Raw genomic sequence first — 72,089 nt, 5'->3', positions numbered from 1 at the left:
GGACGCTCGGCGGACGCGGAAAATGTCCGCGTTGGGTACATCCGGGCCCGGTCGGCGGTGACTAGATAAGCAAATATTTTTTCATTACTATTGATTGGCCAAAAGGACCATCTTTACAGAGATGGTTAGTCGAGTTAACCTAAAACTACAACGGCCGTACCTACTCGCCGTCGCGCGGCCTACACCGGCCTCGGTTACTCGCAGTCGCGCGCCCTACTACTGGCCGCCGGATGGGCCGGCGCCGTTGTCGAAGCGGGAGCGCTTCTTGCACTCCGCGCGCCGTGCACGGCGGCGAACGGACATCTCGTCCTGCCGCCTGCGGCGTTCGAGGGCCTCGGCCTGGGAGCTGTCCCACAGGGCCGTCACCGTCACCGTCGCAAAGGCCGTCGCCCGGGCCTCCTCCTCCTCTGCCGCTGCCTGGACCTCCGCCGCCGCCCGGGCCTCCTCCTCCGCCGCCTGGACCGCCGCCGTCGCCTGGGCCTCCTCCTCCTCTGCCGCCGCCGCCGCGTCCACCTCCGCCTGGACCGCCGCCTGGATCGCCGCCACGTCGGCGACGAAGCGGGCCCTGTCCCTAGCCGCCGCCACAGCTTCGTCCCTGGCGGCGATGGCGACCTCCAGCTCCCGGTTCTCCTGCTCGACCCGCGCGGGAGAAGGGCCCCTACGCTGGAGCGAGTCCAGGTCGGAGCACATTAACCTGAAGGAGATATGCCCTAGAGGCAATAATAAAGTTGAGTCACTTGACTTTGATGGATTACTTGAGTCACTTGACTTTGAGTCACTTGATAGATGCGAAGCATGTCTAATGGGAAAAATGACTAAGACTCCATTTTCTGGTATGATGGAGCGAGCTACTGACTTATTGGAAATCATACATACCGATGTGTGTGGACCAATGAGCGTAGCATCGCGCGGTGGTTATCGTTATGTTCTAACCTTCACTGATGATCTGAGTAGATATGGGTATATCTATTTCATGAAACATAAATCCGAAACTTTCGAGAAGTTTAAGGAATTCCAAAGTGAAGTAGAAAATCAAAGTAATAAGAAGATTAAATTTCTAGGATCTGATCGTGGAGGTGAATATCTAAGTTATGAGTTTGGCATGCATTTAAAGAAATGCGGAATACTTTCACAATTGACACCGCCGGGAACACCTCAACGTAACGGTGTGTCCGAACGTCGTAATCGAACTCTCTTAGATATGGTTCGTTCTATGATGTCTCTTACTGATTTGCCGTTATCATTTTGGGGTTATGCATTAGAGACAGCCGCATTCACTTTAAATAGAGCACCATCAAAATCCGTAGAAACGACACCGTATGAATTATGGTTTAATAAGAAACCTAAGCTGTCGTTCCTGAAAGTTTGGGGTTGCGAAGCCTATGTAAAGAAGTTACAACCGGACAAGTGATACGTCTCCAACGTATCGATAATTTCTTATGTTCCATGCCACATTATTGATGTTATCTACATGTTTTATGCACACTTTATGTCATATTCGTGCATTTTCTGGAACTAACCTATTAACAAGATGCCGAAGTGCCAATTGCTGTTTTCTGCTGTTTTTGGTTTCAGAAATCCTAGTAACGAAATATTCTCGGAATTGGACGAAATCAACGTCCAGGGTCCTATTTTGCCACGAAGCTTCCAGAAGTCCGAAGAGGAGACGAAGAGGGGCCACGAGGGGGCCACACCCTAGGGCGGCGCGACCCCCCCCCCCCCCTTGGCCGCGCGGCCCTGTGGTGTGGGGCCCTCGTGCCGCCTCCTGACCTGCCCTTCCGCCTACTTAAAGCCTCCGTTGCGAAACCCCCAGTACCGAGAGCCACGATACGGAAAACCCATCGAGACGCCGCCGCCGATCCCATCTCGGGGGATCCAGGAGATCGCCTCCGGCACCCTGCCGGAGAGGGGAATCATCTCCCGGAGGACTCTACGCCGCCATGGTCGCCTCCGGAGTGATGAGTGAGTAGTCTACCCCTGGACTATGGGTCCATAGCTGTAGCTAGATGGTTGTCTTCTCCCCATTGTGCTTCATTGTCGGATCTTGTGAGCTGCCTAACATGATCAAGATCATCTATCTGTAATTCTATATGTTGCGTTTGTTGGGATCCGATGAATAGAGAATACTTGTTATGTTGATTATCAAAGTTATGTCTATGTGTTGTTTATGATCTTGCATGCTCTCCGTTACTAGTAGATGCTCTGGCCAAGTAGATGCTTGTAACTCCAAGAGGGAGTATTTATGCTCGATAGTGGGTTCATGCCTGCATTGACACCTGGGACAGTGACAGAAAGTTCTAAGGTTGTGTTGTGCTGTTGCCACTAGGGATAAAACATTGATGCTATGTCTAAGGATGTAGTTGTTGATTACATTACGCACCATACTTAATGCAATTGTCTGTTGCTTTGCAACTTAATACTGGAGGGGGTTCGGATGATAACCTGAAGGTGGACTTTTTAGGCATAGATGCAGTTGGATGGCGGTCTATGTACTTTGTCGTAATGCCCAATTAAATCTCACTATACTCATCATGATATGTATGTGCATGGTCATGCCCTCTTTATTTGTCAATTGCCCAACTGTAATTTGTTCACCCAACATGTTGTTTATTTTATGGGAGAGACACCTCTAGTGAACTGTGGACCCCGGTCCAATTCTTTACTGAAATACAATCTACTGCAATACCTGTTCTACTGTTTTCTGCAAACAATCATCTTCCACACAATACGGTTAATCCTTTGTTACAGCAAGCCGGTGAGATTGACAACCTCACTGTTTCGTTGGGGCAAAGTACTTTGGTTGTGTTGTGTAGGTTCCACGTTGGCGCCGGAATCTCTGGTGTTGCGCCGCACTACATCCCGCCGCCATCAACCTTCAACGTGCTTCTTGGCTCCTCCTGGTTCGATAAACCTTGGTTTCTTTCTGAGGGAAAACTTGCTGCTGTGCGCATCATACCTTCCTCTTGGGGTTCCCAACGAACGTGTGAGTTACACGCCATCAAGCTCTTTTTCTGGCGCCGTTGCCGGGGAGATCAAGACACGCTGCAAGGGGAGTCTCCACTTCTCAATCTCTTTACTTTGTTTTTGTCTTGCTTAGTTTTATTTACTACTTTGTTTGCTGCACTAAATCAAAATACAAAAAAATTAGTTGCTAGTTGATACGCCTCCGACGTATCCATAATTTCTGTCGTTCCATGCTTGTTTTATGACAATACTTACATGTTTTGCTTGCACTTTATGATGATTTCATGCATTTTCCGGAACTAACCTATTAACGAGATGCCACAGTGCCAGTTCCTGTTTTCTGCTGTTTTTGGTTCCAGAAAGGCTGTTCGGGCAATATTCTCGGAATTGGACAAAATCAACGCCAAACCTCCTATTTTTCCCGGAAGCATCCAGAACACCGAAGAAGAGTCGGAGATGGGCCAGGGGGCCACCACACCACATGGCGGCGCGGGCCATACCCTGGCCGCGCCGGCCTAGGGTGTGGCGCCCCCAGGTGCCCCCCTGCGCCGCCTCTTCGCCTATAAAATCCCTTTCGACCTAAAAACGCAGTACCAATTGACGAAACTCTAGAAAAGTTACTGTGGCGCCGCCGCCATCGCGAAACTCCAATTCGGGGGACAGAAGTCTCTGTCCCGGCACCCTGCCGGGACGGGGAAGTGCCCCCGGAAGCCATCTCCATCAACGCCATCGCCTCCGCCATGCTCCGTGAGTAGTTCCCCTATGGATTACGGGTTCTAGCAGTAGCTATGTCGGTATACTCTCCCCCATGTACTTCAATACAATGGTCTCATGAGCTGCCTTACATGATTGAGATTCATCTGATGTAATCGGTGTTGTGTTTGTTGGGATCCGATGGATGATACATTATGATTAGTCTATCTATAAAGTTTGTGAAGTTATTGTTGCTGCAATCTTGTTATGCTTAATGCTTGTCACTAGGGCCCGAGTGGCATGATCTTAGATTTAAGCTCTATACTTATTGCTTAGATTGTATCTACAAGTTGTATGCACATGTCACTGTCCGGAACCAAAGGCCCCGAAGTGACAGAAATCGGGACAACCGGAGGGGATGGTAGTGATGTGAGGATCACATGTTTTCACGGTGTGTTAATGCTTTGCTCCGGTACTCTATTAAAAGGAGTACCTTAATATCCAGTAGTTCCCTTGAGGCCCGGCTGCCACCGGCTGGTAGGACAATAGATGTTGTGCAAGTTTCTCATTGCGAGCACGTACGACTATATATGGAAAACATGCCTACATAATTAATAAGCCTGATGTTCTGTCTTAATGCTTTGATTCCTATCAATTGCCCAACTGTAATTTGTTCACCCAACACTTGTCACTTATTGGAGAGTTACCACTAGTGTAGATCGCTGGGAACCCCGGTCCATCTCTCATCATTATATACTTGTTCTACATGTCATTGGAAGTAGTATCAACTATTTTCCGGTGCCATTGCTCTCATATTGCTATTACTGCTGCGTATTCGTTACTATTGCTCTCATATTACTGCTACTTTCACATCACCCCCGTTGCTAGTGCTTTTCCAGTGTGCAGCTGAATTGACAACTCGCTTGTTAAGGCTTATAAGTATTCTTTACCTCCCCTTGTGTCGAATCAATAAATTTGGGTTATACTACCCTCGAAGACTATCGCGATCCCCTATACTTGTGGGTCATCAAGACTGTTTTCTGGCGCCGTTGCCGGGGAGGCATAGCTCTACTCATAAGTTCACCTGGGGAGTACACTCTACCTATCTCTCTGTTTTTATTTTATTTTATTTTGTTTTGCTTAGTTTACTTTTGTCTAGTTTATTTGTGCTTAGTTTATTTCTGTCTAGTATTATTTTGCGTAGTTTATTTTTGTTTAGTTTATTTTTGTCTTGTTTTATTTGTCTCATATACCCAAAAATCCATAAAAATTTGAAAAACCAAAAAATTAAAAACTGCTGTTATGGGAGAACCTACAACCTACTTGGAGCTTATAGAATGCTATAATAATTATAGAGAATCAAGAACTGGTAAAATAATGAGTGCTATGATAGAGAAATTAAATACAATTGCTAGAATCTTGCTTAGACGCCATGATATAAACTGTTGCTCTCAACAGGATACTAAACATCTTAAATTTCAATGTGGCTTTAGTGAGGAATATTTTATTAAGAGCTATAATCGGAATTGCTATATTCATTATGGGTTCGAAGAGGTAGAACAATTTGTCTTATTTATGGGAGCCTCTGAGATAGAATCCTTCATGGTTGAGAATTATGAAACTTGTGCTATTTGTAAGGACCTTAAAGATTATGTCTCTACTATCCTTAATTCTTGCATAGAATGCTACAGTAGGAATCCTTATATCTTTGATTATAAAGAGAGACACATTAATGCACAAGAATGCACTCACAATTTGCAGGAACCGGTGGAAGAAGAAACTGATGAACCTGAAAGCGCATTGGATGAAAAAGAGGAGGAAATTGATGAACCTGAAAGCTCATTGGATGAAAAAGAAGAGGAGAGTGACGAACAAAAGGAGGAAGAATGGATTAGCTACCCATGCCAACCTTCTAATGAGAGTAACTCTTTATCTCTTACACTATTTGATTGTCCTCCATGCTTACCGGAAGAGGTTGAATGTTATGTTCCTGTGGATTCTCTTGAAATATTACCTATGAGTAAAACTTGTGAGAATAATTATGCTACTGTTATATATGATAATCCATGCTACTTTGATAAATCTTATGAAAATGCTTTGTTTGTGCCTGATGTCAAAATGCATGGTACTAAAGAATTTTGCTTAGCAAATGTTTATGATAAAGCTCTAGATGATGGTCCTATGTTACTTGATACTATTAATTGTACTACTAATGAAAATGGGATTGGAGAGTCCTTGACTTATTCTATGAGTCCCATATCTCTTGAGATTGATCAACTACCTTGTTATATTATTAATAAAAGTAAGTTTGAAAGTTTTTATTCCACTATTCTTGAACTTGATAAAAATTATGTGTTTGGAAATCATGAGAAGCATGCTGCATGTGATAGTTATATTGTTGAGTTTGTTCATGAAGCTACTGAAAATTACTATGAGAGAGGAAAATATGGTAGTAGAAATTTTCATGGTACTAATACACCTCTCTATATGCTGAAATTGTTGAAGTTACACTTGTTCTATCTTCTTATGCTTGTCACTTTATTCTTCATGAATTTATTTGTGTACAAGATTCCTTTGCATAGGAAGCATGTTAGACTTAAATGTGTTTTGAATTTGCCTCTTGATGCTCTCTTTTGCTTCAAATACTATTTCTTGCGAGTGCATCATTAAAACCGCTGAGCCCATCTTAATGGCTATAAAGAAAGCAACTTCTTGGGAGATAACCCATGTGTTATTTTGCTACAGTACTTTGTTTTATATTTGTGTCTTGGAAGTTGTTTACTACTGTAGCAACCGCTCCTTATCTTAGTTTTGTGTTTTGTTGTGCCAAGTGAAGCCTCTAATCGAAGGTTGATGCTAGATTTGGATTTCTGCGCAGAAACAGATTTCTATCTGTCACGAATCTGGGTCTAATTCTCTGTAGGAAACTCAGAAAATTATGCCAATTTACATGCGTGTTCCTCAGATATGTACGCAACTTTCATTAGTTTTGAGTTTTCTGATTTGAGCAACGGAAGTATTTTATTAAAATTCGTCTTTACTGGCTGTTCTGTTTTGGCAGATTCTGTCTCTGTTTTTTGCATTGTCTCTTGTGGACTTTAAGCGAGGTTTTCTAGACGTAGAGAGCTGTAGCTGATGTTTTATTGAGTTCTTGCAATGTGCCACTACAGGACCAAGGTGGATTCAAATTTTTTGAGTACTAACCCCTCTAATGAAGTTTATGAGAAGTTTGTTGTGAAGGAAGTTTTCAAGGGTCAAGAGAGGAGGATGATATATGATCAAGAAGAGTGAAAAGTCTAAGCTTGGGGATGCCCCCGTGGTTCATCCCTGCATATTTCAAGAAGACTCAAGCGTCTAAGCTTGGGGATGCCCAAGGCATCCCCTTCTTCATCAACTTATCAGGTTTCCTCCCCTGAAACTATATTTTTATTCAGTCACATCATATGTGCTTTACTTGGAGCGTCTGTGTGCTGTTATTTTTGTTTGTGTTTGAATAAATTCAGATCCTAGCAATCCTTGTTTGGGAGAGAGACACGCTCCGCTTTTTCATATGAACACTTGTTCTTCGTTTTACTTTTAATGTTCAATGATAAAAGTTGGAAGCTACAATACTTATCTTTATTTGGTTGGAAGCAGAAAATGCCTCATATGTCTTGGATAATTTGATACTTGGCAATTGTTTTGAGCTCTCAAGTAGATCATAAGTTTTTGCATGTAGTTTAAACCTATTAGTGGAGAACTACCGTAAAGCTTGTTAAAATTGGTTTGCATAATTGATCTCTCTTAAGGTCTAGATATTTTCTGGTAAAAGTGTTTGAGCAACAAGGAAGACAGTGTAGAGTATTATAATGCTTGCAATATGTTCTTATGTAAGTTTTGCTGTACCGGTTCATACTTGTGTTTGCTTCAAACAACCTTGCTAGCCAAAGCCTTGTACTGAGAGGGAATACTTCTCGTGCATCCAAAAACCTTGAGCCAAAACCTATGCCATTTGTGTCCACCATACCTACCTACTATGTGGTATTTCCTGCCATTCCAAAGTAAATTGCTTGAGTGTTACCTTTAAACAATTCAAAATGCTTCTCAATTTGTGTTAATGTTTTATAGCTCATGAGGAAGTATGTGGTGTTTAGCTTTCAACCTTGTCATTTACTTTTGACGGACTCTCATATGGACTAGTGGCACATCCGCTTATCCAATAATTTTGCAAAAAGAGCTGGCAATGGGATTCCCAGTCCCGAATTAATTAACTTAAATAGACACTCCTCCATGGTATGTGATTGTTGGAAGGCACCCGAAGGATTCGGTTAGCCATGGCTTGTGTAAGCAAAGGTTGGGGGGAGTGTCATCATCATAATAAAACTAAAATAAAAAGGCACTCCTTCATGGTATGAGATTGTTGGCAGGCACCCGAGGATTCGGTTAGCCATGGTTTGTGAAAGAAAGGTTGGAAGGAGTGCCACCCAAAAATAAAAATTCATGGGAGCCGCTCTTGAAAGTCCGGTTGGCAAGGTAGTTAGTGTACCCATTACCATTCGTTGACAACAACATACACCTCTCAAATTTTACTTTTATGCTCTCTTTATGTTTTCAAAACCAAAGCTCTAGCACAAATATAGCAATCGATGCTTTCCTCTTTGAAGGACCATTCTTTTACTTTATGTTGAGTCAGTATACCTACTTCCTTCCATCTTAGAAGCAAACACTTGTGTTAACTGTGCATTGATTCTTACATACTTGCATATTTGCATTCATCATATTACTTTGTGTTGACAATATCCATGAGATATGCATGTTGAAAGTTGAAAGCAACCGCTGAAACTTATATCTTCCTTTGTGTTGCTTCGATGCCTTTACTTTGAATTTATTGCTTTATGAGTTAACTCTTATGCAAGAATTTTGATGCTTGTCTTGAAAGTACTCTTCATGAAAAGTTTTGCTATATGTTATCTACTTGTTAGCAACTATAGATCATTGCCTTGAGTCATTTCATTCATTTCATATGCTTTGTAATAGTATGATCAAGGTTATGTAAGTAGCATGTCACTACAGAAATTATTCTTTTTATCGTTTACCTGCTCGGGACGAGCAGGAACTAAGCTTGGGGATGCTGATACGCCTCCGACGTATCCATAATTTCTGTCGTTCCATGCTTGTTTTATGACAATACTTACATGTTTTGCTTGCACTTTATGATGATTTCATGCATTTTCCGGAACTAACCTATTAACGAGATGCCACAGTGCCAGTTCCTGTTTTCTGCTGTTTTTGGTTCCAGAAAGGCTGTTCGGGCAATATTCTCGGAATTGGACGAAATCAACGCCAAACCTCCTATTTTTTCCGGAAGCATCCAGAACACCGAAGAAGAGTCGGAGATGGGCCAGGGGCCACCACACCACATGGCGGCGCGGGCCAGACCCTGGCCGCGCCGGCCTAGGGTGTGGCGCCCCCAGGTGCCCCCCTGCGCCGCCTCTTCGCCTATAAAATCCCTTTCGACCTAAAAACGCAGTACCAATTGACGAAACTCCTGAAAAGTTACTGTGAGGCCGCCGCCTTCGCGATACTCCCATTCGGGGACAGAAGTCTCTGTCCCGGCACCCTGCCGGGACGGGGAAGTGCCCCCGGAAGCCATCTCCATCAACGCCATCGCCTCCGCCATGCTCCGTGAGTAGTTCCCCTATGGACTACGGGTTCTAGCAGTAGCTATGTCGGTATACTCTCCCCCATGTACTTCAATACAATGGTCTCATGAGCTGCCTTACATGATTGAGATTCATCTGATGTAATCGGTGTTGTTTTTGTTGGGATCCGATGGATGATACATTATGATTAGTCTATCTAGAAAGTTTGTGAAGTTATTGTTGCTGCAATCTTGTTATGCTTAATGCTTGTCACTAGGGCCCGAGTGGCATGATCTTAGATTTAAGCTCTATACTTATTGCTTAGATTGTATCTACAAGTTGTATGCACATGTCACTGTCCGGAACCAAAGGCCCCGAAGTGACAGAAATCGGGACAACCGGAGGGGATGGTAGTGATGTGAGGATCACATGTTTTCACGGTGTGTTAATGCTTTGCTCCGGTACTCTATTAAAAGGAGTACCTTAATATCCAGTAGTTTCCCTTGAGGCCCGGCTGCCACCGGCTGGTAGGACAATAGATGTTGTGCAAGTTTCTCATTGCGAGCACGTACGACTATATATGGAAAACATGCCTACATAATTAATAAGCCTGATGTTCTGTCTTAATGCTTTGATTCCTATCAATTGCCCAACTGTAATTTGTTCACCCAACACTTGTCACTTATTGGAGAGTTACCACTAGTGTAGATCGCTGGGAACCCCGGTCCATCTCTCATCATTATATACTTGTTCTACATGTCATTGGAAGTAGTATCAACTATTTTCCGGTGCCATTGCTCTCATATTGCTATTACTGCTGCTGTGTTACTGTTACTATTGCTCTCATATTACTGCTACTTTCACATCACCCCTGATGCTAGTGCTTTTCCAGGTGCAGCTGAATTGACAACTCAGTTGTTAAGGCTTATAAGTATTCTTTACCTCCCCTTGTGTCGAATCAATAAATTTGGGTTATACTACCCTCGAAGACTATCGCGATCCCCTATACTTGTGGGTCATCAATAGTTTTACTTTATTTGCTATCTTGTTTGCTATATCAAAAACACACAAAAAAATAGTTACTTGCATTTACTTTATCTAGTTTGCTTTATTTACTGTTGCTAAAATGGCTAACCCTGAAAATACTAAGTTGTGTGACTTCACAACCACAAATAATAATGATTTCTTATGCACACCTATTGCTCCACCTGCTACTACAGCAGAATTCTTTGAAATTAAACCTGCTTTACTGAATCTTGTTATGCGAGAGCAATTTTCTGGTGTTAGCAATGTTTCCACTTCTAATGCAAAGCGCGAGAAACTGCCTGAAACTGCTAAAACTGCTGAAACTGCCTGTGATAAAACTGCTGAAATTTTTTCCAACGTTGGGGATGATGATCCCATTGCTTTAGATTATAATGGTTTGAATTTTGATGATTGCCACATCTCTGAAGTTATAAAGTTCTTGCAAAAACTTGCTAAAAGTCCTAATGCTAGTGCTATAAATTTGGCTTTCACGCAACATATTACAAATGCTCTCATAAAAGCTAGAGAAGAGAAACTAGAGCGCGAAGCTTCTATTCCTAGAAAGCTAGAGGATGGTTGGGAGCCCATCATTAAGATGAAGGTTAAAGATTTTGATTGTAATGCTTTATGTGATCTTGGTGCAAGTAGTTCTGTTATGCCTGAGAAAATTTATAATATGCTTGACTTGCCACCACTGAAAAATTGTTATTTGGATGTTAATCTTGCTGATCATTCTACAAAGAAACCTTTGGGGAGAGTTGATAATGTTCGCATTACCGTTAACAATAACCTTGTCCCCGTTGATTTTGTTGTCTTGGATATTGAATGCAATGCATCTTGTCCCATTATATTGGGAAGACCTTTTCTTCGAACTGTTGGTGCTATCATTGATATGAAGGAAGGTAATATAAAATATCAATTTCCTCTCAAGAAAGGTATGGAACACTTCCCTAGAAAGAGAATGAAGTTACCTTTTGATTCTATTATGAGAACAAATTATGATGTTGATGCTTCGTCTCTTGATAATACTTGATACACACTTTCTGCGCCTAGCTGAAAGGCGTTAAAGAAAAGCGCTTATGGGAGACAACCCATGTTTTTACCTACAGTACTTTGTTTTTATTTTGTATTTTGAAAGTTGTTTACTACTGTAGCAACCTCTCCTTATCTTAGTTTAGTGTTTTATTGTGCCAAGTAAAGTCGTTGATAGAAAAGTAAGTACTAGATTTGGATTACTGCGCAGAAACAGATTTCTTTGCTGTCACGAATCTGGGTCTAACTCCCTGTAGGTAGCTCATAAAATTAAGCCAATTTACGTGCATGATCCTCAGATACGTACGCAACTTTCATTCAATTTGAGCATTTTCATTTGAGCAAGTCTGGTGGCCTAATAAAATTCGTCAATACGAACTGTTCTGTTTTGACAGATTCTGCCTTTTATTTCGCATTGCCTCTTTTGCTATATTGGATGAATTTCTTTGATCCACTAATGTCCAGTAGCTTTATGCAATGTCCAGAAGTGTTAAGAATGATTGTGTCACCTCTGAATATGTTAATTTTTATTGTTGCTAACCCTCTAAGGATCAAGAGAGGAGTATGATGCAACATGATCAAGGAGAGTGAAAGCTCTAAGCTTGGGGATGCCCCGGTGGTTCACCCCTGCATATATCAAGAAGACTCAAGCGTCTAAGCTTGGGGATGCCCAAGGCATCCCCTTCTTCATCGACAACATTATCAGGTTCCTCCCCTGAAACTATATTTTTATTCCATCACATCTTATGTGCTTTGCTTGGAGCGTCGGTTTGTTTTTGTTTTTGTTTTGTTTGAATAAAATGGATCCTAGTATTCACTTTATGGGAGAGAGACACGCTCCGCTGTAGCATATGGACAAGTATGTCCTTAGTTTCTACTCATAGTATTCATGGCGAAGTTTCTTCTTCGTTAAATTGTTATATGGTTGGAATTGGAAAATGATACATGTAGTAATTGCTATAAATGTCTTGGGTAATGTGATACTTGGCAATTGTGGTGCTCATGTTTAAGCTCTTGCATCATATGCTTTGCACCCATTAATGAAGAAATACATAGAGCATGCTAAAATTTGGTTTGCATACTTGGTCTCTCTAAGGTCTAGATAATTTCTAGTATTGAGTTTGAACAACGAGGAAGACGGCGTAGAGTCTTATAATGTTTACAATATGTCTTTTATGTGAGTTTTGCTGCACCGGTTCATCCTTGTGTTTGTTTCAAATAAGCCTTGCTAGCCTAAACCTTGTATCGAGAGGGAATACTTCTCATGCATCCAAAACACTTGAGCCAACCACTATGCCATTTGTGTCCACCATACCTACCTACTACATGGTATTTTCCGCCATTCCAAAGTAAATTGCTTGAGTGCTACCTTTAAATTTCCATTCTTCACCTTTACAATATATAGCTCATGGGACAAATAGCTTAAAAACTATTATGGTATTGAATATGTACTTATGCACTTTATCTCTTATTAAGTTGCTTGTTGTGCAATAACCATGTTTCTGGGGACGCCATCAACTATTCTTTGTTGAATATCATGTGAGTTGCTATGCATGTCCGTCTTGTCTGAAGTAAGAGAGATCTACCACCTTAATGGTTGGAGCATACATATTGTTAGAGAAGAACATTGGGCCGCTAACTAAAGCCATGATCCATGGTGGAAGTTTCAGTTTTGGACATATATCCTCAATCTCAAATGAGAAAATTATTAATTGTTGTTACATGCTTATGCATTAAAGAGGAGTCCATTATCTGTTGTCTATGTTGTCCCGGTATGGATGTCTAAGTTGAGAATAATCAATAGCGAGAAATCCAATGCGAGCTTTCTCCTTAGACCTTTGTACAGGCGGCATGGAGGTACCCCATTGTGACACTTGGTTAAAACATGTGTATTGCGATGATCCGGTAGTCCAAGCTAATTAGGACAAGGTGCGGGCACTATTAGTATACTATGCATGAGGCTTGCAACTTGTAAGATATAATTTACATGATACATATGCTTTATTACTACCGTTGACAAAATTGTTTCATGTTTTCAAAATCAAAGCTCTAGCACAAATATAGCAATCGATGCTTTTCCTCTATGGAGGACCATTCTTTTACTTTCAATGTTGAGTCAGTTCACCTATTTCTCTCCACCTCAAGAAGCAAACACTTGTGTGAATTGTGCATTGATTCCTACATATTTGCATATTGCACTTATTATATTACTCTATGTTGACAATATCCATGAGATATACATGTTACAAGTTGAAAGCAACCGCTGAAACTTAATCTTCCATTGTGTTGCTTCAATGTCTTTACTTTGAATTATTGCTTTATGAGTTAACTCTTATGCAAGACTTATTAATGCTTGTCTTGGAGTGCTATTCATGAAAAGTCTTTGCTTTATGATTCACTTGTTTACTCATGTCATATACATTGTTTTGATCGCTGCATTCACTACATATGCTTTACAAATAGTATGATCAAGGTTATGATGGCATGTCACTCCAGAAATTATTTGTGTTATCGTTTTACCTGCTCGGGACGAGCAGAACTAAGCTTGGGGATGCTGATACGTCTCCAACGTATCGATAATTTCTTATGTTCCATGCCACATTATTGATGTTATCTACATGTTTTATGCACACTTTATGTCATATTCGTGCATTTTCTGGAACTAACCTATTAACAAGATGCCGAAGTGCCGATTCTTTGTTTTTCATTGCTTTTGGTTTCAGAAATCCTAGTAACGAAATATTCTCGGAATTGGACGAAATCAACGCCCAGGGTCCTATTTTGCCACGAAGCTTCCAGAAGTCCGAAGAGGAGACGAAGAGGGGCCACGAGGGGGCCACACCCTAGGGCGGCGCGCCCCCCCTTGGCCGCGCGGCCCTGTGGTGTGGGGCCCTCGTGCCGCCTCCTGACCTGCCCTTCCGCCTACTTAAAGCCTCCGTTGCGAAACCCCCAGTACCGAGAGCCACGATACGGAAAACCCATCGAGACGCCGCCGCCGATCCCATCTCGGGGGATCCAGGAGATCGCCTCCGGCACCCTGCCGGAGAGGGGAATCATCTCCCGGAGGACTCTACGCCGCCATGGTCGCCTCCGGAGTGATGAGTGAGTAGTCTACCCCTGGACTATGGGTCCATAGCTGTAGCTAGATGGTTGTCTTCTCCCCATTGTGCTTCATTGTCGGATCTTGTGAGCTGCCTAACATGATCAAGATCATCTATCTGTAATTCTATATGTTGCGTTTGTTGGGATCCGATGAATAGAGAATACTTGTTATGTTGATTATCAAAGTTATGTCTATGTGTTGTTTATGATCTTGCATGCTCTCCGTTACTAGTAGATGCTCTGGCCAAGTAGATGCTTGTAACTCCAAGAGGGAGTATTTATGCTCGATAGTGGGTTCATGCCTCGCATTGACACCGGGACGGATGAAAAGTTCTAAGGTTGTGTTGTGTTGTTGCCACTAGGGATAAAACATTGATGCTATGTCTAAGGATGTAGTTGTTGATTACATTACGCACCATACTTAATGCAATTGTCTGTTGCTTTGCAACTTAATACTGGAGGGGGTTCGGATGATAACCTGAAGGTGGACTTTTTAGGCATAGATGCAGTTGGATGGTGGTCTATGTACTTTGTCGTAATGCCCAATTAAATCTCACTATACTCATCATGATATGTATGTGCATGGTCATGCCCTCTTTATATGTCAATTGCCCAACTGTCATTTGTTCACCCAACATGCTGTTTATTTTATGGGAGAGACACCTCTAGTGAACTGTGGACCCCGGTCCAATTCTTTACTGAAATACAATCTACTGCAATACCTGTTCTACTGTTTTCTGCAAACAATCATCTTCCACACAATACGGTTAATCCTTTGTTACAGCAAGCCGGTGAGATTGACAACCTCACTGTTTCGTTGGGGCAAAGTACTTTGGTTGTGTTGTGCAGGTTCCACGTTGGCGCCGGAATCTCTGGTGTTGCGCCGCACTACATCCCGCCGCCATCAACCTTCAACGTGCTTCTTGGCTCCTCCTGGTTCGATAAACCTTGGTTTCTCTCTGAGGAAAAACTTGCTGCTGTGCGCATCATACCTTCCTCTTGGGGTTCCCAACGAACGTGTGAGTTACACGCCATCAACAAGCTAGAACCCAAAGCGGAGAAATGCGTCTTCATAGGATACCCTAAGGAAACTATAGGGTATACTTTCTATCACAAATCCGAAGGCAAAATCTTTGTTGCTAAGAACGGAACCTTTCTTGAGAAAGAATTTCTCACTAAAGAAGTGACTGGAAGAAAAGTAGAACTCGATGAGATTGATGAATCTATACTCGTTGATCGAGTAGCGCAAAGACAGAAATTGTACCTGTACCGCCTACACCGGCAACAGAGGAAGCTAATGATAATGATCATAAAACTTCGAACGAGGAAACTACTGAACCTCGCAGATCGACAAGGGAGCGTACCACTCCTGATTGGTATGATCCTTGTCTAAATGTCATGATTGTGGATAACAATGATGAGGACCCTGCGACGTATGAAGAAGCGATGATGAGCCCAGATTCCAACAAATGGCAAGAAGCCATGAAATCCGAAATGGGATCCATGTATGATAACAAAGTATGGACTTTGGTAGACTTACCTGATAGCCGAAAGGCTGTCGAGAATAAATGGATCTTCAAAAGAAAAACAGATGCTGATGGTAATATTACTGTCTATAAAGCTCGACTTGTCGCAAAGGGTTTCCGACAAATTCAAGGAGTTGACTACGATGAGACTTTCTCACCTGTAGCGAAGCTAAAATCTGTGAGGATTTTGTTAGCAATAGCTGCATTTTTCGATTATGAGATTTGGCAGATGGATGTCAAAACGGCGTTCCTTAATGGAGACATTGAGGAAGAGTTGTATATGGTACAACCCAAAGGTTTTTTCGATCCTAAAAATGCTGACAAAGTATGCAAACTTCAGCGTTCAATCTATGGACTGAAGCAAGCATCGAGAAGTTGGAACCGACGTTTTGATAAGGTGATCAAAGACTTCGGGTTTATACAGTGTCATGGAGAGGCCTGTATTTACAAGAAAGTGAGTGGGAGCTCTGTAGCATTCCTGATATTATATGTAGATGACATATTATTGATCGGAAATGATATAGAACTATTAAGCAGTATTAAAGGTTATTTGAATAATAGTTTTTCAATGAAAGACCTTGGTGAAGCATCGTATATATTAGGCATCAAGATTTATAGAGATAGATCAAGATGCCTAATAGGGCTATCACAGAGTACATATCTGGACAAGATTCTAAAGAAGTTTAGAATGGACGAAAGTAAGAAAGGGTTCTCACATATGTTACTGTGCAAGGTATTGAGTAAGACTCAAGGAACGGCTACTACAGAAGAAAGAGAAAGGATGAGTAATATCCCCTATGCCTCGGCAAAGAGGATCTATCATGTATGCCATGCTATGTACTAGACCGGATATAGCACATGCCGTTAGTTTGACTAGCAGATATCAAAGTGATCCAGAATGGAACATCGGACAGCGGTCAAGAATATCCCGAAGTACTTGAAAAGAACTAAGGATATGTTTCTTTGTTATGGAGGTGACCAAGAGCTCGTTGTAAACGGTTACACCGATGCAAGTTGGAACACCGATCCCGATGACTCTAAGTCACACCTGGGTACGTGTTTATATTGAATGGTGCTGCAGTAAGCTGGGCAAGCTCGAAGCAAGTGCACGGTGGCGAAGTCTTCAACGTAATCGTAGTACATAGCGGCTTTCAGAGGCTTCATCGAAGCGGTATGGATGAAGAGGTTCATTGTAGAGCTTGGTGTGGTTCCTAGTGCATTGGACCCATTAATCATATACTGTGATAACATGGGTGCCATCGCCAATGCACAAGAACCAAGGTCACACAAGAGGCTGAAGCATATCAAGCTGCGTTACCACTCGATTCGCGAGTACATCGAAGATGGAGAAGTAAAGATTTGCAAAGTACACACTGATCTGAATGTAGCAGATCCGTTGACTAAAGCTCTCCCTAGGGCAAAGCATGACCAACACCAGAATGCCATGGGTGTTAGGTATATTACAATGTAATCTAGATTATTGACTCTAGTGCAAGTGGGAGATCAAGGAGATATGCCCTAGAGGCAATAATAAAGTTGTTATTATTTATATCTTTATGTTTATGATAAATGTTTATATATCATGCTATAATTGTATTAACCGAAACATTAGTACATGTGTGATATGTAGACAAACAAGAAGTCCCTAGTATGCCTCTTAAACTAGCTTGTTGATTAATGGATGATTAGTTTCATAATCATGAACATTGGATGTTATTAATAACAAGGTTATATCATTATATGAATGATGTAATGGACACACCCAATTAAGCGTAGCATAAGATCTCGTCATTATGTTATTTGCTATAAGCTTTCGATACATAGTTACCTAGTCCTTATGACCATAAGATCATGTAAATCACTTATACCGGAAAGGTACTTTGATTACACCAAACACCACTGCGTAAATGGGTGGCTATAAAGGTGGGATTAAGTATCCGGAAAGTATGAGTTGAGGCATATGGATCAACAGTGGGATTTGTCCATCCCGATGACGGATAGTTATACTCTGGGCCCTCTCGGTGGAATGTCGTCTAATGTCTTGCAAGCATATGAATGAGTTCATAAGAGACCACATACCACGGTACGAGTAAAGAGTACTTGTCAGGAGACGAGGTTGAACAAGGTATAGAGTGATACCGAAGATCAAACCTCGGACAAGTAAAATATCGCGAGACAAAGGGAATTGGTATCGTATGTGAATGGTTCATTCGATCACTAAAGTCATCGTTGAATATGTGGGAGCCATTATGGATCTCCATATCCCGCTATTGGTTATTGGTCGGAGTGAGTACTCAACCATGTCCGCATAGTTCACGAACCGTAGGGTGACACACTTAAAGTTGGATGTTGAAATGGTAGAACTTGAATATGGAATGGAGTTCGAATATTTGTTCGGAGTCCCGGATGAGATCCCGGACATCACGAGGAGTTCCGTAATGGTCCTAAAAAAGATTCATATATAGGATGTCATTTTATGTGAATTAAAATGTCGCGGAAGGTTCTATGGAAGGTTCTAGAAGGTTCTAGAAAAGTCCGGAAAAAACCACCAAGGAAGGTGGAGTCCACATGGGACTCCACCTCCATGGCCGGCCAACCCTAGTGGGGGAGGAGTCCCAAGTGGACTCCCCCTTCGGGGGCCGGCCAACCCCACCCTCTGGGAGGTGGAACGCCCACCTCTAGTGGGAGTCCTAGCTTGGCTAGGTTTCCCCCTCATATGGAAGGTTTTTGGTTCGGGTCTTATTCGAAGACTTGGACACCAACACTTGGGGATCCACCTATATAATGAGGGGCATAGGGGAGGGGGCCGGCCACCACAAAGCCACAAGTTGGCCGCACCCCTTGAGGCCGGCCACCCCTCCCAAACCCTAGCCGCCCCCTCTCCTCCATATCTCCCGCGTAGCTTTAGCGAAGCTCCGCCGGAGTTCTCCACCGCCACCGACACCACGCCGTCGTGCCGTCGGATTCAAGAGGAGCTACTACTTACGCTGCCCGCCGGAACGGGAGGTGGACGTCGTCTTCATCAACAACCGAACGTGTGACCGAGTACGGAGGTGCCGCCCGTTCGTGGCGCCGGAACCGATCGTGATCAAGATCTTCTACGCGCTTTTGCAAGCGGCAAGTGAACGTCTACCGCAGCAACAAGAGCCTCCTCTTGTAGGCTTTGGAATCTCTTCAAGGGTGAGACTCGATACCCCCTCGTTGCTACCGTCTTCTAGATTCCATCTTGGCTTGGATTGCGTGTTCGCGGTAGGAAATTTTTTGTTTTCTATGCAACGTTATCCTACAGTGGTATCAGAGCCATGTCTATGCATAGATGGTTGCACGAGTAGAACACAATGGTTTGTGGGCGTTGATGCTCTTGTTATCTTTAGTTTGAGTACTTTGCATCTTTGTGGCATAGTGGGATGAAGCGGCTCGGACTAACTTTACATGACCGCGTTCATGAGACTTGTTCCTCGTTCGACATGCAACTTGTATTGCATAAGAGGCTTTGCGGGTGTCTGTCTCTCCTACTATAGTGAAGATTCAATTTACTCTTCTATTGAAAACATTAGTATCAACGTTGTGGTTCATGTTCGTAGGTAGATTAGATCTCTCTCGAAAACCCTAAACCACGTAAAATATGCAAACCAAATTAGAGACGTCTAACTTATTTTTGCAGGGTTTGGTGATGTGATATGGCCATAATGTGATGATGAATATGTATGAGATGATCATTATTGTATTATGGCAACCGGCAGGAGCCTTATGGTTGTCTTTAAATTTCATGTTGAGTAGTATTTCAAAGTAGTTGTTATAGTTGCTACATGGAGGACAATCATGGAGACGGCGCCATTGACCTTGACGCTACGCCGACGATGATGGAGATCATGCCCGAAGATGATGGAGATCATGTCCGTGCTTTGGAGATGAAGATCAAAGGCGCAAAGACAAAAGGGCCATATCATATCACATATGAACTGCATGTGATGTTAATCCTTTTATGCATCTTATTTTGCTTAGATCGCGACGGTAGCATTATAAGATGATCCCTCACTAAATCTCAAGATAATAAAGTGTTCATCCTTAGTAGCACCGTTACCAAGTCTTGTCGTTTCGAAGCATCTCGTGATGATCGGGTGTGATAGATTCAATAAGTACATACAACGGGTGCAAGACAGTTTTGCACATGCGGATACTAAGGTGGCCTTGACGAGCCTAGCATGTACAGACATGGTCTCGGAACACGTGATACCGAAAGGTAGAGCATGAATCATATGGTTGATATGATGAACACTTTGAGTGTTCGCCATTGAAATCACACCTTATCTCGTGATGATCGGGTTTAGGTGTAGTGGATTTGGTTCGTGTGATCACTAAGACAATGCGAGGGATATTGTTTTGAGTGGGAGTTCACCTAGTTTTTTAATTATGTTGAATTAAAATTTGAACTCAATTTGTCATAAACTTAGTCTAAACTTTTGCAAATATATGTTGTAGAGATGGCGTCCCCAATCAATTTTAACCAGTTCCTAGAGAAAGAAAAACTTAAGAGCAACGGTAGCAACTTCACCGACTGGTTCTGTCATGTGAGGATCTTCCTCTCTGGCGGAAATCTGCAATATGTGCTTGATGCACCGCTAGGTGACCCTCCTGTAAACCGAAACCGATGAAGTAAAAGCTGTTTACGCGACTCGGAAAACTCGGTACTCTCAAGTTCAGTGTGCCATCCTGTGCAGTCTGGAATCCGATCTTCAAAAACGTTTTGAGCACCACGATCCTCATGAGTTGATGAATGAGCTGAAAGCTATATTCGAGACTCATGCGGCCGTTGAATGCTATGAAGCATCGAAACATTTCTTCAGCTGTATGATGGAAGAAGGCAGCTCCGTTAGTGAGCACATGCTCGCCATGACCGGGCATACGAAGAAACTCAGTGACTTGGGAATAGTGATTCCTAACAGACTGGGGATTAATCGTGTCCTTCAATCACTGCCACCAAGTTACAAGAACTTTGTGATGAACTACAATATGCAGAACATGAACAAGGAGTTACCTGAACTCTTTGGCATGCTAAAAGCTGCTGAGATTGAGATCAAGAAAGAGCACCAAGTGTTGATGGTCAACAAAACCACCAGTTTCAAGAAACAGAGCAAGTCTAAGGGAAAATTCAAGAAGGGTGGCAAGAAAGCTGCCACGCCTCCTATGAAGCCTAAGAACGGCCCTAAGCCTGATGCTGAGTGCTATTACTGCAAGGAGAAGGGACACTGGAAGCGTAATTGCTCCAAGTATCTGGCTGATCTGAAGAGCGGCCTTGTCAAGAAGAAGAAAGAAGGTATATCTGATATACATGTTATAGATGTTCATTTCACTGGTTCTCGTTCTAGTACCTGGGTATTTGATACTGGTTCGGTTGCTCATATTTGTAACTCGAAACAGGAACTAAAGAATAAACGACAACTGCTGAAAAATGAAGTGACGATGCGCGTTGGAAACGGATCCAAGGTCAATGTGATCGCAGTCGGCACACTTCCTCTACATCTACCTTCGGGATTAGTTTTAAGCCTAAATAATAGTTATTATATACCTGCGTTGAGCATGAACATTATATCTGGATCTTGTTTAATGCAAGACGGTTATTCATTCAAGTCTGAGAATAATGGTTGTTCTATTTTTATGAATAATATCTTTTATGGTCGAGCACCACAAAAGAATGGCTTATTTCTGTTAGATCTCGATAGTAGTGATACGCATATACATAACGTTAATGCTAAACGAATTAAATTGAATGATAATTCTACTTATATGTGGCACTGTCGTCTTGGTCATATTGGAGTGAAACGCATGAAGAAACTCCATACTGATGGATTACTTGAGTCACTTGACTTTGAGTCACTTGATAGATGCGAAGCATGTCTAATGGGAAAAATGACTAAGACTCCATTTTCTGGTATGATGGAGCGAGCTACTGACTTATTGGAAATCATACATACCGATGTGTGTGGACCAATGAGCGTAGCATCGCGCGGTGGTTATCGTTATGTTCTAACCTTCACTGATGATCTGAGTAGATATGGGTATATCTATTTCATGAAACATAAATCCGAAACTTTCGAGAAGTTTAAGGAATTCCAAAGTGAAGTAGAAAATCAAAGTAACAAGAAGATTAAATTTCTACGATCTGATCGTGGAGGTGAATATCTAAGTTATGAGTTTGGCATGCATTTAAAGAAATGCGGAATACTTTCACAATTGACACCGCCGGGAACACCTCAACGTAACGGTGTGTCCGAACGTCGTAATCGAACTCTCTTAGATATGGTTCGTTCTATGATGTCTCTTACTGATTTGCCGTTATCATTTTGGAGTTATGCATTAGAGACAGCCGCATTCACTTTAAATAGAGCACCATCAAAATCCGTAGAAACGACACCGTATGAATTATGGTTTAATAAGAAACCTAAGCTGTCGTTCCTGAAAGTTTGGGGTTGCGAAGCCTATGTAAAGAAGTTACAACCGGACAAGCTAGAACCCAAAGCGGAGAAATGCGTCTTCATAGGATACCCTAAGGAAACTATAGGGTATACTTTCTATCACAAATCCGAAGGCAAAATCTTTGTTGCTAAGAACGGAACCTTTCTTGAGAAAGAATTTCTCACTAAAGAAGTGACTGGAAGAAAAGTAGAACTCGATGAGATTGATGAATCTATACTCGTTGATCAGAGTAGCGCGATCGAAATTGTACTGCATCGCCTACACCGGCAACAGAGGAAGCTAATGATAATGATCATGAAACTTCGAACGAGGAAACTACTGAACCTCGCAGATCGACAAGGGAGCGTACCACTCCTGATTGGTATGATCCTTGTCTAAATATCATGATTGTGGATAACAATGATGAGGACCCTGCGACGTATGAAGAAGCGATGATGAGCCCAGATTCCAACAAATGGCAAGAAGCCATGAAATCCGAAATGGGATCCATGTATGATAACAAAGTATGGACTTTGGTAGACTTACCTGATAGCCGAAAGGCTGTCGAGAATAAATGGATCTTCAAAAGAAAAACAGATGCTGATGGTAATATTACTGTCTATAAAGCTCGACTTGTCGCAAAGCGTTTCCGACAAATTCAAGGAGTTGACTACTGACAAGGTATCAACTTGTCAATGCCTATGGATTGTAGGCTAGGGTTTAGTTGGAAGTAGAGGGTAAGTAGATCTCGAAGGTTTCAGCCGAAAAGTACTCGACGATTATGAAAACTAGGGTTTGTAGACAATGATTCGATCATCTCCTCGTCCCTCGACTCCCCCTTTATATAGGAGGTGGAGCCGAGGGATTCGTGTAGTACAAATTACAGAGTCCGGGACGGTTTCTAACTCATCCCGCCAGATTACAAAATAACACTTCCTATTACAACTCTATCTTTCCTTAAATACATCTTGGGCTCTCGAATCCTCTTATTCTTCGGGTAGTGGGCCTTCAGTAAACCCCGGGTACTATCTTCGGCAAGCCCATTTGGGATGCCTATGTCAACTACGATGAGACTTTCTCACCTGTAGCGAAGCTAAAATCTGTGAGGATTTTGTTAGCAATAGCTGCATTTTTCGATTATGAGATTTGGCAGATGGATGTCAAAACGGCGTTCCTTAATGGAGACATTGAGGAAGAGTTGTATATGGTACAACCCAAAGGTTTTGTCGATCCTAAAAATGCTGACAAAGTATGCAAACTTCAGCGTTCAATCTATGGACTGAAGTAAGCATCGAGAAGTTGGAACCGACGTTTTGATAAGGTGATCAAAGACTTCGGGTTTATACAGTGTCATGGAGAGGCCTGTATTTACAAGAAAGTGAGTGGGAGCTCTGTAGCATTCCTGATATTATTTGTAGATGACATATTATTGATCGGAAATGATATAGAACTATTAAGCAGTATTAAAGGTTATTTGAATAATAGTTTTTCAATGAAAGACCTTGGTGAAGCATCGTATATATTAGGCATCAAGATTTATAGAGATAGATCAAGACGCCTAATAGGGCTATCACAGAGTACATATCTGGACAAGATTCTAAAGAAGTTTAGAATGGACGAAAGTAAGAAAGGGTTCTTACCTATGTTACCAGGCAAGGTATTGAGTAAGACTCAAGGACCGGCTACGGCAGAAAAAAGAGAAAGGATGAGTAATATCCCCTATGCCTCGGCAGTAGGATCTATCATGTATGTCATGCTATGTACTAGACCGGATATAGCACATGCTGTTAGTTTGACTAGCAGATATCAAAGTGATCCAGGAATGGAACACTGGACAGCGGTCAAGAATATCCTGAAGTACTTGAAAAGAACTAAGGATATGTTTCTTTGTTATGGAGGTGACCAAGAGCTCGTTGTAAACGGTTACACCGATGCAAGTTGGAACACTGATCCTGATGACTCTAAGTCACGATGCAGGTACGTGTTTATATTGAATGGTGCTGCGATGGTCGGGCAAGCTCGAAGCGACACGGTGGCGAAGTCTTCAACAGAATCAGAGTACATAGCGGCTTCAGAGGCTTCATCAGAAGCGGTATGGATGAAGAGGTTCATTGTAGAGCTTGGTGTGGTTCCTAGTGCATTGGACCCATTAATCATATACTGTGATAACATGGGTGCCATCGCCAATGCACAAGAACCAAGGTCACACAAGAGGCTGAAGCATATCAAGCTGCGTTACCACTCGATTCGCGAGTACATCGAAGATGGAGAAGTAAAGATTTGCAAAGTACACACTGATCTGAATGTAGCAGATCCGTTGACTAAAGCTCTCCCTAGGGCAAAGCATGACCAACACCGAATGCCATGGGTGTTAGGTATATTACAATGTAATCTAGATTATTGACTCTAGTGCAAGTGGGAGGCAAGGAGATATGCCCTAGAGGCAATAATAAAGTTGTTATTATTTATATCTTTATGTTTATGATAAATGTTTATATATCATGCTATAATTGTATTAACCGAAACATTAGTACATGTGTGATATGTAGACAAACAAGAAGTCCCTAGTATGCCTCTTAAACTAGCTTGTTGATTAATGGATGATTAGTTTCATAATCATGAACATTGGATGTTATTAATAACAAGGTTATATCATTATATGAATGATGTAATGGACACACCCAATTAAGCGTAGCATAAGATCTCGTCATTATGTTATTTGCTATAAGCTTTCGATACATAGTTACCTAGTCCTTATGACCATAAGATCATGTAAATCACTTATACCGGAAAGGTACTTTGATTACACCAAACACCACTGCGTAAATGGGTGGCTATAAAGGTGGGATTAAGTATCCTAAAGTATGAGTTGAGGCATATGGATCAACAGTGGGATTTGTCCATCCCGATGACGGATAGATATACTCTGGGCCCTCTCGGTGGAATGTCGTCTAATGTCTTGCAAGCATATGAATGAGTTCATAAGAGACCACATACCACGGTACGAGTAAAGAGTACTTGTCAGGAGACGAGGTTGAACAAGGTATAGAGTGATACCGAAGATCAAACCTCGGACAAGTAAAATATCGCGAGACAAAGGGAATTGGTATCGTATGTGAATGGTTCATTCGATCACTAAAGTCATCGTTGAATATGTGGGAGCCATTATGGATCTCCAGATCCCGCTATTGGTTATTGGTCGGAGTGAGTACTCAACCATGTCCGCATAGTTCACGAACCGTAGGGTGACACACTTAAAGTTGGATGTTGAAATGGTAGAACTTGAATATGGAATGGAGTTCGAATATTTGTTCGGAGTCCCGGATGAGATCCCAGACATCACGAGGAGTTCCGGAATGGTCCGGAGAATAAGATTCATATATAGGATGTCATTTTATGTGAATTAAATGTCGCGGAAGGTTCTATGGAAGGTTCTAGAAGGTTCTAGAAAAGTCCGGAAGAAACCACCAAGGAAGGTGGAGTCCACATGGGACTCCACCTCCATGGCCGGCCAACCCTAGTGGGGGAGGAGTCCCAAGTGGACTCCCCCTTAGGGGGCCGGCCACCCCCCCATATGGGAGGTGGAACTCCCACCTCTAGTGGGAGTCCTAGCTTGGCTAGGTTTCCCCCTCATATGGAAGGTTTTTGGTTCGGGTCTTATTCGAAGACTTGGACACCAACACTTGGGGATCCACCTATATAATGAGGGGCATAGGGGAGGGGGCCGGCCACCACAAAGCCACAAGTTGGCCGCACCCCCTTGAGGCCGGCCACCCCCTCCCAAACCCTAGCCGCCCCCCTCTCCTCCATATCTCCCGCGTAGCTTTAGCGAAGCTCCACCGGAGTTCTCCACCGCCACCGACACCACGCCGTCGTGCTGTCGGATTCAGGAGGAGCTACTACTTCCGCTGCCCGCTGGAACGGGGAGGTGGACGTCGTCTTCATCAACAACCGAACGTGTGACCGAGTACGGAGGTGCTGCCCGTTCGTGGCGCCGGAACCGATCGTGATCAAGATCTTCTACGCGCTTTTGCAAGCGGCAAGTGAACGTCTACCGCAGCAACAAGAGCCTCCTCTTGTAGGCTTTGGAATCTCTTCAAGGGTGAGACTCGATACCCCCTCGTTGCTACCGTCTTCTAGATTGCATCTTGGCTTGGATTGCGTGTTCGCGGTAGGAAATTTTTTGTTTTCTATGCAACGTTATCCTACATAACCCCCTAGCCATGGCCGTCGCATAGCTGGCGGCTTCCTCCTCCGCCACCCAAGCCTGGCGGCGCTGGGCCTCCCCTGCCAGGGACTCGAAGGACGCGAGCAGAACCCGCTGGTCACCGCCGAACTCGAAGCGCCTGGGCACGGGGGGGTCGTCGTCCGCGATGTCGTGGATGACGGCGTCGGCTGGAGGGGCCGCGATGGCCGCCCGCGCCTCCGCGAGCTCGGCCCTGGCGTCGGCGAGCTCGGCCATGGCGTTGGCGATCTCCGCCCTGGTCGCCGCGAGGCGCCCTTCCGCGCGCTCTGCCGCCTCCGCGACCTCCGCCTCCGCCTCCGCGACCTCCAGGTCCAGCTGCTGGGCCTCAACGCCGGCGGCGGCTACCTCGTCCTCCTCCTCCTCCGGGTGGAGCTGGCGGCACATGTGAACAACGTGCTCCCAACTCATGTGGTCCGCCATGGATGGATGGTAGGGTTAGCTTGAGGTCTGCCCGTCGCACCCGGCGGTGTCCACCATATATAGCCACGGCGGGGCGGGAAACGGCATTGGCGCGCAGGGCGTTTCCCGCGCGCGCGAAACGCCGGCGAAACTTGCCAATGTATTGGGCGCGCGGGAACCATCGTCGTCGCGCGGGAACAGTTAATCGCCGGCGGCAGTCCTCGACGGGACGTAAAACGCCATTAGCGACCTTGACGCTGTCCCCGGATAAAATATGCGTCCGCACCGCTGGAGCTACCCCCGACGTAAACGGTCGCCCTGGGCCACAACGCGTCCGCGGGCCGACGCAAACGGACGTTTCGGACGTCCGAAATGCGTACCGGGCGACCCATCCCGCGCCCGCGCGTCCGGATGGGTCCAGCCGGACAAAAACCCGGCCCAGCGCGCGGACCCATCCCTAAAACGGATGCCCGCGGCGTCCGGATCGACGCAAACCCGGCCCAAATCTTGGCCGGGTTTGCGTGGCCGCGAACGCGAAAGGCTGGTCGCTCGCGTCCGCCCCTTGTCCGCCCCTGGCCCGCGTGTCATAGGCATAAATAATATTTTTCATTAAAAAGAACTCATTACATTTTTTTTAGCTACTACTTCTATCCTAAATACGTACGGGGCCGGCGGCCTCGCCGGCGACTCCTCGCCGGCTCGCCGTCGGGGCCGTGGATTTCACTCGACGCGGGCGGCCTGTACGCGTGAGGATTCCACTCCAGCTTACTACGGGCTGGGTGGCGCGTCGGCGAAGGCGCGGGCGTCGCGTCGGCGCGGGCGGCGGCGCGGCCGCGGCAGCTTGGAAGGAGGCCGTCATCCTCCTCCTTTCCGTCCGCGCACCTCGGGCGCGCTCGCGCTCCGCCTCTGCGGCGGAATCATCCGCTTCCCGCATAGCTCCACCTCCTGCAGAGCGGCGCGTTCCACAGCGTTGCGCGCCTCAATGCGGACGCAGCGGGGGCCCGGGCCTCGTGGATCTCCCGCCGCCGGCGCATGCGCTCTTGCCGGCCGCGCTCCGCCGACTCGCATCCTCCCGGGCGCGCCGCTCGGGGACGGCATCCGGATGAGGTGACGGGCTGCTCGCATAGCGAGCAGCTCGTTCTTCGGCCGAGGAGGTCGCCTAAGCGGCGGCGGCCGGCCCGCCGTATGCCCTCGTGCTCCTTCGTCACGCGCGTGAGGTCGGCGAGTCGCTCCTCGATGGCGGCGTTGATGTTCGCCGCCGCGAGGTCCTCCTCGTTGACGGGCTCCTCCGCGGCGGCCGCCTCCTCCGCGGCCTCGTACCGGCCGTCCGCGGTCTCGTGCCAGCCCTCCGCGGCCGCCTCCACCATCTCCGCGTCACCGGCCTTCTTTGCCGCCGCCTCGCGGCGACGCGAGCGCCTCGTCGTCGGCGACCCACCGCGAGTCCGCGCGCTCCTCCTCCACCGTCCGCGGGAACCTGGCCCGGGCGGCGAGGGAGAGCTTGGCCCATGTGGCCTGCAGGGTGCGCGGCATGGCGACGGAGAAGGTGGAGTGGCCGCCGGAGAAGGTGGAGTGGGAGAGGAAGGTCTGGCGGTCTGTGTGAGACCGCCGCCGTCTTTTATAGCCGGCGGTCTGGCGGGAAACTTGGGCGCGAGCGCGCGCCAATGTCGTTTTCGCGCGCGCGGGAACCTTGCTGCGCGCGGGATCTTTCCCGCGCGTTCCACCGCCCACCATGGCTGTCCCGTCGAGGCCTGCCATGGCGCAGCGCCGCGCAAGGAAGACGAACCACGTGGCGTCTCTTTGGGTCGCCGCGTTGGACGCACCGCGCGACCCAAACGGACACGCGGACGCGGGGCGCTGTCCGCGTGTCTTGGCGGCGACCCAAACGGCCCAAAACGGACGGCCCAGCGCGTCCGTTTGGGTCGTCCGGTTGGAGATGCCCTAGTCCACTTGTAACTTTGTAAGTGTCCGGCGAAAAAAACCACTCTCCTGAAAACAAGCCCAAATCAGCGCAAGCCGAGTTCTTGGGCTTTCTCGTGCTGGACATGACGGAGCTATTCATTCGGCCATCCCTCCGCCGTTAGGTTTTGCTCTCCGCTGAACTTTACTCTTCCCTCGCGGTGGCCGCCGGCCAGGATCGGTCTCCGCCGCCGTTGGCGTGAACTTCCTACGCGCCTCAAGCCCCGGCCGCCCCACCCCATATCCATTTCCCTCCGGCAAGTCTCCTGCACAAGCCCCGCGCCGCCTTCCCCAACAACGTCTTCCTCGTCGCGCCGCCTGACCGTCTCCCACGACGCCGTCACCAGTCCTGCGCCGCTACCATCTCCGGCTAGCTTCCAAGCTCTGCTTTTCTTCTACCAGGTGAGATCTGCTACCTCTTCCACTCGCCTTATTTTCTCGCTGCTCATCAAACATTTGATCTGTTATACTTGTTGTCAACTGTTTTCATCCGATATCGTAACCTGTAAGGCTTTAGTTGATTTTGTAGTTGCTACTTCAGTGCTACTCTTCTGTTGTAATATTTTGTTGTGAGGATTCTGTTCTGAATTGTGCGGTTCAAAATTACCGTTGGGAATGTATGCAACTTCTCCATTCGATGTCACTGTTAGACTTGCATATGAGAGTTGCGTGTGTGCTTGAGTCTTGCGGCGTAGATTCATGACCTGTAAGGCATGATTTCGAACGTGTGCGCATTTTCTGTTTGGTCATCTTTAACTGGTTTGCTAGGGAACGAGGTTCACAAAATTATCTGCTATTACTCATTTTACTCACCACTAGATACTTTATTGCTGCGAATAGTATTGCAGTCATATTCAAGGATTATAGTTATAACTGCGGAATGGTTTTAGTTTAGAACTAATCTATAAAGACTGTAAAACTACGTGAATGCATCTCCAATGTGGCACCACCACGACACCCGCACCTCTAAATTCCTCAACCTGCAATGATACCTTCTATGCTGCAGCTTTCATTAAAAAGGGGGGGGGGGGGGGGGCCTTGGTATTTAGATAAAGCGGTTTGATAAGATTTTCAGTGAGATATATAGGAGGGAGACCCTAACTGGGTAAACATTTTTACACAGTCAGAGTAATTTGGAACAGACCTCACTCACCGCCCAAGTTTCGTTGCCTGAAGCAAAGGAAAAGCATTCAACAGTAAAGAAACTACAGAAAATCTTCATCTGATCCAACACACTCTACACCTGATCCTTTTTTTACGGGGTATACATCTGAACCAAACTTGTTGGAATCTTCCAACTTTGAGCCTACGCCTTGAGCAAGCTGGTGGATTTATAATATATCCAGAGTTTGTCATCCTCTGATAGTTAAGGAATCAAATAGTGCTTTAGAGTTCAGAGTAGTTGTTTTCATTCTTTTTGTTATTTCAGGTGATTGTTATTGAGTCGTTAAGGTTCATCCTTTGTTAGATGAGATTAAGGGATGAACTTATATATATACTACTCCGTACTGAATGTTTTGCAGTGTTCTGAAAATAATAGTTTCAAGTTACAGTCTTTTACATGTACATATTGAGCTCCCTGTACTTGCAGCATGGTCGCACTCCTATTCCTATAGTCCTGTTCTTCTACATAGTGCTCAATTTTTTGATGAGTTTTTTTTCCTCCTTCGGTTAAGGTAACTCGGAAGCAGATGGAGGCCAAGTTTTTCCGGTTTCTGAAGCTTGTTGGAGTCGGCTTTAAAGCAAGAACAGAGCGCGAAGGACGTGAGCTATTTCTGAAACTAGGCTACAGCCACGAGGTGCAGTTCACCGCCCCACCCGCTGTCCGTGTCTTCTGCTTCAAACCCAACATAATATGCTGCACTGGCATCGACAAGCATCGAGTACACCATTTCGCTGGAGCGGTTCGAAGCAGCAAACCTCCAGAAGTGTACAAGGGGAAGGGCATATTGTACATCGACGAGGTTATAAAGCTTAAGCCTGGGAAGAAGACAAAGAAGTAACAGATGGATACACCTCCCCATTTCACTTCTAGCCTGCCAGGATGCCACAGCACACTTGTGGTGCATCAGATTTCATGTAGTTTTCTTATGGTGGATTATGGTTGGCCCAATACCATGCTAGACTTCACAATAATGTAATGTTTGTACTGTATGTACTGTATGTGAATCATCTGATGAGCCTGTACTGTATGTGAATCATCTGATGAGCCTGTACTGTATCTGATTCATCTGATGAGCCTGCACTGTATGGCATGCATACCATGGCGGTGGATTGCCACATTCCAGCCTTTTTGTTTTGTTTTGTTTTGAGTTGGCTAGATATTATCTTCAGTAATTCAATGTATTTATGTATTTGTTACTGCCACTGTTGTCATCATTTTGTTCTCAACATCAACTTGTCATTTGTCATGATCTCTGTTCTGATGCACTAAACCATGTGGTTCTAGATGTATGATCTGTGATGGTGATATTGTTAAATCTCCTGCTTGGAGTTAAAATATTGAGCTCTGAGATGAGCTTGCATAATAGATAGAACGAGAGAACATCTTTTTCTGGCAAACCATCTGCACAAGCTGACTTTAGTTTGAGATGATGTTGATGCAAATTGAGAAACCTGGTGGTTACACTTTGCAGATGGCCAGTCCGTTTGGAAGACCAAACCAATTGCTTCAACCCATATATGCAAACTTCTGGTTAAATTAAGCAGTTGCACCAATTGTAACAGTGGTATGTTGGTGCTTCGATTTGCCGTATCAATTTTACAGTGGTATGTTGGACGGTTGAAGTGTGACTAATTGCATACATGCGCGTCACGTCACGTGAGTTTCCATTTTACATCTTAGATTCTTATATTCTTTAAAAAATATATAAATCTTTTACTTTTGTCATATAGTAGTAGATCATTTTCGTCTAAAAATTGCAATTACACACCCTATCCAGCACTATATTTTTATAAAAATCTCGAGTTTCATCAAACTTAAGACCCAATGTTCTTTTGAATCATAAGGCGTATGTGCACATCAGTGCACGAAAACTGCTTTAAAAATTGCTTTCGCATGTCATTTTCTACACAAACCAATGGACTCTTCATAGTTCGAGGCCGAACGCCCCTAGGCCTCCGTGTCTACATGCCAAAGCCCAACAAGGCTGCACATTGCCATCGATTAGATGCGATCGTAGCTGCACATACTTGAGGTTGAGGACTCAAGCGGTTGGAACGCTCACACAGGTACAGCTTCTGGTTCGAGTTCCGATTCATATCATACGCCGCCATCGCTAGGGTAGCTGTAGCAGGCGTGGCTCCAGCGATCGCCGGTCACCGTGTCGGCGTGGTTGCCATCCGGTAGCCACAGCCCCGAATCCTCAACCGGTGACGTCTAAATCTAGAGGTAGGTCGTATATTGCAACAGATTAACACAAAGGACTAGTTATTATTTTTGTTAGATCAACTACAAATTGATAATTTGCATATGCATGAGGCAATTGATTAGCTGACAGTCTAGTTATCTACTGTTTTGCATCGATGTGATTCAAGATAAAGAGGATTGGAAGAAACAATCAGTAAGTATCCTTTTTTCTATCTAGGAAACCATGTGAAGACACGCCTCTGCAAAATAAAATTAGAGATGACTTTCGTAGGCATTACATGATTGCTTATGTTGGGAATTTCACATATAGTGACAGTGTCGACTTGGTGGTAGGGAACTACATTTAAGTTAAAAATAATGTACCACCATTTTAGATTGCAGAACATATGTTTTTTCTGAGATCAGATTGCAAAATAAATGCTGTGTTTTAAGGTTCGTGTCACCGTTATCTTCTCCCCTGCTTGCAGCATGGTCGCAGTTAGTCCTGTGCGCAGTTTAACTTTTTTGTCTTTCTTCTGTTAAGGTAAGTTAACTTGAAAGCAAACCTTTCAGCCTTGCACGAACTTCTCTCGCTGCAATGGAGGCCAAGTTTTTCCGGTTTCTGAAGGTTGTCGGATCCGGCTATAAAGCGAGAACAGAGCGCGAAGGCCGTGAGTTGTTTCTGAAGATAGGCTTCAGCCATGAGGTGCACTTCACTGCCCCACCCGCCGTCCGCGTCTTCTGCTTCAGTCCCAACCTAATATGCTGCGCTGGTATCGACAAGCACCGAGTACACCATTTCGCCGGAGCTATTCGAACCATCAAGCCTCCGGATATATACAAGGGGAAGGGCGTATTGTACATCAACGAGGTTACAAAGAAGCAGTGGCGTCACCGGCGCTAGGGGGACCAGCAGGGGACTGGCCTCCCCTATGAAACGTTGCATTAAGCTAATGCTTTAGATGACATTAGATGCTCTAATAATTGGAGATTAGCCTGTTTGCCCCCCCTTACGTGAAGATTTTCTTGATGGGCTCCCCTTGTTTTTATTTCCTGCCTCCGCCGCTGTAAAGAAGCAACATGCGATTAAAGCTGGAGCCAGGGAAGAAGAGAAAGAAGTAACATATGGATAAACCTCCCCATTTCACTTCTAGCCTATCAGGATGTGGCACACTTGTGGTGCAACAGATTTCATGTGGTTTTTCTTCTCTTGGTGGATTACGGTTTGCCCAATACCATGCTAGACTTCATAATAATGTAATGTATGTGAATCATCTGATGACCCTTATACTGTATGGCATGCATACCATGGCGGTTGGATCGCCACATTCAAGCGTTTTTTTGCTTTATTTTGAGCTGGCTAGATGTTACCTTCAGTAGTTCAATGTGTTTGTTAATGCCACCACTGGCTTCATCTTTTCTGTACACCACATCGGGCTTGTTATGTGTTTGTTCCGCACCAAAATACGTGGTTTTACATATTACTATTTTTGTTAAATCTCCTGATTGATGATAAATTATTGAGCTCTGAGATGAGCGAGCTCATCAGACATAGAACAAGAGAACATGTTTTTCTGCCAAGGCCATCCGCACAAGCTGACTTTTGTTTTAGCCGATGCTGATGCAAATTGAGAAACCTTGTTGGTTACACATTGCAGATAATTTGTCTATTTGGAAGCACCGCTTATTAAGCTCCGGCCTTACGTTATTCACCAAACCAATTGCTTCCTCGGATAGCTGCAAGTTTTGGCTGAATTTGTTAGAGCCCCCTAGGTCTCGGTGTCTCTTCTTTTTAGATAAATCCTTTCAAATGGACTTGCAAATGTTGTATATACATTACTGAATTCTATGTACTTGCACCATAGGGGCCCCTCGCGACAAAGTGGCGAACCCTAGCCGCCACACTAAGAGACTCCTCACGCCCCTCTCCCCCCACCTTCTGCGGCAAGGTTGTCGGACAGGGGTGGTGGTGAAGGCCGGCTACAGCATGAGGACAAAGGATTGGCAACTCGAGGTAGCAACGGATCCCGTGCCCAACTTCTTGCTCGAGGACGGAAATTGGGAAGGTAGGGAGACGGCCCTAGTGGTATTTTGCTGCCCAACTCGCCGATCTACCTACGGTCGATTGTTCTCGATCTAGTTATCACGGGTTGTCGCATTATGCTCTTAGACCCATGGATCGGATGGGATCCGGTAGTGCGCGTCAGCAACACATCAGCCAGTGTTCTTTAAGGTGTTGCGTTATGAAGGTCCGATTTTCGTCGACACCATGGGACATGTCATCATCGGTATCTACACTGCGACTCCCATGGTGTTGGCAGAGGCAGGAGTGTCACAACGGCTACGACTGAAATACCATAAGGTATATACCGATGGCTCATGTGTCGAGTTCGGGACTGCTAAGAATGGCGGAGGCAGGGTCTTGGATGCAAAGAAGTCATTGTTTCAATGAATGTTGAGTGATCAATGGTTTCAGGACATTGTCCCTGTCCAAACTGCACACGTGATGCTAGTGAGCCCGGTGATTGGTGACTTGCAGTAGCGTCCCAGCAAGTGGATGCGGCATCACTATGGACTTCAGTTTTGCTGGTGCTTATTGAGTACCAAGCCTCGAAAATTTTAGGGTGAAAATTCTTGGTCTGAATTTATTGGTTATATGTGGCAATGGCGAACACTTCCTTGTTGAAGACATTGTATAGAGATGGCCAGGCATTCTCTAGGAGAAAACCTAAGATCTATTAATCGGGCACCGAAAACATTTGTGCATTGTTTTCTTCTTGAAAGCATCGATTTTGGGTAACCACTTTGGCTTTGGTGGTGGTTTAGGTGTGGCAGGGTCTTTTTTTTTTAGTTGTGTGTATTCATGTTGTATCGACTAGTTTCTGAAATTATGCTAGTGCAGGAAGACGGCGTGTAATTGATATTAATAAATTTCCTTTGTCAGAAAAAGTACTTGAAGGGAGGGCCCCATATATGATTCGACAATCAGAGAGGCCCAACCTGCTTTAGCCTCCGTGTCTACAAGCCAAAGCCCAACAAGGCTGCCCATTCTTCGATTAGATGCGTGTAGATCGCTAGATGCACACGTACGTGAGGACTCATCGTTTCAACCGTACAGCTTCCGGTTCGAGTTCCGATTCATATCGAACGCCGCCGCCGCTGCCGCTAGGGCAACTCTAGCAGGCGTCGCTCCAGAGCTTCGGCCATTGATCGTCGGTCACCGTGACGGCGTGGTTGCCGTCCGCCAGCCGCAGCCACAACCCCGAACCCTCAACCAGCCGGTGACGTTTAAATCTAGAGGTACGTCGTCCTATATTGCAACAGATTTACATTTTTGTTAGATCAATTACAAATTGGTAATCTGTATAGCCATGAGGCAATTGATTAACTGAAAATTTGTTTATCTACTATTTTACATCAAAATATCATTGAAGAATAACAAGGGAAGACATAGTCAGGAATTATCTTTTTCATCTAGGAACCATGTGAAGACACGTCTCTTCAAAATAAAATTTAGAGATAATTTTGTTAGCCATTATATAGTTGCTTATATTGGAAATTTCACCTGTAGTGACATTGTCAATTTGGACAATCTGGTGGTCGGGAACTACATTTAAACTAATAATAATGTACTAGCATTTCAGATTGCAAAACACATGTTTTTTGTACAACATCAACTTGAAGACCATATGTTGTGTTTTAAGGTTCCAGACATATTGTGCATGAACGTGCAAACCATCAGCATGATGATCATGTTTTGCAGTGTTCTGAAAAGAATTGTTTCGAGTTACATCCTGTGCACAAACGATATACAGTACATATCGAATTCTCTGTACTTGTAGCATGGTCATACTCTTGGTCCTGTTCTCTTACATGATTGCTCAACTTTGTGATAAACCTTTTTGTCCTCCTGTAAGCTAACTCGAAAACAAACATTTCAGCCCGAGGGCGTGCTTCTCTCGTTGCAATGGAGGCCAGGTTTTTCAGGTTTCTGAAGCTCGTCGGAGTCGGCTTCAAAGCGAGAACGGAGCGCGAAGGACGCGAGTTGTTTCTGAAGGTAGGCTTCAGCCATGAAGTGCAGTTCACCGCCCCGCCCGCCGTCCGCGTCTATTGCTTCAAACCCAACCTAATCTGCTGCATTGGCATCGACAAGCAAAGGGTACACAGCTTCGCTGGTGCCGTCCGAACCAGCAAGCCTCCGGAGGTGTACAAGGGAAAGGGCATACTATACATCGAGGAGGTTATAAAGATTAAGCCGGGGAAGAGGGACAGGCAGAAGAGGGGGAAATAATATGCATGACGTGCGGCTATCTTGTGCCAAGTGAACTTCGCAATAATATGACCTTTGTTTTGCTTTGAGCTACCTAGATGTCACCTTCAGTAGCTCAACGTGTTTGGTACTGCCACAACTGTCTTCATCTTTTGTCTACAGATCATCAGCCTGTTATGTGTTATGATAGTTGTTCTGCCGGAAAATAAGTGGTTGTGGATGTGATGGCAATTTTTGTGAAATCTTCTGCTTGAGTTAAAACTACCGAGCCCTGAGACGAGCTTGCATCCGAGATTGAAAGAAACAGCATTTTTTGTTTCTTCCAAACCGTTCTTTTTTTGACTGTGATTACGGCGGGCATAAACCAGTCTGAACATATATTCTGTCAAGTTGCCTATGAAGTTTTTCAGCCTCTACAAGATGGGTCCAAATGAACCAGGGTACACATGGGTTACAAGGGTGGAGAAGAAAAAGAAAAACACGCACCCACAACACACAAGACCGAGGAGGAAAAAGTGGCCACCCCACAAACCTATGGGGCGGTTGGCCGATGAGAACTCATCGCAACCCAAGTACATCGATCACAAGGAAGAGCCCAGGGATAAGCAAGAGGGGCACCACAGCTCTAGTTCTCGCCAGAGTAATCGAACGACATTGGATCGCCGAGACTCTGCACCGTCAACGTAATCGAAGGGAAGCGCGCATCCGAGACCACCCTACGCACTGACACCATCTGTGTCGAGGGGGTTGCCGAAGGGTCGCACGCGGCCGAGACGACGCCACGACATATGTGTGCCGCCAGCTAGAGTCGAAAGGCATCACCAAGCTGAGACACACCCATTGAGCACTTTCGCAAAGAGCACCCTCAACGCACCACAGAGCTCCGACAAGGACCCGACACCGAAGCCCAGCAATCGGCAAAAAGAAGTCAGCACCACCGCTGCCACGGCTCACCTCGCATCGGAGAGAAAACCGCAGCCATGGCCGCCATCTGCAGAACCATAGGGCACCAGTATAGAAGGAAGCAGCGTCCTCCTCTGCAACTGATGGCAAGACAGATAGTTGGTTCATTTGGATGCATCGCTTTAATACCTGAGCTTTGGCGTTACGTTACTGACCAAACCAACTTCTTCCACAGTTAGCTGCAATGTTTTTGGCCAACAACTTGTCAAAGACTGTAGCCCAAATTTGGTTTAGCCAATAATTGGATTTTTTTTGGCGGGGCATGAAATGACATGAACTAAACATACTACCATTATCTGTGTCCATTGGTACATGCGCATGTGTCAAGGCATGTACTCACGCACAGTTTAAGTGCGATCCATGTGAGCTTTCATTTGGTACTATTAATTTTCCAAACGCCCTAAAAATCTTGTTTACTTGTGCAAAATGGATCATTTTTCGTCTACAAAAAATTGCAAGTACACACCCTATCCAACACTATGATTTTGATTTTATGAAATTTAAGACACGATCTTCTTTTGAGAACATAGGGCATATGTGCACACAAATTGCTTTCATATAAGAATTGACACACGCTTGGTGATTAAACATCTCAAACACTCACTATGCTTGATGGATGGATTTTCACCGGCAACAATATTTAGATATTAAATTCTCGGTAATAGAACTCTAAAATCATGTTTACTTGCTCCGCATAGATCATTTTTTCGCAGAAATTATAAGTGCACATCCTGTCCAACACTATAATTTCGTTAAAAAAACCTTTAATTTTACAAAACTTAAGACACTCTTCCTCTAAATCACAGATCATATGTTTTTGGTGCTTTTTTTTTGGAGTAACAATTGACACGCATTTCGTAAACATCTCACACATTCACTATCTTGGATGGATGAATTTGCACCCCGCAACGGTATTTAGCACCTTCACCCTACCTCTTCTTTCTCATATCTGTTTTGGTCAAACATTGGACTCCTCGCTCTATAGGTGTTTCTCTTGGTGTCACCGTCCTCCCCGATTCCTCATTCTTGACACAGTATCCTGCATATTATCTTTCTTAACTGTCATCTCGACTATTGTCCTCGACGTATCACAAAAATTGTATATATCACTACCAATACTCATTGATATTCTTTTTATCACTCCGTTCATCGATAATCTTGCAACTACATCGACAATCTTCTGCAAGCCACCCGAGACCTACAATCGAGGTTGCGATAAATTTGTATTCTTATGTTGCGAAACACTTTGCTTCCCGGTGCTTGTGTTAGAATTGCGAGTCGAATTAAAAAAGAGAGTACGTTCTTGGGCGGAATTCACTCGACGATGATGGACAAAATGTATGTTTCATTATGTCTTTTTAATTTTTATTTTTGCAGGGTTATTTCATTGTGTTGTTGATCATGCAAGTCTCTCTATATTTATGCTTAACACTAGGGCACCAAAGGCACGTACAGTACATCTGAGCAAAAACGAGTGTCTACACATCGTGGTGAATTGGTGAGTGCCGGTTGTGTATACATACATGTGTAACAACTCTGCTGTAAAATTCATTAAAAAACAAGGAAAATGTTGTGAATCTGAATTGAGATCTCGCAGTTAAATTCAGTAAGGAACCCCTAGAACCGAGAAGCCTTCTAATAGGTGGGCGGCTCCGGAACCGGAACGAACCCCGCAGGCCTCCGTCCTCCCTCACATATCTCGCCCGCCGCCTCCGGCAAGCGCACCCCCGGCCCGATCTCGCCACCGCCATGGACGACGACGACGAGTTCGGCGACCTCTACACGGACATCGCCATCCCGGCGTCCGAGCCCTCCAAGCCGCCGGCCGCCGAAACCCTACCCCGCGCCGCCCCGGCCGCGGCCCCAAACCCTAATTCCGCGCCAGCTCCCGCCTCGACCGCCGCCGCGGACGAGGACGAGGACGACGACTGGCTCCTAGGAGGGAGCGACCCCGTCGCCGGGGTCGACCCGACCGGCGGCTGGGTCGACGACGACGACGACGGGCCCCCGCCGAAGCGCGAGGTTGATGCGAAGCCGCCCCCCGCCGCGGAGGAGCCCGATCCACTCATGGGGCTGGGCGAGGACGACCCCGGGGCGGCCATCCCGGGCCTCTCGACTCCCGCGGCCGCCGGCGCGCCCGGGAGCGAGTACTCGGACAGCGACAGCGAGGACGACCTCAAGATCGTGCTCAACGAGACGGACGGGCGCCGGCGGCTCGGGGACGACGAGGGCGACGACGAGGACGGGCTGGACCTCATCATCGCCGACGGCCCCCACGTCCCCGGCATGGAGGAGCAGGAGTGGGCGGAGGACGGCGGCGCGGCGGCCGGACCCGACGGGGAGAGGAAAGAGGGCGGCGAGCCTGGTGGCAAGGCCATGCCCATGCCCGGTGTCAGGATGGGGTACGGTGGCGGCGGCCCCGGGTTCAACCCGCAGCACCATTCCATGTTCAAGGTCAGTTACCACGGCCAAGAAGCCGCACGATGCGCCCCCACAGAGGGAGACGGCGTAAACCCGGTCGCAACTCGCTATGCTTTATGCTGTACTGTGTAAATCCCTGCAGATAAAAGTTTAGTTCCTTTCTCTTTAGATTTTTTCGCATTCCTGCTTTACTATCCGACAATGTAAACTGTAAATGCATTCCATATTATAACATATATAAAGGAACAAAGGGGAAATGCAATGAGTTTACATTTTGTATCTCATCCTTTCTAGTAGCCATCTTAATGTTTAATCTCCGCGATGGGTTTATAATTCTTTGTCAAGCTGACGAAGTAGTTATCAAGATGGCAGTATCGATGCAGATTGGTCACTGAGTTTCAAGTCAGTAACTTCATTTCGTATGCCGGTTCATGCACAGATGAAGCCAGTCATTTTGAGGAACACATCAATTATTTGACGCCATCTGAAAAGGAGTGCTGCAGGTCCAATCTAGAAATATCACGGTTGTTGCCTAGTAAGAGACAAGGCACATAGTTGACATAATAACCTAGCTTAAAGAGCAGTCACTACGTTGTACTGCCGGGAACTCAAGCCCAATCTTCAGGCTTTGTCCCGAAAATTCTTATTGCTCTGGCTGTACGTACTCAAGTTACAGCACTTCCCGGTAGTACCCGCTCAAGTCATAATCTCACTAACTGTAGGCAATATAATTCTTGTTAGTTTTGTTTCTGCTGAACTTGGCAGCAGAACTCAGGCGAGTTTGGCAATCAGCTACTGACCGGCGCGTTTTTCTTTCCTTGCCACAAACACAAATATTGACTCTTACTCGGGAGAGAGTGAAACAGTCCTGTACCGAGTTTCTAAGAACTAATGGTCATCTGACTGGTTAGGGGCCCTGTATGATCACAGAAATGCTAGAACACGAAGACCTGGATGATTTAATATAACTGATATTTTTGATCCTAATATCTGCCAGAATATAACTGGCCAGCTCTAGCGCAACACAATCAAATTACATACTAATAACCTGGGAATTTCCCAATCATATACTATGCTGTTTTGAATTGTCTAGGAACAAAACACTTGGAACTTTTGCTTTAATAAAAATTTGACTTGTGAGATTAGATCTCACATAAGTCAACAATAAAATTCTATGCACAAGTGCATGTGCGGTTATATTGAATATAATAACTGCTTATCAAGCAATCCCTGAAGCTGGATCAGATATGTGCAAATCATTTTCAAAATATTGTTACAATGGAAAGAATGGAAATCTCAATTGAATATTGAAAGGAAGTGCACTTCACGCTCATTTCATGAATTACATGATGTTTGCAGCATGAATATATGGTCATTATCTATTCATCATTCGTCATATGTTGCTGTTAAGTACTTGGAAAGCTGTTACTTGGGCATTATGCGTTCTCTTACACTTCTTTTTTACTCGTTAAACCCTCTCCTCAGTTTATTTTGATAATATTTGGTCTCCCTCTTGCAGTATGTACGACCTGGTGCTACATCTGTAGGTGGGGCTCTTGGTGCTCCTGGCCAGTTCCGTCCACCTGGACCTCCTGGCCCCTTCTCTGGCCGAGGAAGAGCTGACTGGCGTCCTGGTGGCGGTAGGGGCATGAATAAAGGCTTTCATTCAGGCTATGGAATGCCTCCATGGGGTGGTTCAGGTCGTGGTTTTGGTGGCGGGCTTGATTTCACACTTCCCCCTCACAAGTAAGTTAATATGTAGACATGCTAAGATCTGTTGTTCAATTTGTGCTTTCCTTGCTTCAAACTCTGTTGCAGTTGTGAGCGTGCCTATCTTGGCTAATCCATTTTAAGCATAATTTCGCATTACTTATGAAGTTGTATGCTGTTGGGATTTTGTACATAACAAGCACTCATCTGGATACACTTTCTTGCTCACTCATGCTCATGAAGTGCACTGAAACCAAGTCATCCCTTTGTGAGATTATGAATTGTATTGTGCAATCACTGTTCATGCTGATTAGCATAATCTTATTGTGGCATAAAAACGGATGGTCATGGGGCACTACATGTGGATGATCGTATACCCGAGGAGGAACACTCTGTATCCCAAGATTACTTTGTTGTTTTGGGGTTAAGATGATCCATTTTAATGCTAAGTGCATAGTTATGTATCCATCTTTGTGTTAAGTAGCAAGTTATTGGTCCTTTTTGTATTGGCTAGAATTATGGATCCGTTTTGGTACTAGGCAGAGAGGTTTTGTTGAATTGGCAAGGAGATAAGATGAAAACAGAGAGCAGAAAGAGACGCCTGGGGTGTTGGATAGGGAGGGCTGGTACTAGAATTATGGATCCATTTTGTTACTAGGCAGAGACCTTTTGTTGAATTGGTAGGGAGATAAGATGAAAACAGAGAGCAGGAAGAGACGCCTGGGTTGCTGGATAGGGAGGGCTGGGACCTATATCCCTTGTAAACTCGGAGGGACCAGGAAGGGAGCAAGCGTAGTTAGATAATTTCAAAGGAGTTTTTTGACGTTACGAATAGAAACCAGTTTAGCAATAGAGACGGGGCACTTCAAACAATTTGTGTATGAAGAAACGGTCATATGGGATGTAGCAACTCAACTTTGACTCAAATAATCCATTCTCCCTATTTAAAACTACAAAAAAGAAATAATACATGTACTCTGTTGTTGGCGAGGCCTTCTATTGCACACTTAAATATTCAGTTTGTTTAGGAATATATTCAATTGAAATATCATATGTTTGTGCAATCAAACCACAGTTAAAATATATTTGGCAATTGGTAAATGCATCTTTTTAATTCGCCACATGCGGACAGTTTTAAAGGCAAGAACACTACATTAGGGCATCTCCACGAGTTGTGAGATGATTGTTGGTGCATGTGCATGAAGCAACAAACTGTGCACACGTTCCAAGGTAGAAACAGAGCAAGCTTAGATATTCTCTCACCTCCTATTGGACAACTTAGATATAGTCGTATGATGAGTTGTTGGTTAATGATATCGACATATTTTTACCATCAATATAACATACATGCTATTGGAGGAAATTGAACTTGATGCATTGAATACACCTAGCATTCTCATCCTTAAGCACACAGAGTCAAGAGAACCATATACTAGTCATTTTTGTGAGGGGGAGGGGGGCAGAGGAGAGGGGATGAGTTCAAGGTTGGAATCAAGGAATAATTTGCACATCTTCCTTTGTTGTGTCAGTTACATCTGGAGATTTATCATGTTTTATGCTCATTATTATTTTCTTCACCTAAAAATTATTTATTTTGTCCAGGGCAATATATGAGATTGACATTGACACCGCATTTGAGGAGAAACCATGGAAATACCCTGGTGCTGACATTATAGACTACTTTAACTTTGGGATTGATGAAGAGAAGTGGAAAGACTACTGCAAGCAAATTGTCAGTCCTTGTTTAGCATTTGGTAGCAATAGTTTTTTTTTTTTTTTTTTGCTTCTGTTTTGTCCTTTTTGTAAGTTTTCAGTATACCTTTGTTTCACCAGGATCAACTAAAAGTGGAGTCCACAATGCAATCTAGAATACGGGTTTACGAGAGTGGGCGCTCAGACCAGGTTTGCTGTAACCCCATTTCTTAAAACATCGACCATATGCAAGCTATGAACTTTTGTGCCAGATGAACAATATTTTATTGTTTTCGTTCAGGACTACGATCCAGATCTGCCACCAGAGCTAGCTGCTGCTGCGACTGGCCATCACGATATTTCTGCTGATAATCGCAATAAGGTAGATAATGGGCACACAGATTTCAGTGCCCAAGCGAGAGCTGTTGCAAGCATCCGACCAGCAGCGGTATAAATCTCCCTCACCTCTTATGTACATGTATTTGGTTTACATTTTTTTTCATCTTCCATGCCATGTTTAATTGTCCATGGATGATTTTACAGATGTTATCTGGATCATTATTTGTGTACTCACACATCCTATTGTACACTTGTACATGTGCCATACAGCAATTTTTGACACACAATGTTTGTATCATTTCAGTAATCATATGGCATTCGGTTACTCATTCTGTAGCTTTGAGTTATCTTTCTGTTAACCTATGAAGCACTTATATGGGAGCACCGACACGGGGATACGGATACGGGGCCACTTTATATATGGCAATTTCTAAAAGCATCCTAACAGGGATACGTCGAGTATATAAAAATAATTAAGAAGAATATCACGTAATAGAGACAAAACATAATTTAGGATGTGAGATCAGTTCAAAATCCTGCCCCAACACATTTTTTTTTCCATTGCATTTCTTTTCATTGCATATAAAAACGTGTCCCAGACTTGCCCCTGCACATCCCAGGCTCCCAGCAGTGTTGATTGTTTTATATGGTTATACGGTGCTAAGCCTGGTATCGGTGCTTTGTAGTTCTTAACTACTACTACAAAGCATCACAAAAAGATGGAGTGTTGGTCTTATCATACAAAACCATCACAAATTTCCATAGCTGTGTTTCTATTCTTTTATATGTGTGTGTCACTGTTCACTCGTATGAACTACTAAGACTATATTTTCTCTCCAGGTGACAGGCAGACCTATCCAAGTAGAAACTAGCTTTGTAGAACGCTTTCCGTCTGCTGATACGCGTTTGCCTCGAATGCGTGAATCGGATTCTGTTATAGAGGTAAGCTATCATTTTTATTTAGGACATGTTGAAATTCTTCTCACTTGGAGCTCTTCAATTCTAAGCATTGCCTCATTTTCCAGATCGTGTGCGAGCCTCCGCCGGATGATCCTGTAGTTGTTGATAGTTCAGTGGATCAGTCTGAGAAGGATTCTGAAGGAGGTAATAAAAAAAGCAACGGTTTTGAGGAGAGCGGGGTCTATACATCAGAGAAGACGAATAACTCTCCTTATAATTCCAATTTGGGTAAAAAGGCAGAACGCAGCAGAAGGTTGCCTGTCTCATCTGAAGGTGATATGCTCGCCCCAGATGTCCACGGCCGTTCCCCGTCCAACTACAAAATAAGGGGTTCTCCTCGTGGAGTAAGGTATGCTCTGCCCACAGAACTTAATTTGTTAATCCCAACTAAATTATTTGTGCTGCATTGACATTATACTCTAGTTTATGATAATCATCTCATTTTCCTCCGTTTTTATCTATTTTATCATTGGGGTATTAACTTCTGATACAATCTGTATATGGATTACGGAGTGCTTATTAGAATCACTCCTGGCTCACTAACAGACTGAAAGAAACAACATATTCATTCTTCAACAAATTGTAAAAAAAGCTTATGGAACGTGCAGATAACCTGTTTTCCAAAGCGAGTGTATGGGGTTTTCTTTTCTTTTTGTCGTTATCAAATAATAATCAAATGGAAAGCTATGCCATATATGACTCTTTTTTCTGCACAGATCATAGAACTAATTTTCACATCAGATCTTCTATTTCTAAATAGTTTCCCCCGCCTCCCAACCATCTGATTTCAATACTCCCTCATTAAGCCACGTTGATAGGAATATTGGTCAATAATTAGATGCCTTCTCTTTGTTTGAGAATGCAAATTGCACTAGTGCCCATCACCTTGAATTTACGCTCCTCTCCTCAGTATTCACCAACTTCTATGATAAGATCAGTGTGCACATCCCATGTTCATTATACTTAACCAGATTATGGTCAAGCTGTTCTCACCTACAGAACCAAGTGGACAACAACTCATGCCAGAATGATACACCTTCTACCACTGTTCACATGCACGGGTCACCTAACTTTTGGGCTGTCATTCCATGTTGTGTAGTCCATACTCTGTCTTTATATCCAAACCCTACAGTATTTCATTAGATTCTTGTTGAACTTGAAGGGGAATACTTCCTGAGATCTTGTAAGGATGTCATCGTTCTGTTTCCTCTAGCCTATGCTCCATCGTATTTCTTGTATATTTTCTATTTCCATTTACTCCATTTTTGTACTTAGGTTCTCTTAAATGATTTTCTACATTTCTTCCCTCAGCTCTTTGTGTTTTTGTCAAGTTGTATTTCTAATGCTTACCTCAACTTATTCTTTGTAGGTCGAAAGGACGCTCTCTTGGTGTAAATTCTAGCCGAGAAACTGAAAGCTCCAATGAAGTACCTCACCAAACATCTTCAAAGAGACGCCGTGATACCCAGAGAGAGAACAACCCTGTTGATGAATCAGAAACTAAGGATGTCTCAGAAGGGTCACCTACAGTTGCTGACGAAATGACAGACAAGCTGAGCACAGAAGATCAGTTTGCTGATAATGATAGGCTTGCTTTGGTTGATAGTGCTGAAGTGGATGGTGATGATGCTATCTCAGAACCTCACAGTGATGATGCTATAAACGAGGGTGATAACGTGGACCATTCTAGTAAAAAACAGAAGCTAATTCCTAGGGCTGAGCAGCCTGCTGGACTCAATAGTAGTGATCAGGACGAATTGAAGACACTGAATGGTGAAAATAGTAGAGGAGTGAGGTCTGGTAGCAGCAAAGATCATCTCAAACGTCTTGAATCTGGTGAAGAAGTTCTGCAAGATAGGCGATCCAGGCGAGTAAATGATGTGAGAAGGCATCATGATGGAGAAGAACGTGATTCCCGTCGAAAGGATGTGTACACTCGAGGTGTCAAACCTGATGTAGAAAGGACACAATTGGCCTCTAGAGGTAGGGAGGATATCCACCACCCTCATGTGAACAGAGATCGGGACATGCGTGGTAAAAGTTATGATCGGGTAAGAGAGACAGAAGTTCTGCAGAGGAGAGAAGACAGCGTGCACAACAGAAGAGGTAAAGAAGAAGATTTCAGACCCGACTACAATGCTGAAGTTGGTGCAAGGCATAGAAATAAGGCGAGACCTATTGATAGAAACGACAGGGATGAAGATCCTCATTCAAGGAAATTGTTGGATGCTGGTGACTTGAGGGGTTCTAGACAAAGAGAGCGTGCTGATATGGTTTTGAATCGGCGTGAAAGCTTAGATGATTCTCATATCAAGAGAAAGAAGGATGAAGAGAATATAAGGAGAATGAAACCTGAGAATGAAGATACAGTGCACGGTTCTAGAGGAAGGGATGATCCGAACAAAAGGAAGAGAGAACGGGATGATGGAATTGATCAGAAAAGAAGAGACGATAGTGTTAGGGCGCGGGAAAAGGTTGATGATCGTGCCAAGAATAAAGAGGACAACTGGCGGCAGAGAGAAAAGGAGGACAGACAGAGGCCTAAGCATGAAAGTACACTGGTTCTTCAGAAAGAAGAAGGGAGAGGAACTGGTCGAGGTGGACGGGTTATAGATGACAAACTTGTCAGTGGTGGTAGGAAGAAGGATGAATCAAGATCTGCATTATTGAGCAAAGAAACCCAAGAGCGCAGCAAACAAAACGAACCCGGGAGGAGAGGTCAAGGTGCAGAAGTAAACAACAGTCAGAATAAAGGCCGCTCAGATGTCCGCCCACGTGATGACAATCCAAATAGCAGTGAAAGGAACTCCAGACAAGAAAAACTTAATAAGACCCATGACAATAATCGGCTATCTAGCAGTTCTGATCCTCGCCAAGCTAGTAAGGATAAGCACAGGGAGAGCACAAGAAAGGGCAGAGGTTCTGAGCCTAATGAGCAAGATCTTCACAGATCTAGCAAGAGAAGACGTGAAGACCATGAAAGCCATCGTAGTGGGAAGGTATGAAATTCTTGTTGAAAGTAACTTTTCAAAGTTATAGGCACTAGAATTTCAGGCGATTGACTACCTATTCACCAGAAAGTTGGTGAGGTGTTTGAGACAGCTGACTGGAAACAGAGTAATACCTAATTTTAACTTCTATTGTTACAAAAGATATTGCAATGTAGATAGTATGTGCTTATGATAGGATGTATACTTAATGTGCACATAGGGCTTGTACCTTTTTTCTTTGAGAGACGAGGGCTTTTATTTCAGTGCTGCTTGGTTCTTATTCCAAGCAGAACCGTGTCACATATTTGGTAACAAGTTGGTACTAGTATGCCTTTGGGGCCAGCCAGTGAATTTTTCTGCATAATTCTTTTGCTGGTTGTTTTTAGTCTTCTGCCAAAAATCTTAAATATCCTAATCGTGATATCCATGTGCCATTTTTCTTCTTAGTAAAATTGACAAGTTGAGTACGGTCAGATTTGTTGCTGTGTTTTATATTACTCTTTGAGTGCCCACACAGTTCACCACAATGGTTCCAAATAAACCGCACTGTATTATTTTAAACAAATCAAAGCCGCCTTTAAGTATGGTGCAAACTAATTGGCTACACACTGAAAGGAAGTGGTGGATTGGTCTGAGAAATTGGAACGTATGTTTGCCATTGCCCAGAAAAATATTAGAGGTGACCAGGTGGCCTCACACCAGAACCGTGTGGCCCTGCACGATATAGTCGTGAACTGTTGTTGAGTAGCTATTACGGGAGCAATGGTCTATTGCCGGGTGCAGCAGTCTTTGGTGAGATGGAGGGTACGAAGAGCTATGGGTTGAATGTTGGTCTACATGTGTCCTTGATTAATCAAGATTGTGGGGAGATCAGATATCGAGGAAGGGGACTAGTTGCTTGCGAAGTTCATGGAACTTTTTGAGCTTAGGAGAGTAGATTTATTTTCTTGGGTGGGAGTTTGGGGTTGGTGAGGCAGGCAATTTTCAAATAATGACAACCTTGATAATATTTATTGCTACACAAGTTAGATAAACCATACTATGGCATAATCAGCTGCCTTTATCCTACACATAGAACATTTGAGGCATATATTATAGTTTTGCTAACATGTTGTGTGGGAAGATAATTGTTATGTGCATTTAGAGATTTACAATCAGCCACTAGAAACTTTAGGTAAAATTCGACCAGTGTGTGTTCTCAAAGATTGAGGACCATTTCTTGGTTTGCCTGGATAATCATTAACCGTGAGAAGATTGCTTGTTTATGCGCTCCACAATTCTTTGGAGAACATTCATATGGTGGGCTGGTGGCACACTGGTATCTCAGGTTTCAGGGTTCCAATACCTCTTGGTTTTATCTTTAATGCATGTAGTCCCTTGTTTAAGAATTGATTTATGTGGCATACTGGTAACTCAGGTTTCAGGGTTCCAGTACGTTTTGGGTTTATCTTTAATGCATGTAGTCCCTTGTTTAAGAATTAAGAACCATCCTGTAAGCAGTAGATGTGATTCATGTGGACACGTATGAATTGATTTATGTGTTCACTCATCTGCAACATTTTGGTCTCTGTTAGTGGTCAATGATAACGGTTAAAGCTTGAAACTTTGTTGCAAAGAAAACTTGCTGCTACTTGAAAATGAAGAGCACGACATGGGTAAATGTATAAGCATATCAATATTTTGTTAAGGAAATTTACTGCCTGTGGGCTTATGTTTTTATATATTAGTTCAACTCTTTGAATTATTCACCCTCCTCAACACGAATGTAAAAAAACTTTGTATAGGTTGAGACGAAAGGAGTTAGGGAGCAAGAAAATGGTAGGGATCATGCAACATCATCCAAGATGAGCAAGAATCCTGAACGCCATGATTCACTTCTGAAACAAGGGGAAGAAGAAGCCATGTCAGATGATGAGAACAACGAGGATTCAAGAAGGGGTCGGTCTAAGTTGGAGCGATGGACAAGCCACAAAGAGATAGATTACAGTAATATTGCCAGTGAGGCTACACCTATATTTCCTCCAATCAAAGCTGATGCTCAATCCCCCACTGCTGATGCGTCAGGTAAATCTGATGTTCCTGCTACAGTTAGCAACTCAGACCTCAAGAGCAGTGGTGATAATGGACCAGCATCTGAGAAGACAGCTGAGGAGCGTGAACGCCATCTAGACACGGTTGAGAGGCTAAAGAGAAGAAGTGAACGTTTCAAGCTTCCCATGCCCGGCGAGAAGGAGGCACCCCAAAGCAAGAAGGTGGATACTGAAGTGCAGGCTCCCCAGAATAATGAATCTCCTGCTGCGGATGCTGAAGTGAAGCCAGAGCGACCAGCTCGCAAGAGGAGGTGGACTGGGAGTTGATTGGAGGCTGGAATCAGTTTCCCATCTGAAGAAGTCGCAGCAGAGCTCATGGCAGATGGTCGGACCCCGTGCAGTGCCTTCCCTGTTACAACGGAAAGTTGAATTGATGTATGATTCCTACTGTATAACTTAGATCTGTACGTGTAACTATACATACATTTTCATTTATGGCTGGGACCTGGATACTGTATTTTTTTCCATTCCCCCTCCCTCATCTTTTCCGGGGATCAAAAATGTGTGGCACTCATGCCACTGAACTCCCCATAGGTAAATGGGGTTCTTTTTGGGAAGCAGCCACACTGGAGTTTCCCAGTTCAGTCAACCGCTACTTCGACAACAGATCTCTGGGGTTACAAAGGAGCTGCACTTTGGAGGAAGCCGGTGTGGAAATGCTGCAAGGTGCTTCTCCCCAGTGTTTTGAGAGCACTGGATTTTGCATTGATCTTCTACTGGTGCTACTTGAAAGCTTTGGTGGTTGCTCTGCGATGTTTGCTGCAGAAGCAACAGGCTTGATGAGCATGCTGTTTATTGATGCCAGTGATGTGAGGATCAAGTGCTGGAGATGATATGATCACTACTATGTATGCTTGATATTGCTGTGTTGTATGTACATTATGATAAAATCTTGAGCTGGCGTGCATAGGATGAAGCGAGATAGCATGTTATAGTGTAGTGAATGTTTTTTTTTTGGACACAGTAATAATATACATGTAGGCAGTGCTAGGTAAAAGGGAATACTTGATTAGCTCTTGTATGTAATTAGTTCCCAGGAATTTTGCTCAGCAATGCTAACTTAAAATGGCACCATCTATATGACCTGGTTGAGATGAATTTTAGCACTTGGAAGTTGCATTCGTGGTGATCTAGTAGTTCTGTGGGTAGGTACTGTGGTGCCCTCCTGGATGTTTGTGCACTGAAGATTGGTCTAGTGAAGTAGTGAATTGTTCCCCTTTTTCCATAACCAGCCGTTTGTTTTAGCATTGATAGAAGTCACGTAAACAAAATTAATTGAATGCGTATGCACATAAGTAGGTCAGCAAACCATGCAACGAAAAATAAACGATTTCTGTAAAACACTCATACTGAATAGAGTGACTATATATATGTGAGGTATTGCGTAATGAATGAACTCGGCAGCTCACTAACTAGTAAATATGCTCTATTAGCTTTGACGTTTTGGATCAAAATTGGATTATTCAAATAAAAACCATCTGATAGTCTTAAATAATTTTTTAGATATCAAATTTGGAATTGGATATCTTTATCCACCAAATTTATTTAAGCCCTGGATACATATTCTCTAAAATAGAACGGAAACAAATTCTATCAGGGACTAGTATGGGTATGAGTAGTGGGTTTACTAGTAAAGCAAATCCGGTAAAATTTGTATTCTTGAGTTTCAAAAAATTCAAATTTATTCCGTGAATACATATGTATGGTGTGTATATCCGTGCAAAGTTTTGGTAGAGAACTCGTAATGTTTTTAGCCCGTGAGAGCTCGCTGGTGCTCAAGAGCACCGCTGGTTAGTGGGTTAATAGCTGTAAGGTAGTATCGGTATTCCACCTATACTAGCATGTAGTAGTTTACTAGGTCTATATATGTCTGCCCTAGTATCATGTTGCAATCAATCACTCTAAACATATCTTTTTCATTATTTCCAGTTTTTCCGTTAGTCTAATTTAGCCTTCAATTTGTTGTATCTATAGTTTCCTAGTTTTTATACCAATTCTTGTCAAATTGTTCTTCTTGTAATCCCAGCTCGTTGGATCCAGGTAGGTCGTGACAAATGCTGTCCTACCCTTTTAGGTTACACCCCTGTTGAGCTGGGCACACGCCGGTTTTGACCGCCCACGAGGTGGCGCGCCCCTGCCCGTGCCGGCGCGCGCTCCCAAACCTCACCCACCACCAACAATTCGTCACCATCCGTTTTCTTCTCCCCAATGGATTCTCTTGGACGACCCAACCGATGGGGAGCGTTCCTACGCCACCGCGGCGTGTGCTGCCTCGTGCCGGCACCCGCACAAGATCACAAAACCGGGGGGCGCCTCTGGTCTGGTGTTTCTCCTCCCACAGGTTGGGGTTGGGCAGTGCAAGATTCCAGTTCCAGTACTGACAGCGCACGGAAATCCAAAGATAGCCCACTGGTTTCCCCCAATACCTCGGCACGCCCACCTAGGGTCCCTATCCAATCGCCTCCCAGACTCCGGACCCCATAAATACCCTGGAAGCGGGAACTAGTACTAACCCAATCCAATCCGAAGTACTGCAATCCAAATTCCAATCCAAGAGAAAGAGCCGATCGTCGTGTTCGTTCTGAAAATCGATCGTTGCAAATCGTAACTCGTAAGTAGCAGATACTACTCCTCTACCTAGCTAGGCGATGGCCCCCAGCGCGTCCATGCTGTTCCTGAGCTACCACCAGCTCCACCACGGCCCCGCTGCCGCGGAGGCAGAAGCCGCGCCGCGCGAGGGCGGCGCCGGCGCCGGCGCCGGCGCCGGCGGCTTCCGTTTCAGCTTCCGCAACGTCTTCTCTCCCGCTGTCCTCACGCCGCCGCCGCGACGGGATGTGGCTCCGGCGGGCACCGAGGGGAAGCAGAGGGGGTGCCACGCCGGCGGTGATAAGGAGGCCGCGGCCGCGGCGCTGGGAAGCAGGTTCGAGGAGGCGGTGGAGCTCAGCTGCTGGTCGTCCTGAAGCTTTGCGCGTACCCTGCTGCAGTAGCCTCCGCCTCCCGCCCATTGTAAACCAGCATCAACAAATGCACTGCATTGCGCCGATCGAGCACCGAGCGTCGAGGCCAAGGCATACTATATATGTGTAGATAGAACGCGACTGCATGTGTAAATGAAGTCGAATTTCGTTTTTTTTTTCGCATGCCAAATCCTGTTCCCTTTAGCTCTTCCTCTTGTTCCTTTGGCAGTTTCGAATCTCCATCTCCAAGAGCAGTGTCACCCTCTGATCGATCCTCATCCACATCGTTCACATCAACGTGCCCATTATGATCGTTCACATCTTGTTTGTACCACAACCACGCCCGTTGTTTTAAAAACAACAAATAATTCGTGACCATCCATTTTCTTCCTCCCCCAACGGATTCTCTATCGATTTCCCACTCATGGATGGATGGATGGATGGATGGTACGTAGCTTTATCCGACGTGTGCCGCTGCCTCGTGCTACCACATGCTCTCATCGTCTCTCCACGGCACCTACGCGAGCAACCATCCAGCTCGATCAATGTGGTATTTACAAAATACTTGCTCGATATTTTGGCAGTTCAATTTAATCTTCCAAAACGTTTTATATTTATTATTTGGAAGCAGAGTGAGTTTTACCGAAAAATTGAGGTGATTACATTTTCGATAAAGGATGCTTTATTACTTTTGGAAAGCAATTACACCCAGCCTCTACAGAACTAGGACGCACACAACCGTCTATATGTTTCAAGTCAAAGGTCGGATAAAACAAAACTAGGCGAAATACATATCGAAGCGATGAAACATAAGACGCCTAAGGTGTGGGTGGGGATTCAATCCGTAGACTATGCTGCCATCCATGTACAGAAAAAATATCCATCGCGGCAGCCTCCAACCGTGTACAGACCTCCATAAATAGGTCTCGGTTCTCCACTCGCTGAAGAGGTAACCATAAACGGAGAATACATGTACATCTGTAGATAACCTGCAAAATGGAGCATTTTTTATCGTTAAAAATCTTGTCATTTCTACTTAGTCAAAGTGCCCAGATAACTGCTAGCGCGGTAGCGCCCCACCCTAAGAATCAACTTGAACCTTGAATCGATACCATGAAGCCAATTGCCAAAGATATTGATCACACTAGTCGGAGGATACAGGCTAGACGCTACTTGGATGACTGACCATATAGATCTGGCAAATTAGCACTGGAAGAAAAGGTGATTAATAGTTTCGCAAATTGTCTTTGGTGAGGATAACTCCTCGACGAAGATACCATCCAAAAATCTTTATTTTTAATGATATCTTCATCCTCCAAATTTTCTTATTATTATCAACTGGTATGTCAGAATGAAGGATCGCATTGTACAATTTTACCGAGAAAGTGCCATCTACATGAAGATTCCACCTAAATTCGTCCGGTTCGATCGATAGTTGTATAGCTCCTAGCCGGTGGATTAGGGAATTCCATGCCAACAGCCTTTGCCCAAGCAAGACCCATCTGGACGTCACATTCGGAGGCGAGGTAGCCATTACCGTGGCAATGGTGTCACTTTTGCGACGAACAATACTATACAAGACAGGATACTGTTCACTTAAGGGTGCATTGCCTAAGCAAATATCTTCCCAGAACCGTATATGTGCTCCATTCTTGATAAAGTACCATGGCGGAAGAAGACATAATTTGCCGCCATGAGACCAGCCCAGAAGTGCAAATCCCCTGGTTTCCAAACCACTTGGGATAACGTCTCCGAGCCGATATACTTTCTCCTAAGAATAGTTTGCCAAATCTCAACCTCGGTAAGAAGCTTAAACAACCATTTACCTAGAAGGACTGAATTCTTGACTTCCAGGCCATGAACTCCAAGTTCTCCTTGATCTTTGGGACTACAAACTATGCTTCATTTAATCAATCGAGATTTCTTTTTCTTGTTGTCCCCTTGACAAAAGAATCTAGATCGATAGTAATCGATTTTATGCAGAATTCCTTTTGGTACTAGGAAGAAGGATAACATGTGCAGTACCATATTTTTCAGTACCAAATTAATGAGTACCAATCTTCCTCCCAGGGACAATAATTTACCCTTCCAACTACTAAGGCGTTTTTGTAATCTTTCTTCCACTATTTTCCATTCAACGATTGTGAGTCCCCGATAATGACTCGGAATACCCAAATAGATAATAGGAAACTGGTCTTGGCCGCAACCAAACAACTCTGCATATAGAGTTGTATCATTTTGAGCATCACCGAAACAAAACAATTCACTTTTATGGAAATTGATTTTTAATCCCGACAACTGCTCGAATGCCGCTAAAATTAATTTCATATTGCGAGCTTTTTCGAGATCGTGATCCATAAATAGAATTGTATCATCAGCATATTGGAGGATAGATAAACCACCATCGACCAGATGTGGAATCACACCTTCAATCTGTTGGAGATATGCCCAAGAGGCAATAATAAATGGTTATTATATATCTTTGTGTTTATGATAATGTTTACATATCATGCTATAATTGTATTAACCGAAACATTGATACATGTGTGTTATGTAAACAACAAGGAGTCCCTAGTAAGACTCTTGTATAACTAGCTTGTTGATTAATAGATGATCATAGTTTCATGATCATGAACATTGGATGTTATTAATAAACAAGGTTATGTCATTATATGAATGATGTAATGGACACACCCATTTTAGCGTAGCATATGATCACGTCATTAAGTTCTATTTGCTATAAGCTTTCAATACATAGTTACCTAGTCCGTCGACCATGAGATCATGTAAATCACTTATACCGGAAGGGTACTTTGATTACATCAAACGCCACTGCGTAAATGAGTGGTTATAAAGGTGGGATTAAGTATCCGGAAAGTATGAGTTGAGGCATATGGATCAACAGTGGGATTTGTCCATCCCGATGACGGATAGATATACTCTAGGCCCTCTCGGTGGAATGTCGTCTATTTAGCTTGCAAGCATATGAATGGTTCATAAGAGACCACATACCACGGTACGAGAAAAGAGTACTTGTCAGAAAACGAGGTTGAACAAGGTATAGAGATACCGATGATCAAACCTCGGACAAGTAAAATATCGCGTGACAAAGGGAATCGGTATCGTATGTGAATGGTTCATTCGATCACTAAAGTCATCGTTGAATATGTGGAAGCCATTATGGATCTCCAGATCCCGCTATTGGTTATTGGTCGGAGAGAGGTCTCAACCATGTCTACATAGTTCGCGAACCGTAGGGTGACACACTTAAGGTTTGATGTCGTTTAAGTAGATATGGAATATGGAATGGAGTTTGAAGTTTTGTTCGGAGTCTCGGATGGGATCCAGGACATCACGAGGAGTTCCGGAATGGTCCGGAGAATAAGATTCATATATAGGAAGTCATATTCCAAGTTTGGAAATGATCCGGTGCATTTATGGCAGGTTCTAGAAGGTTCTAGAAAAGTCCGGAAGAAATCACCATGGAAAGTGGAGTCCCGGAGGGACTCCACCTTGCATGGCCGGCCAAACCCTAAGGGGAGGAGTCCCAGGTGGGCTCCACCATAGGTGGCCGGCCGACCCACCTCAAGGAAAGGTGGGAGCCCCACCTTGAGGAGGACTCCCCCCTTGAGTAGGTTTCCCACCTATGGGAGGTTTTGTTGTTGGGGTCTTATTCAAAGACTTGGACTACAACTCTTGGGGATTTCCACCTATATAATGAGGAGCATAGGGGAGGGGCCGGCCACACCTTGCCACCCTTGGCCGCAGCCCCTAGTTGGCCGGCGCCCAAGCCCTCTCTCCCCAAACCCTAGCTACCTCTCCTCCACATAAAACTCCCGCATACGCTTAGGCGAAGCCCTGCCGGAGTTCTCCACCACCACCGCCACCACGCCGTCGTGCTGCCGGGATTCCGAGGAGGATCTACTACTTACGCTGCCCGCTGGAACGGGGAGAAGGACGTCGTCGTCATCAACACCGAATGTGTGACCGAGTACGGAGGTGCTGCCCAATTGTGGCACCGTCAAGATCTTCTACGCGCTTTTGAAAGCGGCAAGTGATTGATACGTCTCAAACGTATCTATAATTTCTTATGTTCCATGCTACTTTTATGATGATACTCACATGTTTTATACACATTATATGTCATTATTATGCATCTTTCAGCACTAACCTATTAACGAGATGCCGAAGAGCCAGTTGCTGTTTTCTGCTGTTTTCGTTTCAGAAATCCTAGTAAGGAAATATTCTCGGAATTGGACGAAATCAACGCCCAGGGTCCTATTTTTCCACGAAGCTTCCAGAAGACCGAGGGAGAAACGAAGTGGGGCCACGAGGCGGCTAGACAACAGGGCGGCGCGGCCTGGACCCTGGCCGCGCGGCCCTGGCGTCTGGGCCCCTCGTGACGCCCCTTGACCTACCCTTCCGCCTACTTAAGCCTCCATCGATAATACCCCCAGTACCGAGAGCCACGATACGGAAAACCTTCCAGAGATGCCGCCGCCGCCAATCCCATCTCGGGGGATTCAGGAGATCGCCTCCGGCACCCAGCCGGAGAGGGGAATCATCTCCCGGAGGACTCTACACCGCCATGGTCGCCTCCGGATTGATGAGTGAGTAGTTCACCCCTGGACTATGGGTCCATAGCAGTAGCTAGATGGTTGTCTTCTCCTCATGTGCTTCATTGTCGGATCTTGTGAGCTGCCTATTATGATCAAGATCATCTATCTGTAAAGCTACATGTGCGTTTGTTGGGATCCGATGGATAGAGAATACTATGTTATGTTGATTATCAATCTATTACATATGTGTTGTTTATGATCTTGCATGCTCTCCGTTATTAGTAGAGGCTCTGGCCAAGTTTTTACTCTTAACTCCAAGAGGGAGTATTTATGCTCGATAGTGGGTTCATGCCTCCATTAAATCTGGGACAAGGATGTGAAGGTTCTAAGGTTGTGGATGTGCTGTTGCCACTAGGGATAAAACATTGATGCTATGTCCGAGGATGTAGTTATTGATTACATTACGCACCATACTTAATGCAATTGTCTGTTGTTTGCAACTTAATACTGGAAGGGGTTCGGATGATAACCTGAAAGTGGACTTTTTAGGCATAGATGCATGCTGGATAGCGGTCTATGTACTTTGTCGTAATGCCCAATTAAATCTCACAATACTCATCATGTCATGTATGTGCATTGTCATGCCCTCTCTATTTGTCAATTGCCCAACTGTAATTTGTTCACCCAACATGCTATTTATCTTATGGGAGAGACACCTCTAGTGAACTGTGGATCCCGGTCCATTCTTTTACATCGAATACAATCTACTGCAATACTTGTTTTACTATTCTCTGCAAACAATCATCATCCACACTATACATCTAATCCTTTGTTACAGCAAGCCGGTGAGATTGACAACCTCACTGTTTCGTTGGGGCAAAGTACTTTGGTTGTGTTGTGCAGGTTCCACGTTGGCGCCGGAATCCCTGGTGTTGCGCCACACTACATCTCGCCGCCATCAACCTTCAACGTGCTTCTTGGCTCCTACTGGTTCGATAAACCTTGGTTTCTTACTGAGGGAAAACTTGCTGCTGTACACATCATACCTTCCTCTTGGGGTTCCCAACATCACAAGGAAGCTACTACGCCCACATCAACTGTGCGCAAGCAGCTCTTTTCTCGGCGCCGTTGTCGGGAGATCAAGACACGCTGCAAGGGGAGTCTTCACAATCCAATCTCTTTACTTTGTTTTTGTCTTGCTTTATTTTATTTACTACTTTGTTTGCTGCACTAAAACAAAACACAAAAAAATTAGTTGCTAGTTTTACTTTATTTACTATCTTGTTTGCTATATCAAAAACACAAAAAAATTAGTTACTTGCATTTATTTTATTTAGTTTACTTTATTTACTGTTGCTAAAATGGGTACTCCTGAAAATACTAAGTTGTGTGACTTCACAACCACAAATAATAATGATTTCTTATGCACACCTATTGCTCCACCCGCTACTACAGCGGAATTCTTTGAAATTAAACCTGCTTTACTGAATCTTGTTATGCGCGAGCAATTTTCTGGTGTTAGTTCTGATGATGCTGCTGCCCATCTCAATAATTTTGTTGAACTTTGTAAAATGCAAAAGTATAAAGATGTAGATGGTGACATAATAAAATTAAAATTGTTCCCTTTCTCACTAAGAGGAAGAGCTAAAGATTGGTTGCTATCTCTGCCTAAGAATAGTATTGATTCATGGACTAAATGCAAGGATGCTTTTATTGGTAGATATTATCCCCCTACTAAAATTATATCTTTGAGGAGTAGCATAATGAATTTTAAACAATTGGATACTGAGCATGTTGCACAAGCATGGGAAAGAATGAAATCTTTGGTTAAAAATTGCCCAACCCATGGACTGACTACTTGGATGATCATCCAAAACTTTTATGCAGGACTGAATTTTTCTTCGCGGAACCTATTGGATTCAGCTGCTGGAGGTACCTTTATGTCCATCACTCTTGGTGAAGCAACAAAGCTTCTTGATAATATGATGATTAATTACTCTGAATGGCACACGGAAAGAGCTCCACAAGGTAAGAAGGTAAATTCTGTCGAAGAAACCTCTTCCTTGAGTGATAAGATTGATGCTATTATGTCTATGCTTGTGAATGATAGGACAAATATTGATCCTAATAATGTTCCGTTAGCTTCATTGGTTTCTCAAGAAGAACATGTTGATGTAAACTACATTAAAAATAATAATTTCAACAACAATGCTTACCGGAACAATTCTAGTAACAACTATAGGCCATATCCTTATAATAATGGTAACGGTTATGGGAATTCTTATGGGAATTCTTACAACAATAATAGGAATACACCCCCTGGACTTGAAGCTATGCTTAAAGAATTTATTAGTACACAAACTGCTTTTAACAAATCTGTTGAAGAAAAGCTTGGGAAAATTGATATACTTGCTTCTAAAGTTGATAGTCTTGCTGCTGATGTTGATCTTTTGAAATTGAAAGTTATGCCTAATAGGGATAATGAAAATAAAATTGTTACTACAGCAAATGCCATCCAAGTTATAATTAATGAGAATATAAGATTAATGGCTGAATTGCATGCTAGGTGGGAAAGAGAAGAAAATGAAAAACTAGCTAAAGAGAATAATGTAGCTAAAGTTTGGACTATTACTACCACTAGCAATGCTAATGCTCCACATGTTTCTGCACCTCCTACTATTAATGGGAAAATAATTGGTGTTAGCAATGTTTCTACTCCTAATGCAAAGCGAGCAACACTGCCTGAAACTGCCTGTGATAAAACTGCTGAAATTTTTTCCAACATTGGGGATAATGATCCCATTGCTTTAGATTATGATGGTTTGGATTTTGATGATTGCCACATCTCTGAAGTTATAAAGTTCTTACAAAAACTTGCTAAGAGTCCTAATGCTAGTGCTATAAATTTGGCTTTCACAAAACATATTACAAATGCTCTCATAAAAGCTAGAGAAGAGAAACTAGAACGCGAAACTTCTATTCCTAGGAAGTTAGAAGATGGTTGGGAGCCCATCATTAAGATGAAGGTCAATGATTTTGATTGTAATGCTTTATGTGATCTTGGTGCAAGTATTTCTGTTATGCCTAAGAAAATCTATAATATGCTTGACTTGCCACCATTGAAAAATTGTTATTTGGATGTTAATCTTGTTGATAACTCTACAAAGAAACCTTTGGGGAGAGTTGACAATGTTCGTATTATGGTTAACAATAATCTTGTCCCTGTTGATTTTGTTGTCTTGGATATTGAATGCAATGCATCTTGTCCCATTATATTGGGAAGACCTTTTCTTCGAACTGTTGGTGCTATCATTGATATGAAGGAAGGTAATATTAAATATCAATTTCCTCTCAAGAAAGGTATGAAACACTTCCCTAGAAAGAGAATGAAGTTACCTTTTTATTTTATTAGTAGAATAAATTATGATGTTGATGCTTCATCTCTTGATAATACTTGATACACACTTTCTGCGCCTAGCTGAAAGGCGTTAAAGAAAAGCGCTTATGGGAGACAGCCCATGTTTTTACTACAGTACTTTTATTTTATATTTGAGTCTTGGAAGTTGTTACTACTGTAGAAACCTCTCCTTATATTAGTTTTATTGCATTGTTGTGCCAAGTAAAGTCTCTAGTAGAAGTATGATACTAGATTTGGATTACTGCGCAGAAACAGATTTCTTTGCTGTCACGAATCTGGGTCTAATTCTCTGTAGGTAATTCAGAAAATTATGCCAATTTACGTGAGTGATCCTCAGATATGTACGCAACTTTCATTAGTTTTAAGTTTTCTCATCTGAGCAAGTCTGGTGCCTGTTAAAAATACATCTTTACGAACTGTTCTGTTTTGACAGATTCTGCCTTTTATTTCACATTGCCTGTTTTGCCATGCTTGATGGATTTTTCGATTCCATTGACTTTCAGTAGCTTTGTGCAATGTCCAGAAGTATAAAGAATGATTGTGTCACCTCTGAATATGTGAATTTTGATTATGCACTAACCCTCTAATGAGTTTGTTTTGAGTTTGGTGTGGAGGAAGTTTTCAAGGATCAAGAGAGGAGGATGATACAACATGATCAAGGAGAGTGAAAGCTCTAAGCTTGGGGATGCCCCGGTGGTTCACCCCTGCATATATCAAGAAGACTCAAGCGTCTAAGCTTGGGGATGCCCAAGGCATCCCCTTCTTCATCGACAACATTATCAGGTTCCTTCCCTGAAACTATATTTTTATTCCGTCACATCTTATGTACTTTGCTTGGAGCGTCTGTTTGTTTTTGTTTTTGTTTTGTTTGAATAAAATGGATCCTAGCATTCATTGTGTGGGAGAGAGACACGCTCCGCTGTTGCATATGGACAAATTTGTCCTTAGCTTTACTCATAGTATTCATGGCGAAAGTTTCTTCTTCGTTAAATTGTTATATGGTTGGAATTGGAAAATGATATATGTGGTAATTGGTATAATATCTTGAATAATGTGATAATTGGCAATTGTTGTGCTCATATTTAAGCTCTTGCATCATATACTTTGCACCTATTAATGAAGAAATACATAGAGCATGCTAAAATCTGATTTGCATGTTTGGTTTCTCTAAGGTCTAGATAATTTCTAGTATTGAGTTTGAACAACAAGGAAGACGGTGTAGAGTCTTATAATGTTTACAATATGTCTTTTATGTGAGTTTTGCTGCACCGCTTCATCCTTGTGTTTGTTTCAAACAACCTTGCTAGCCTAAGCCTTGTATCGAGAGGGAATACTTCTCATGCATCCAAAATCCTTGAGCCAACCACTATGCCATTTGTGTCCACCATACCTACCTACCACATGGTATTTCTCCGCCATTCCAAAGTAAATTGCTTGAGTGCTACCTTTAAAATTTCCATTCTTTATCTTTGCAATATATAGCTCATGGGACAAATAGCTTAAAAACTATTGTGGTATTGAATATGTACTTATGCACTTTATCTCTTATTAAGTTGCTTGTTGTGCGATAACCATGTTCCTGGGGACGCCATCAACTATTTCTTTGTTGAATATCATGTGAGTTGCTATGCATGTTCGTCTTGTCTGAAGTAAGAGTGATTTATCATGATCAAATGGTTTGAGTATGCATATTGTTAGAGAAGAACATTGGGCCGCTAACTAAAGCCATGATCCATGGTGGAAGTTTCAGTTTGGACAACAAACCTCAATCTCTTATGAGAATATTATCTGTTGTTGAATGCTTATGCATTAAAGAGGAGTCCATTATCTATTGTCTATGTTGTCCCGGTATGGATGTCTAAGTTGAGAATAATCAAAAGCGAGAAATCCAATGCGAGCTTTCTCCTTAGACCTTTGTACAGGCGGCATAGAGGTACCCCTTTGTGACACTTGGTTGAAACATGTGCTATGCTATGATAATCCATGTAAATCCAAGCTAATTAGGACAAGGTGCGGGCACTATTGGTACACTATGCATGAGGCTTGCAACTTGTAGGATATAATTTACATAACTCATATGCTTTATTACTACCGTTAACAAAATTGTTTCTTGTTTTCAAAACCATAGATCTAGCACAAATATAGCAATCGATGCTTTCCTCTTTGAAGGACCTTTCTTTTACTTTTATGATGAGTCAGTTCACCTATTTCTCTCCACCTCAAGAAGCAAACACTTGTGTGAACTGTGCATTGATTCCTACATACTTGCATATTGCACTTGTTATATTACTTTACATTGACAATATCCATAAGATATACATGTTACAAGTTGAAAGCAACCACTGAAACTTCATCTTCCTTTGTGTTGCTTCAATACCTTTACTTTGAATTATTGCTTTATGAGTTAACTCTTATGCAAGATTTATTGATGCTTGTCTTGAAGTACTATTCATGAAAAGTCTTTGCTTTATGATTCAATTGTTTACTCATGTCATTTACCATTGTTTCAAATCGCTGCATTCATTACATGTGCTTACAATAGTATTGATCAAGATTATGTTGGTAGCATTGTCACTAAGAAATTATCTTTGTTATCGTTTACCTACTCGGGACGAGTGGGAACTAAGCTTGGGGATGCTTGATACGTCTCAAACGTATCTATAATTTCTTATGTTCCATGCTACTTTTATGATGATACTCACATGTTTTATACACATTATATGTCATTATTATGCATTTTCCGGCACTAACCTATTAACGAGATGCCGAAGAGCCAGTTGCTGTGTTCTGCTGTTTTTGGTTTTAGAAATCCTAGTAAGGAAATATTCTCGGAATTGGACGAAACCAACACCCAGGGTCCTATTTTTCCACGAAGCTTCCAGAAGACCGAGGGAGAAACGAAGTGGGGCCACGAGGCGGCCAGACAACAGGGCGGCGCGGCCTGGACCCTGGCCGCGCGGCCCTGGCGTCTGGGCCCCTCGTGACGCCCCTTGACCTACCCTTCCGCCTACTTAAGCCTCCGTCGATAATACCCCCAGTACCGAGAGCCACGATACGGAAAACCTTCCAGAGACGCCGCCGCCGCCAATCCCATCTCGGGGGATTCAGGAGATCGCCTCCGGCACCCTGCTGGAGAGGGGAATCATCTCCCGGAGGACTCTACACCGCCATGGTCGCCTCCGGATTGATGAGTGAGTAGTTCACCCCTGGACTATGGGTCCATAGTAGTAGCTAGATGGTTGTCTTCTCCTCATGTGCTTCATTGTCGGATCTTGTGAGCTGCCTATCATGATCAAGATCATCTATCTGTAAAGCTACATGTGCGTTTGTTGGGATCCGATGGATAGAGAATACTATGTTATGTTGATTATCAATCTATTACCTATGTGTTGTTTATGATCTTGCATGCTCTCCGTTATTAGTAGAGGCTCTGGCCAAGTTTTTACTCTTAACTCCAAGAGGGAGTATTTATGCTCGATAGTGGGTTCATGCCTCCATTAAATTTGGGACAGTGACAGAAAGTTCTAAGGTTGTGGATGTGATGTTGCCACTAGGGATAAAACATTGATGCTATGTCCGAGGATGTAGTTATTGATTACATTACGCACCATACTTAATGCAATTGTCTGTTGTTTGCAACTTAATACTGGAAGGGGTTCGGATGATAACCTGAAAGTGGACTTTTTAGGCATAGATGCATGCTGGATAGCGGTCTATGTACTTTGTCGTAATGCCCAATTAAATCTCACAATACTCATCATGTCATGTATGTGCATTGTCATGCCCTCTCTATTTGTCAATTGCCCAACTGTAATTTGTTCACCCAACATGCTATTTATCTTATGGGAGAGACACCTCTAGTGAACTGTGGACCCCGGTCCATTCTTTTACATCGAATACAATCTACTGCAATACTTGTTTTACTGTTCTCTGCAAACAATCATCATCCACACTATACATCTAATCATTTTTTACAGCAAGCCGGTGAGATTGACAACCTCACTGTTTCGTTGGGGCAAAGTACTTTGGTTGTGTTGTGCAGGTTCCACGTTGGCGCCGGAATCCCTGGTGTTGCGCCGCACTACATCTCGCCGCCATCAACCTTCAATGTGCTTCTTGGCTCCTACTGGTTCGATAAACCTTGGTTTCTTACTGAGGGAAAACTTGATGCTGTACACATCATACCTTCCTCTTGGGGTTCCCAACATCACAAGGAAGCTACTACGCCCACATCAACTGTGCGCAAGCAGTGATCGTCTACCGCAGCAACGAGAGCCTCCTCTTGTACGCTTTGGAAATCTTCAAGGGTTAGTCTCGCTCATCCCCTCGTTGCTCCCATCTTCTAGTTTGCATCTTGGCTTGGATTGCGTTCTCGCGGTAGGAAATTTTTTGTTTTCTATGCTACGAATCCCTACAGTGGTATTAGAGCCAGGTCTATGCATAGATGGTTGCACGAGTAGAACACAATTGTTTTGTGGGCGTTGATGCTTTGTTGTCTTTAGTTCGAGTACTTTGCATCTTTGTGGCATGGTGGGATGAAGCGGCTCGGGCTAACTTTACATGACCGCGTTCATGAGACTTGCTTCACATTCGACATGCAACTTGTATTGCATAAGTGGCTTTGCGGGTGTCTGTCGCTCCCACCATAGTGAAGATTCAAATTTACTTTTTCTATTGACAATTGTGGTTCATGTTCGTAGGTAGATTGGATCTTACTCGAAAACCCTAAACCACATAAAATATGCAAACTAAATTAGAGACGTCTAACTTGTTTTTGCAGGGTTTGGTGATGTGATATGGCCATAATGTGATGATGAATATGTATGAGATGATCATTATTGTATTGTGGCAACCGGCAGGAGCCTTATGGTTGTCTTTAAATTTCATGTTGAGTAGTATTTCAAAGTAGTTGTAATAGTTGCTACATGAGGTGAACAACCATGAAGACGGCGCCATGGACCTTGACGCTACGCCGACGATGATGGAGATCATGCCCGTTGATGATGGAGATCATGTCCGTGCTTTGGAGATGAAGATCGAAGGCGCAAATACTAAAGGGCCATATCATATCACATATAAATTGCATGTGATGTTAATCCTTTATGCATCTTATTTTGCATAGAACGCGACGGTAGCATTATAAGATGACCCCTCACATTTATATCAAGATAATAAAATGTTCTCCCCTCGTATGCACCGTTGATATAGTTCGTCGTTTCGAAGCATCTCGTGATGATCGGATGTGATAGACTCAACGTTCACATACAACGGGTGTAAGCCATGTTGCACACGCGGAATACTTGGGTTTGCTTGACGAGCCTAGCATGTACAGACATGGCCTCGGGACAACGGAAACCGAAAGGTTGAACACGAGTCATATGGATGATATGATCAACATGTTGATGTTCACCATTGAAGCTACATCATCTCACGTGATGATCGGTTTTGGTGTAGTGGATGTGGATCGTGTACCACTTAACAACTATGAGGGATGTTGTATTAAGTGGGAGTTTATTAGTAATTAGATTAAAACATGAACTAATTATCATAAACATAGTCTGAGTAGTATTTTGAATTAATTTGTAGTATTGGCATCCGTTTTCTACCAAGCGCTAGTCTTGTTATTGAGATAGAAATACTGTTAAAATCTGACAATAAACTTTACAGACTGGTACCGTATTGTTAAAGAATCAAGAAATGATTAAGTCCTATTGCAAACTTTTAATAAACCTCACATTGTTGATTCAAAGAACTATGGTTTCAATTAGTACCTAAAGTTATCTTGTCTCCGTGAAACTTGAAGTTCAAATCTGTTTGAAAAGTAAGGAGCTGAAAATTTAGTTTTCAGAAATAATCAAGGTATGAGATATATGTGATATCTAAGACCTTATTGCAAGATGATAGAATATAATTTGGTGAGACTACATAAACTCATAAGTTTTATGGGAATGTACGAAGGTTGAAAACGCAAGACGTCCCAATCCTCCAACTATTGGGGCACTAACGATATTCGCATATCCATAAAGTGATCATCCTTAGTATGCACCGTTGCTAAGACTCGTAGTTTCGAATACTGAGGTATAGATTCTATGTGTGCATACAACGAGTGCAAGCCAGATTTGCACATGCGAATAATGAGGTTAAACTTTACGAGCCTAGCATGTACAGACATGGTCTCAGAAAGTCATCATGATATGATGGATAAAATTATGAGTGAAATTGTTCATCATATTACAAAGTTACTAATAGTAAAATCTGAAACACTTGTCATATGATGATCAACTTCAAAGTAAGAACCTCAAGGTTATTGGTATTTGACCAACAAACCTAGAAGTTAATGATGTTAAAGTGTTTTTCTGAATAATGAGGAAAGCTAAAAGAGAAACTGTAAAAGATATTTTGGCAGAAAGAAAGAAAAGACAAGAAAGTCTAGCTCAGGTATATATATATGATATACATGTTATGGGTGTATTCCTTGTTTGGTCACATAATGAAATTCTTGGGTATTTGTACCAGATTGGTTGGTATGAGATGTCATACAATACAACGCAATACAAGAATACGATGGCCTAAGTGACTGATAAGGAATATGGTAATAATGCACGTCTGGAACATAATAAAGTGGTATTATGTTTGTCGTTGGCATTCTATCTAGCCCTTAGAATTTATAATAAAGAACTTAATAATTGTTATTTTGCTCTGGTCAAATCAAAACAATGAGTTGTTCAAATTATGACATTACTTCATGTACGATGGATAAGTTATTATAAATCTTAATGGTGAAACACACATACATAACATTGATGCTAAAATGCCATAAGGCAAATGGTTTGAATTCCACTCATTTGTGGAACCGCCATTTAGGTCATGTTGGAAAGGAACGCATGAAGGAAATCCATGCAAATGGATTTTTGGAGTCATTTGATTTTTGAATCGTTTGGCGCTTGCAAAAACTTTTCTAAAAGTAATAACTGAAATACCGTTCATAGGCCAAGAGTTGAACGGGCAACTAACTTAGTGGAAAAATACATGATGATGTATGTGGTTCACTGGGCATAGTTGTGTGCGGGAGATTCATCTACTTCATGAAAACTTTCAACAATGAATTGAGTATATATATGTGGATATATTCGATAAGGAAGAAATTTGAAACATTTGAATGGATTCAAATAAATTTCAGCATGAAGTGGAAATCATCGTAATAGAAATGTCAAATATCTATGATTGGATCATGGTGGAAATATTTGAATTACGAGTTTTAGCGAACATCTAAGAGAGTTATGAAATTGTTCTACAACTCACGTTTCTTGGAGTATCATAGTGATGATGAAGTATCCAAGAGATGTATCCAAACCTTGTTGGATCAATGATGAGATAAAATATTGACGCCATTATATTTTTGTGGATTATGCTTTAGAGACTACCGCTTTTACACTAAATAGAGCATCATCATGATCCGTTGAAATGACACCATACAAGTTATGGCATGGGTATAAACCATAATAGTCTTTTCTTTAAAATTTTGGTCTAAGAGTTTACAACCAAAATCGGATGATTGTCTTTGTTGGTTATCCCAAAGAATTGATAGGGAATTCTTCCCACTATGAAGTAAAATACAAAAGTATTTGTTAATGTTACTTGCTTATTTCCAAGAAATTGTTTTCTAGCGAAGTATTTGAGTGGGAGGACAATAGAACTTGATAAGGTTTATGAACCTGAGCATAATGATCAGAGTAGCGCAACATCGGAAATTGGTTCCGGAAGCGGCCACAACGATCATGGCTCCCATGACTATAAAGTGTTTTAGCCATGGAGATCGAAGTATATATTGAACCTTGTAGGTATGGTTTACTTTGTGATCAAATAAATGATTTGTGGACAAAGGATTGATTTTGAACAATGATAAACCAACTACAAACAAAGAAGTTATGATGGGCCCTGACTCCGTTAAAATGGCTATACGTCATGAAATCCAAGATAGATGAATACTTTTTGAAAGTAAATGGATCTATGAAATTGATGGACTTGGATGTAATATCCTTGAAAAAGCTCGACTTGTCGAAAAGTTGTTTACGACAATGTTTAAAGAGTTGACTGCGATAAGATTAGATCTTCCGTAGCAATGCTTATAGTCTATATGGATTATTCTAGTAATCGCTACATATTTCTTTTATGAGATATGCTAGTAGGATGGCAAAATACATTACTTAACAGAAGTGTGTATTAAAGGTGTATACAAGATACAAACCAAGAGTTTTGCTAGTCCGTGAAATACTAGATAGGAATACAAACTTCAATTGGATGAAGTGAGTATCGCGGAGTTGGAATCTTCACCTGATGAAATAATCAAAAGTTTTTGATTTCATTAGAAACAATGAAGATGCTTGCATTTGCAAGAAATTAAGTGGGAGCGCTGAGACATATTTATAATATTTTATATAGATGACATATAGTTGGCTATAAATGATGTAATTATATACTTGATTAAAAAGGTTTCATTGAGAATTAACTTTAATGAAAGGATATGGACTGAAATATATTTAGTGTCAAGATCTATGAAGATAGATTGAAACACATAATAAAGTTTAAGTCAAAGTACATAGAATGGATATTGAAGTAGTTCAATATAGAAATATTAAGAACGTGTTCTTTTCATGCGAAGGTTTAACAAGACTTGAGTGTAAATGACACTCGATGAGTAAAAACACATGAGTGATTTTAGATCACAAATAATATGTACAAAATCAGATGTCCTATGCTCTAAAAGGTTAGGAGCATATACCAGAATGATTCATGTGATGATCATTGGACAAACAGTAAGAATATCCATGTGTGCTTTAGAAGAACCAAGGATACATATATAGTTTTATATGGGGTAATGACAAACAAATCGCTGTAAGGTGTTGCACCGATATTTGTTTGGTCACATATAAAAATGAAATTCAAATCTCAATTAGGCTAAGTGTTGTTTAAAAGGTAGCACAATGCTAGATTTAGAAGAGTTCTAAATATTGTCACGGATTCTACAAACAAAGGCAGAGTATGTCATTATTTTGACAATGAATGAGGATGTTAAGTCGATAAGTTCCTTGAGAACTTGGTATAATTCCGATAGTGTCAGAACTTTGAAGCTATATTGTGTGTGACAATATTAGTGACATATTTCAGACCGCGGAATTAAGGTTCCACCAGAAGACCAAACATATTTAATGCCGACTCATTAGGAAAATGAGTGATGCGTTAAAGACGCAAATGAATTGCAAAATACATACGTTTCTGAGCGTGTCAGATCCGTTGACTAAAACCTCTCCCGTGAGCAAAACATGATAAAGCACCGGAAGGCCAAGGTGTTATATCTTTACAAATGTAAACTAGATTATTGACTCTAGTGCAAGTGGGAGACTGTTGGAGATATGCCCAAGAGGTAATAATAAATGGTTATTATATATCTTTGTGTTTATGATAATATTTACATATCATTCTATAATTGTATTAACCGAAACATTGATACATGTGTGTTATGTAAACAACAAGGAGTCCCTAGTAAGCTGATACGTCCAATTTGCATCACTATTTTATATCATAATTTGCTGTTATTCATTGATATATTTCATATTTGGAGATGATACTTATGTTATTTCATCTATTTTGCATGATTCATGATTATTGGAGGATCGCGCACCGGAGTCAGGATTCTGCTGGAAAAAGCGCCGTCAGAATGCAATATTTCGGAAGATCAACAGTCGACGGAAATTATATGAAAAATCCTATTTTTCCAGATGACGAAGGGAGCCAGAAGGGGGAGAAGAGGGGACCCGAGGTGGGCCCACCCCATAGGCCGGCGCGGCCCAAGGCCTGGCCGCGCCGCCCTGTAAGGAGGGGCCCCACAGCCCCCTCTCGCCTCCTTTTCTTCGCGTACGCCTTCGTCCCGAAAACCTAAGCCCCAGGGAAATAGTCGCGGAGCGTCACAGCCGCCTCTGCGAGGCGGAGAACACCAGAGAGAAAAGAGCTCTCCGGCAGGCTGAGTTCCGCCGGGGAAATTCCCTCCCGGAGGGGGAAATCGACGCCATCGTCACCGTCATCGAGCTGGACATCATCTCCATCACCATCATCATCTTCTTCATCATCATCACCGCCGTCTCCACCGCTGCACATCGTCACCGCTGTAGCAATTTGGGTTTGATCTTGATTGTTTGATAGGGGAAACTCTCCCGGTGTTGATTTCTACTTGTTATTGATGCTATTGAGTGAAACCGTTGAACCAAGGTTTATGTTCAGATTGTTATTCATCATCATATCACCTCTGATCATGTTCCATATGATGTCTCGTGAGTAGTTCGTTTAGTTCTTGAGGACATGGGTGAAGTCCAAATGTTAGTAGTGAAGTATGGTTGAGTAATATTCAATGTTATGATATTTAAGTTGTGGTGTTATTCTTCTAGTGGTGTCGTGTGAACGTCGACTACACGACACTTCACCTTTATGGTCCTAGGGGAATGCATCTTGTACTCGTTTGCCAATTGCGGGGTTGCCGGAGTGACAGAAACCTGAGCCCCCGTTGGTATATCGATACAGGAGGGATAGCAGGATCTCAGAGTTTAAGGCTGTGGTTAGATTTATCTTAATTACTTTCTTGTAGTTGCGGATGCTTGCAAGGGGTATAATCACAAGTATGTATTAGTCCTAGGAAGGGCGGTACATTAGCATAGGTTCACCCACACAACACTTATCAAAACAATGAAGATTAATTATCCGTATGTAGCGAAAGCACTAGACTAAAATCCCGTGTGTCCTCAGGAACGTTTGGTCATTATAAGTAAACGAACCGGCTTGTCCTTTGTGCTAAAAAGGATTGGGCCACTCGCTGCAATTATTACTCTCGCACTTTACTTACTCGTACTTTATTCATCTGCTACATCAAAACCCCCTGAATATTTGTCTGTGAGCATTTACAGTGAATCCTTCATCGAAACTGCTTGTCAACACCTTCTGCTCCTTGTTGGGATCGACATTCTTACTTATCGAAGATACTACGATATACCCCCTATACTTGTGGGTAATCAAGACTATTTTCTGGCGCCGTTGCCGGGGAGTGAAGCGCTATTGGTAAGTGGAATTGGTAAGGGAAACTTATACTGTTAGTGCTGATTTTATTTCTGCCTGCTGCTATAATTCATTATGGAGAGATCTTCTCTCGAATGCTTATTTGGAAAATCTACTACTACTGCAAAGGTAGTGGATAAGGCGCCAGGTGAGGAAAATGTTCCATACAAAATACCTATGAAAATTATTGAACGTGTAGTGGATAACCGTTATACAGGAGATGGAACTGTCCACCCTGGAGATCATT

General features: G+C 43.2%; 5 protein-coding genes across 5 annotated transcripts; all 5 read left to right on the top strand.

The window, feature by feature from the left end:
- Nucleotides 1-29,289: 29,289 nt before the first annotated feature.
- On the top strand, nucleotides 29,290-31,382 carry LOC127293081 (large ribosomal subunit protein uL6m). The gene is made up of 2 exons (XM_051322634.2): nucleotides 29,290-29,423; nucleotides 30,698-31,382. The coding sequence occupies exon 2, from the start codon at nucleotides 30,713-30,715 to the stop codon at nucleotides 31,022-31,024; it is 312 nt and encodes a 103-aa protein (XP_051178594.1). The 5' UTR covers nucleotides 29,290-29,423; nucleotides 30,698-30,712; the 3' UTR covers nucleotides 31,025-31,382.
- Nucleotides 31,383-32,918: 1,536 nt separating this feature from the next.
- LOC127348462 (large ribosomal subunit protein uL6m-like) lies at nucleotides 32,919-33,468 on the top strand. Its single transcript, XM_051374484.1, has one exon. It carries the CDS (start codon nucleotides 32,969-32,971, stop codon nucleotides 33,272-33,274), a length of 306 nt encoding a protein of 101 aa, XP_051230444.1. The 5' UTR covers nucleotides 32,919-32,968; the 3' UTR covers nucleotides 33,275-33,468.
- A 2,000-nt stretch (nucleotides 33,469-35,468) lies between these two features.
- Nucleotides 35,469-36,824, top strand: LOC127348461 (large ribosomal subunit protein uL6m-like). The gene is made up of 2 exons (XM_051374483.1): nucleotides 35,469-35,670; nucleotides 36,312-36,824. Exon 2 carries the CDS (start codon nucleotides 36,338-36,340, stop codon nucleotides 36,659-36,661), a length of 324 nt encoding a protein of 107 aa, XP_051230443.1. The 5' UTR covers nucleotides 35,469-35,670; nucleotides 36,312-36,337; the 3' UTR covers nucleotides 36,662-36,824.
- A 2,410-nt stretch (nucleotides 36,825-39,234) lies between these two features.
- LOC127293080 (FIP1[V]-like protein) lies at nucleotides 39,235-50,911 on the top strand. The gene is made up of 9 exons (XM_051322633.1): nucleotides 39,235-40,057; nucleotides 41,544-41,770; nucleotides 43,337-43,466; nucleotides 43,568-43,636; nucleotides 43,728-43,874; nucleotides 44,606-44,707; nucleotides 44,791-45,074; nucleotides 46,095-47,724; nucleotides 49,500-50,911. The coding sequence occupies exons 1-9, from the start codon at nucleotides 39,353-39,355 to the stop codon at nucleotides 50,070-50,072; spliced, it is 3,867 nt and encodes a 1,288-aa protein (XP_051178593.1). The 5' UTR covers nucleotides 39,235-39,352; the 3' UTR covers nucleotides 50,073-50,911.
- Nucleotides 50,912-52,179: 1,268 nt separating this feature from the next.
- Nucleotides 52,180-52,952, top strand: LOC127293079 (uncharacterized). Its single transcript, XM_051322632.2, has one exon. The coding sequence runs from the start codon at nucleotides 52,454-52,456 to the stop codon at nucleotides 52,763-52,765; it is 312 nt and encodes a 103-aa protein (XP_051178592.1). The 5' UTR covers nucleotides 52,180-52,453; the 3' UTR covers nucleotides 52,766-52,952.
- The last annotated feature ends 19,137 nt before the right edge of the window (nucleotides 52,953-72,089 follow it).

The sequence above is a fragment of the Lolium perenne genome, chromosome 4 (assembly GCF_019359855.2).
Source record: "Lolium perenne isolate Kyuss_39 chromosome 4, Kyuss_2.0, whole genome shotgun sequence".
Lineage (NCBI taxonomy): Eukaryota > Viridiplantae > Streptophyta > Magnoliopsida > Poales > Poaceae > Lolium > Lolium perenne.
This window is presented reverse-complemented; position numbering and strand designations above follow the sequence as displayed.

Coding starts and splice junctions, on each gene's coding strand:
- LOC127348462 (XM_051374484.1), top strand. CDS start 32,969: ATGGAGGCCAAGTTTTTCCGGTTTCTGAAGGTTGTCGGATCCGGCTAT.
- LOC127293079 (XM_051322632.2), top strand. CDS start 52,454: ATGGCCCCCAGCGCGTCCATGCTGTTCCTGAGCTACCACCAGCTCCAC.
- LOC127293081 (XM_051322634.2), top strand. CDS start 30,713: ATGGAGGCCAAGTTTTTCCGGTTTCTGAAGCTTGTTGGAGTCGGCTTT.
- LOC127348461 (XM_051374483.1), top strand. CDS start 36,338: ATGGAGGCCAGGTTTTTCAGGTTTCTGAAGCTCGTCGGAGTCGGCTTC.
- LOC127293080 (XM_051322633.1), top strand. CDS start 39,353: ATGGACGACGACGACGAGTTCGGCGACCTCTACACGGACATCGCCATC. Junction 40,058..41,543: donor AGCACCATTCCATGTTCAAG/GTCAGTTACCAC, acceptor TCCCTCTTGCAG/TATGTACGACCTGGTGCTAC. Junction 43,467..43,567: donor AAGACTACTGCAAGCAAATT/GTCAGTCCTTGT, acceptor TTGTTTCACCAG/GATCAACTAAAAGTGGAGTC.